The sequence below is a fragment of the Homalodisca vitripennis genome, chromosome 3 (genome assembly GCF_021130785.1).
Source record: "Homalodisca vitripennis isolate AUS2020 chromosome 3, UT_GWSS_2.1, whole genome shotgun sequence".
NCBI lineage: Eukaryota > Metazoa > Arthropoda > Insecta > Hemiptera > Cicadellidae > Homalodisca > Homalodisca vitripennis.
Window position 1 is genome coordinate 87,197,053 of NC_060209.1, and position 72,089 is coordinate 87,269,141.

Consider the following 72,089-nt stretch of genomic DNA (forward strand, 5'->3'; position numbering starts at 1 on the left):
AGCCTAGAGGGAGGACACAATTTGCAAGATTGCAGAAGTCGATATATCGGATAGTAATATATTCAAATAATAAATAACTGCAATCACTTCGATAGCCTTTGAAGGTTATTCTTAACTTATTCGTCGCTACTTAGCCGTGCATTATCCCTATCCAGCAATACAGAAATCCTGTTATGTATATAAATCATTATATCAAACGAAAGATACTTCGAAGCACATCAGTCATGAACAATAAGGAACAAAATACGATATGTCGCATGCTGTGCTCTCTCAGACCCCACATGACGTCACACCACTCCCGTCAAATTTAGACCCGAACTCTAACTCTAAATCTAATCCACAATTCGAAAAGAAACACCACTAACAGTAGAAGACCCAATGGCAGTGACCGGTGTAGCATACAAACACTACTTGTAACTCAGAACCAGGATGACGTGGCCATCTGTTTTCTTAAGTAACCATGAAATATAGAGCACCCGGCCCTTAAAAACTATGTACTCGTGAATATAGAACCCAATTGCTCTAGACAACGTGCATATCAACAAGTACAGTTGAGAAATGACTCTCGGTTTCAATAGCTAATTGATTGTAATTAATTAACTACACTATTAGTTTTTACTCAGTTTGCCGTTACGATGTGGGTCATTTGCTTCGTCCGTTTCTGAGACATTCGAGTATAAAGTTGTAGTCTGGTAGGGCGCATGCGGGTCCGGTCGTGAGCCTGTCAATGACAATGATATTGCTATATAATTGCTTGTCGGGCCCGCTTGTGTTGTTTCAGACATGTCTTGTTACTATCGTACCAATTGTGCTTTAATGTCTGGGAACATTTCAGTTATAAATTAGAATTTTTTGCTCAGTGTAGGTTGCACGCATGTGTTGCATTGTGGACTTCTCTGACGTTACATGCAATATTCAAATTCCTCAAGTTTTCAGAGCATTGTTAAAATAATAAGTGTCTATACACGTTTCTTTTTACTTTATTATAGACACCAAGTTAAAGGATTATTTTGTGTTTGTTAGCGTATTTAGGCTTCATGTGTGATATGTCACATTTTAATATCCCATACCATTGTATACAGTTTGTTTACAAGATTTTTTAATCTGCTATTTCTCGTTGCCACTTGATTACTCATAAACCCCATTTAAAATATTCACTAACGCCCAGCCAAATCTCATGAAGTGACATACACCATTATGCAACACGAAACACTTAATCGTACAAAATTTCTTTGGGCCAGTTGAGATATCGTACGGACAGACAGACAGGAACGAAATTTTTCCAACCCCACGAGTGATCGACTTCTATAATCTCTAAGTACCTCAACTACAGAGATATGCGTTGTTATAAGTTGCCGGTGTCAGAAGTGGAGCGACCGGTCGTCACTCGGCCTGCGATATTTGGGCGTGATTGATTCCGCGGATATCGGTACCGAGAACAGATGTAACATTGGTGGCAGATAAGTTGCCGGTGTCGGGAAGTGGAGCGACCGGTCGTCACTCGGCCTGCGATATTTGGGCGTGATTGATTCCGCGGATATCGGTACCGAGAACAGATGTAACATTGGTGGCAGATAAGTTGCCGGTGTCGGAAGTGGAGCGACCGGTCGTCACTCGGCCTGCGATATTTGGGCGTGATTGATTCCGCGGATATCGGTACCGTTGCCGCGCCTCGCCGCCACACTCAACAGTCGGCACACGTACGCGAGAAAAATTGCAGCCCCTGGCACTGGGTGGGGGAGGGGGAGACGGATGGACGGCCTGTCTGGGGCTGGGGCGCGAGCTCCTGTGCGGGTCTGTGCCGAACATTATTAGTTCCTTGAGTACGCGGTAAATTGTTTGGGTCATTCCCTTTACGAGAGTCATTAGAAGAAGTAACTATAAATTTCTATCGGCAACGCGTAATGCACTTGGCCTTTCCTTTTTCAAAGATCTGTCTTTTATTTTATGCAATGGTTACTATTAATGAACAATTTTTTTATGTGTTTCTAATTTATTATTACAATTGTAATATTATAATTTAATTAATAAAGGGTTTTAAAAGAAGTTATATTTGGTAATCGACATATTATAACGTAATATTCTCTACATTATTTTCATGTGGTATCGAAATTAATACGAGTAAATTTAATGGAATTTAAATATTTTACTGTCAAAATAGAGTGTAAGAGTTAAAGGTCTAAGGATGATATCAAGATATATTCGTTTATTTATGATAGGAAATATTTTGTCTCAAATTATTTCTAATGGATGCTGAGATAAACAATTGGCTCAAGCGTTAACAAAGCCTACAAATCGTGGGCTGGAAAATGCTATTTCTCTCTGTCTGTTTCTATGTCTGTCCTCACGATACCTTGAAAGTACTCACCTATCTACTTAAAATTTTACACGAAGCTTCATTTGTATATAAGCAACATCGAGTTCGATGTTGGTGCTTGTCACTCCATTGGATTTGGGTAAGATAACGAGCATTTTTACAAAGGTCTCACGTATAACCATGATTATATTGAGGAAACAAATAAATTTGTAATAAAATTAGTACAGAAAAGATGACATATTAACATGTGAAGTAGTAATACATGTAGCGTAATGGAAAGAGCTATATATTTGAAATTACGCATAAAATCTCAACGAAGCTTGTTACGCTACACGTGATGTGGCGTATTTCTTCCTTGCAAGTTTAGGTCAACATAAAAATAAGGGTACACAATTTTTAACAAAAACATCAGTATAAGCATATCAATCGGATATTAGACTTTCGCCTGCAGTGTAGAGAGACTTGCTGTACACATTCGAAATAAAAGTATTGGTGCCCAAGTTATATTCAATTTAAATAAATATATATATATTGTTTATACAAAGTACAAAACCTTCTTCATGCATGTTTGCAATGTACGTTTTTGGTCGTTGTATTTATATAAGGGTTTCAATACCTTATGGGTCGATTTAAAATGATAAGTAAATTTCCTATTCTTCAATATTTACAATATTTCTAAATTACTAACTATCATATTTTTCACTATCTTCAATATTTCAAAAATCACTATTTCATATTTTTTATTCAAATTTAACGGAACTAAAAAGTCTTTATAATCTACCAATCAATTTTGGCAGTGTTGTATGGCACAATGTACACAATACGTATCTAAGAATATGGCACTGTTCCGTTTCTTCGAATGTTCCATAGTAAAGGATTTTTGAGCCCTGCGTAATTATCCAGATAACACATACCTTGACACCTAAGCGGTGGTATGACCGGGTAGCCCTGTGCCCACACTGACAACGATGTAGGCCTACTGATACCCCGCTTTGTGTGGGGTTTGGACGGGACGGGGGACGTGGGACGCGGGAAGTGATCTATTGCCACAATATTGTACCCGAGAATCCACCTCTACAGGCAAAGAACTCAATCAATAAATATTGCTGTTGTTACCCCACTTAACTACCTTGCGATATTGAGATAACACCGCGCTGCTGTTACAATTTATTTGAGGTCTCAAAAATATTCCTGGATAAATTAGAAAATAACTCACTCAACCAAATATAACTACTTACGTTAAATTTTGTGATTATATTTCCATTAATTATTTTCATAGTAGATTCTGGGTTCCATCAATAATTTACTCCGTTACTTTTATTGATTTTTCTAAAGTTATTAATTGCTTTAAACGGTAATCAAGATCCGACAGCCAGTTTGCACTATGTAAGTCCACAACCTATTGGACGAATTTTCCGCAACAAAGAAACAATCATCTGCTAAAGAACTTTTGGTGGGATTTGACATGGGAGGGTAACCAAAGAGTAAAAATATCAAATTACTATTATTAGATTCTTACTTTCTTCAGACACGTGAATATTAGTTGTCGGATGACGTGATCTCACTTTATTTACGAGCCTGACGGTTGATTTTACAGGCATCAAGCTAAAAAATATGATCTGCGGAAAAAATTATAGTTTAGAATTTTTAATCCTTTTCATGACCTCCTATTTCCACTTCCTCCAAAAGAAGCTGAAGATAGATGAAAACATTCCCTATCCTCACCAGAGGTGTTACAGCCCCGTTAAGTTTATTTAAATACTATGTAACAAGCGATTTATTCAGTTTTTTTTTTTGCAAGCATCCAAATGATTACAATCAATAAGAATGAGAGAAAATATTTTAAAATTCCTTAGTAATCATGTGGAAATCAATATGGAAATGTGGTTGTAATTTTGTATCAGCTTCTATTTCCTTCATTTCGGATACATCAATATAAAATGCAAGCCATTATTGTGTGTAGATAAGTCAGGGGCGCACCGACGGGGGGGGGGGGTAGACAAACGGAACCAGTCCCCCAAGAGCATTTTATTTAAAAATAATTGATCGCCTAATAGTCTAATTTCGACTAAAAATAACATTTATGTTGGGTCTTTGAAATAAATCACAATCAATCATAATTGAGTTTTACCGTCACGCTGCAACCCCAAAAGTGAGGTTAGCTCTTACTAGCTAATAGTATGAATGATTTAAATTTTAGGATATCATTATTAATTGTCGTTTGCCATACGATGTATTATTGTCTCAGCAATAAAACAGATTTGATTTGATTTGATTTACTATTTCTACTGGCTTCCACCTGTACCCGGTACTTCAGTAACCGAGTACAAAATGTACTCGTCTTGATTTAGGTTCATACATTACAGAGTGCTCCTAAAATGGTACAGGTACAAGTTCCAGTTACTGCTTCTGCTACATTAGTCCGAGTACTTTGTACCAGGAACGGCGGTAAGTGTGTAAGTATCTTTATCGTAAAAGTATCCGTAACAGTAACCTGTACCGGGTACTTTCGGTTTGCGGTAACTCGTACTCTCTTTGCAGACGAGTAACTGGTACAAAGAGTATCTTTTGCAGTTGTCCTGTTGTTATTAGTTGTCATAGTAGTGTTGAGTAGCCGAGCTCTGCGCAGTTCTGTAATGTGTTAGTTTGTTGTCATTTGTTGTCACTACGTCCTGGGTAGTCTGACAATCGCGCATTATAACGAACAGTTACCGGTTACAGTGAATTAACAAAACTTGATCAGTTAAATCCGTGTTAAAAATTAAATGTTTTAATTACTAATTGACAGAATTTACACGGTCAAGATAATGACCAAAGTCCATAATGTGACCAATGCCAGATTTTGTGGACGACACGGTCAATAATAAAATAAAATAATAAAAGTTAAGAGTAATTTAATAACAACTTTTTTCATACTGCTCTTAAATTTACTTAGCACAATTACAATTCAGTACACGTGTATCTATTCTGTATAAACATTTAGTCTTAATCGGATCACAAGTTCCCAAGTTATGAATTTTCAAAGTTAGAGTTTTTTTAATCGCCAAAATCCAGAATTTTCGGTGTTATTGATATTAAAATTGGAGTTTACTGTTAGTAAACTTTTGATATGTTGAAACGCACAAATAAAGAAGCTAAATTTTAATATAACTCCCGTTATTGTAACTCTATTTGTTAGGTCAACTTTCAAATTCGGACATCTGTATTTCGAGATTCGAGAGTAAATATCAACATTTTGCTCTGGTCTAGTTTTAAATTCTTAAAATTAACTGTTTCGTTCAATATTTTATTATTGCTATGGTAAAATTTCGTTTTAGTTAAATACACAACTTATAAACTGTATTTGTTACAGAAGATTTTAATTATCCCTGTATAAGCTTCCCCTAGTTATTGGTGTGTGGGTTTACTGCAAATTTCATACACTCTGACCTGATCTTTGCCCTCTTTTGCTCATTAGTTCAGAAGTACTATTTTTTACGATTTTATGACCTAGTATTTCAAAGATTCCCGGGAGATTGTCCCGGACCTTCCCCCATGGTTTTCTATATCCCCGACTTCCCGGGGTTTGGTACCCCCTCCCCCACGGAGACGATATCTGGGTGCGCCACTGTGTGAAGCAATTCCTATAATATAAGCATTATTATTGTTGCTTACCTGCCTTTTGCTACTTTTATTTGAAATTTCTTTTTTAAGAACTTTTACCTCAAAGGACTTAAACTTAAACTCAAAGGAAGATACAATAGCATATGAGTTGTCACTATTTTCCGAACGGACTAACTACAAAACTAATCTTCTGTACAATCGTACTTTGAACGTTACTTTAAAAAGACAGGAAACAGATAGTTGAAACATCAAATTTCATCCCTTTGGAACTGTAAAAAATGCAAGCGAGGTTTTGTGACGACACCAGATGACGTAGAGACGCGCCGCCTAACGGGTGTAATATAATGGAATCCACCTTCTAAACGGTCTCGGCAGAACCTGAACTGTAGCATTGTGATGTAGGCTGCACCCCACCTAGCCTGTACCCGGGCCCTAGACTGTGGGCTGGTGTAGGGTATCCTGTCATCCTGTACTGTCACGATCATCCGTTGGATCTATGGCAGTAACCTCGTTTTTCTGTGTATAAATGTTAGGCACATTTTTTAGGAATATGCATAATGAGCTTATAACTTGTTATACTGTACAAATAACCGTGATGAAGTGACATGCACAATCATCTAATTCAGTGTTCCTCATATATAAATGAAGATTCATGTACAATCTCAAGTCTTTAGTTTAGTTCGTTTTCAAAATATCGTGCGAACAGACTGGTATGCAGAGAGACAGACATACATGTATGTACAATTCGTTCAAAATTATTACATATATAGCATACTCTTGGCTTCACCCGCAGTTGCTATCCCACATTTCATGTATTTGATTATAATAACTTCCTAGATTTCAGTAACAGTTAAACTATTTTAGACCAATCTAGAGAAACTAACCATATATTTGATGGTATAACGCTGACTCAATATATTAAAACTACCACAAACGTTGTCTGATGTAGAAGAACTCGGGGCTCTTTCATTTGTTTGAAGGATATCTTACCTCACCGTGTAAACTTTAAAAATGGTGGTAAATGGTTAAAAGTTGTACCCATAACAAAACAATAAAAAATATAAACAATGAGAAAAGGTTTTGTAAACTGATTTCAAATGCTCAATGTTTAAGTTGATCCACAATATGCAGAAAGGGAGTGAAGCCATAATGGTACTTTTAGTTACTAGAATATTCAAAAGAAAACTTCAAAGAATTTTGGAATCAACATATAATTTATAACGGCAACTTTCAAACTTTTAAATATTTGTAATTTACTTTTACTTTTGTAATTAATTGATAATAGTATTTTTACAGATGGTGTTGGTTATATTTTTTTATTGGCAAAGTAAAGAATAATTGACTTATGTGGTACGAAAATTTCATATCTTACATAATGAAGTAAATAATAACTATAACGTTTGTGGTCAGTGTCTTTTGGGTCACATTTCCCAACCATGAGATATATTTCATGGTTAATATATTTTGAGCTTATGTAATATATTAACCATGAAGTATTAAAAGTAAAATTATACTATCTTACATTAGGAAATTGTATATGGCGATTTCAAACTGTTCTTGTAATGGATGTGTTTCTATACACGTTAATGATTATTATCTTTATGTAAGGAAACTTAATTCACAAGCACCTGAACTCTTGTTGATAATAAAGGAGATGGATATTTATTGTACGTTGAAAATGGGTTGGAAAAACATATTGATCCTCAGAAACTATTAAATTTCACAGGAAAGATATGGTTATAGTATAAAATATTTACGCTATATTGAAATATGTTATAGAAAAATTAAAAAAAAATTATATTTGTAAAATACATTTTTCCCATATCACTCTAACAATAATAATTATTATTAAATTAGCAATTATGGTGTAGTAGTCACTAAGTTTGGTGAATAATGAATCTGCAGTAACATATCTATTCAGTAGAAATAGTAGATACTCTTTATGTTTCTCTTTAAAACCCCTAGTGTCAAATTATATCAATCTGCTTGGTTGACGTGGATCTATATTCATGCATAGTTCCAAGATGACATTAATTCGCATCCATTCCAGAACTAGCAATAACAACCTTAATTGATGAAAGTTTCACTTATGTTTTTATTTCATATCTTACCCCATACTGGATTTCCCGTGACTAATTTTAAAGATACAGTAAAAATTTTGTCACGAGTACATCGGTGTCTTGGTTTTAGGAATTTTCAAGCCCCCAGACCAGACTACCCTTCACCCCTTGCCACTCTTCTTAACTGTTCACGGAGCACAAAAGATTATCTCAGTACCATTGTGAACCATTATCCATTGTGATATACCTTTTAGATAGTCTCGCATCATTTGTCTCGATTTCACTAAATTACTTTGTGAAAGCTTCATAACCCATTTGTTGTAAATTAAAATCATTGTATTACATTCTATTAGATTTACTACTGGGTTTAAAGAACATTATTGTATTGTTTGTTGTATTTTTTATCTAGAATATGTTGAAAATAAACATTCTCTTACCTCTTGTCTACCAATTATTCGGTCTTGAATAGAAAGTTCAATTTTTATATTTTTGGGCAATGTTTTACAGAATCATCCCAGATGACCTGGAATTAGAAATATTAGAATCTGTAGGAATTTGATATTTTTTAAAGTGGTGGTTTGAATAAACTAAGAAACATTGGTATTTGTAATACCCTGATTAATAAATTGTTAAGTCTTCATTGAAAGCAATTGAAGTTAAATTGGCTATTATTATTCCTTGAATAATGCAGCTCACTCCGTCGGATAACCGTCTACGATAGTTATGGGATAAATCGTCTGGAACAGTCGGTCGATGGGTTAAAGCTCCAGTTCCAGTTCCAGGAGATAACGAAGCCATCAGAAACAGGATGAGCAGGATGCCCCCGACTGATCACGGACCGTGATGGGTTATCGTCCGTGGTTTCTGGTCAGCAGTCATCTTCCTTGAGTGGCAGTGAATGGAGAAAAAATAATCGTCTACCCTCAGGTAATAGCTGGCGTTGAAGACCTGGTGCAATGGAAAATTATCTGATTATATTATATTATATTAAATATTTAGTTCTTTTAGAGCATTGATAATTTAATTGTGTGTAGTTATTTATGTAGATACAGTTTTGCACAAGTAGATTGCGTGAATCCTCTTGTGGGTTTTTGGTTCTAAAATTGGTACATCTTAGATCTTCTTATTTGGTAGTATTGCCGTCAAGGAAAGATATTACTAGCTGAATGTTCTACTGGAATGGTAATACTAAGTCAGAAAGTAATAAAAGGTATTGGTTTGATCATATAAATCAAATGTATCATTAAATTGGTATAATCCGTATTCAGTGCATTCTACTCTTTCGTATAAGGACCGTTGTATAAAAAGTGAATTTGTGACATCAAACCAAAAACGAAAAGCCTTAGTGAAAACAGAAAGCGATATGAAAACTACGAAAATATTTTTAACATTTTAGTCTACTTCCTGGTTTTCTTTGTTTACTATTGACGAAACGGCTTGTGGAATGGATTCAACAATTTTAAACATTTGCCTTCGTTATATGATAAAAAAAACAGAACACTACGTTTCAATGATTAGGATCTAACATCTTTCTCAGGTGTCAAAAAATCTTAAGGTATAATGTGAAGTATGCGAAAAGGACTTGTCGTGTGTGGATGGCTGGTTCTTGATCTAATCACTCTGGACACTAAAGTATATACTTGAGGTTTTTTATATACAACTTGATTTATTTTCTACGTCAACTTGGGTGAGTATTCTTGTACTATTTTACACCTGAAGAAGGTGGGGGATTCCAATCCTTGAAAAGTGGCGTTTTATATTTTAACATGATTATAAAATTGGCAGGTATCTGGAAACATGTTATTGGCATTCATTAGAATTTAAGACATTCTATCCCTTTACAATTTCTTAGGTTCTTCTTGTGTGAAGAGCAAAGTTTCAACAAAATCTAGGCCGTAACACAAATCTTTCGATATTTTCTGTATTGTCCACCAAGTACACAAGCATCGATCGATGGCGGGAAACCCTATTGAACACGGCTGACTGTATTTACTAGCCTACCTGATTATTATTTTGCCCATGTAAAACGACCCAGGGTCGGGGTGACTGAGGTGAAACGTCTTGCCAAGCCGAGTACTGGAAATTCTTGTTTCTCAGCCTATCTTGTAACGGTAAAACACACGATATTTATGACTTTTCCCAAGACAAATGCACATTCACTTGCGCTCACAAACGCCCGCTCCGCGCCTCATCCTCATGACGTAGTGGTGGGAGTGGGCAAATTGATGCTGTCCAATTAATCATACGTAAATACTGAGTTATTAAGTACTAATGAGTGGATGTAACCAGTGATTACGACTGATATTTACGCTCAGATGAAATTATTATGTTAATTAATGCAGAAGACGGTGGACGAATGAATGAATGAGGCAGGGATTGTGTCTGCGAGCGACCGACGTAACGTCAGGCAGACGCTTGGAGGTTACGAGTTGACGTTTGGAATTAAATTAAGCTTTATTTCAAATTTCAATTTATAACTGCAAAAACAGGTTTTCAAACAACATGCCGATTGACTTAAATAAAATAAATATATTCGAATAGAGATTTATCCATATAAAAAGTAAAGAGGCATATATCAATAAAACACTGGATTGTAATAAAATATACGAGTACCTATAACAATAAAAAAAAATTAAATGATAATGTAGCTTTTATTTATTATTTAATGTATTTTTATTTAGGTAGGAAAATAGAATAATTTATTTACATATTTTCTTGTTTTGTCTGACCGTTATGGTGCTTACACTTTAACCTAATTTACTAGAATAGCATTATTTGAATTATTTTATAATGATAGTAATTGTTCAGATTGCTGAAAGAAAATTATAAAAAACAGAATCATTCAATTCATTTCTGAAAACTGATCGTTTATTATATATAACACAATCTTTTCGCTATTAATATTTGTTATTTATCAGTATTATTTTTTACTGATAATTTTATGAGTACAGAACGTATTTTTATTGCTCAACAATTTCCTATAATCTTATCTTTCCTATTATCTACTCTACTTTTGTATCATATGGAGTTTACTGTTATTGATATAAATTAGCTTGTAGGTAATCTTAGTTAAACTAATTGCTAGCCTATACAATCGCTTAATGTGCCTCCATTTATATATCGTATTATTCAGTGCCTGGATTTTGCATCTGGATATAATATATTTCATCGTTTGATTTGCTATCGTATAGACAGGTAACTTGTATGATTTGCATATTTATGATTTATTACTAACTTCTAATGATACAGTAATTAGTTGTTTACAGTATTAGTATGGATAGGGTTGTCAGTCATGTCGCCTTAATAAGAGCTGTTATATGTTTATAACGCTTTCCCCGAGATTAATAGTTCATATTGCCTATGGCAGTGTCGGTCATAGTAACGTTATTTCCATGCTTCATATTATGAGTCAAACATATTTAATGTATGTCTACTTTTTATCCTAACTATATATTTCTTATACGACACTATTTGTACAACATTGTGTCATTGAGGCTGGCAAAAAATAATGTCTTTTACAATACAGTAATATCAAAATAGCCTTTGTATAGTCAGTTTAAATGTTGTCGGATATAAATGTTTCTTGGATGGAAACCAAACATTATATGAACCGTTTATCAACGCATATCACATCTACCAAAATCCTTAGTGACTAAAAACCCTGATATATCAAAATTAAACAGTACGCTCTTCGATTATTTACCATCGACTCGTTGTAGCTAATCATGTCCAAGGCCACAAATATATATATATATATATATATATATATATATATATATATATATATACAATATTTATATACAGGGATTTTAGGAACTCTCTGGTAATATTTCGGAACGTCATCTAGAACGATGTGATAATATAATATCAATTTGTATCTTTATTTAAAACTGCAACCACAATAATTGTGCAAAATTTTAAATTTGTATCTTGGTCGGATCTTGAAATAAAAATCAAATCAGAAAAGTACAGAATTGTAAACTAAGCATTTCTAACCCATTTATATATCTTAATTTTTTTGTCTTCACGTGAAGAACAAATTCCCCAAATTTTACTGGAAGATCGTAAACAACCTGTAAGTATATTGCTACCGGTATTACTTATTATATTATATGCATATTAAATATTCCCCACATAAATATGTAATTGTAAAAGAAAAAATGTAATTTATCAGTTAACATGTACAAATTGTGCAATGGATTATGTTGGATTGACAACAAACCCATTGCATATAAAGAATGATTAATCATCGTTATTCGTTTAAAAGCCAGAATGAAAAATTTGTTTCTCAACACGCATTAGACCATCAACGAAATTTTGAACAATGTTATTTATTCACTGAAAGGTATTTACAAAGAACTAGAAGATGGAAACAAAATTTACTTAGAAAAATTTAGAACAGGCACATCAGTTACTATTAAAATCATAAGATCTCTTCTGTCTGAGTAAAAGATGAATTGATAAATTGTATTTATTTTTCGTTTTAAATTTAATCTAAATTCTTTCTATGTTCATGAAATTTCTCTTAGTTGTTAATCAGATGATCAAACATCTATGTTTATTTATGTAAATTTCGATTTACTTATGTAAATTTGTTTGTTGTATTATTTTTTATTACACCTTTTTGAAACCGGCAAATGCAGAAATATTAAAGGAACTTTGTACCGAGAAGTTTAATTAATGTATGTATGTATACACATAGACATATATACATCGAGCGACGTTTACATCGCGCGGGTAGGAGAGTACATGTACATCCCTCTGCTCATCTCTACCCGCCCTGAAGAAGGCCCAGGTTTTTGTCTGCTAGACGTGCCACGGGCCGCTGCGCCCTTACAACATCCCTGCGCCCTGCACTACGGACCGTTACTCTCCCTTAATTGGGGCAAATCTCTTAAAACCAATAATCTGTCCGTAAAAACTGCCTGTGATGTCGTAATGAAGTATTTAACAAAAGTGCCGCAGCAGGAGGCAAGACGCGACAAACAAGGACACAACAACGCCTAGCGTCACAGGATGCCCGGGAAGCTGAGGATATCGCCTTCTCACATCAGTTTAACCCTTTCACGGACTAACACACAGGTGGTGTCATGGGAAACAACTAAAAACATCACCTGTTATGGTACTTAAGTATTAGATGCCTGTGGGACAATCTCTATTGCTTCACACTGCTAATACTCAGTAGGGAACTATATCGTTATATACGACACTTATATTGTCATTAATATTGTGTTTTCCAAAATATTTTCAAATTTGAGAAATATTTTTATTTTTAGGAATGCTTTTACAATGCAAGTATTTGATATTAAAAATTGTTACTCGCCCGTCGGTCATATGGGATTTATACTTTGAATTGTATTTCTTCAGGAAACACATGATTGAAGTTTAAATTACATTAAATCTAATTATATACTTACAATTATATGTTACACATTTATGCTGAGTGTCTGACGTATGAAGTTTTGCTTTGTTGTAAGTTTTTAATAATTCCTGTACTTTACATTCGTAAGTTTTCTATTTATAAACAGATTTCTGCATAGAGGGACGTAATCAACGCTTATTTATATATGATATAACCTATATAAATTTAAACAAATTCGATAAATATATATTAATGAATTTAGTAGAGATAATAAATAAATTTGGTATTTCCATTGTTAAATTGCAGTTTTCAATAATTACTAATAAAAAATTATTTATATGTCAAATGTTTTCCAAGGACCATCCTGTAAACTAAAGCTTTAAATGTTCTATTCCTGTGAAATCTGAATAGTATGCAAAGTATTTTTTCCACAAAAGATTAAAAATGAGAAATTTAAAAAATTATAAATGCTATGCAAATTAAAACAGAATATATGCTGGCTCAACTACTTTAGTCTTGCCCCTATACAATATGGTGGCTGTTATTACTTGTAATTTTATTGTTTTGTATACTGTATATATATTAAACACTTTCATAAAAATATTTATAATTATTTATATGTGTATGTTTTATATATATATATATATATATATATATATATATATATATATATTACTTTCCTAAATACCCTCTGAAAATGATAAACATCCAAGAAAAATGTATAGTCAAAAGTGAATATAGCTTGTTTATAAAATAAAAGGCAGTAAAAATAAAAAAACGTGTATTTATTTTGGGGAATGATACATTTTTGAAAGCATCTTTAGATGAAGTTTTTATTAATCTCTCATCTGGTTTGGTAGGAGATGAAAGTTGCCTTTAGGATATTTCAAGATGAATTTTGAAAAAAATTAGCAAAAACTATAACAAATCTTTAATATTGGGATTGCTTTTATGTTCTGTTACAAAAATAATTTAAAATAATAAACAATCAATTATGTTCGTTTCCAATGGAGCAATGACCACATTTAGTGCTTTGTTCTAATGTATTTTAAAAACAGGAATTGTTCCATGAATAAGATTAATCAGTGAAAATAAAAACAAAAACAAAAAACAGTATTGATGGTGCTGTGTTGTAATAAATGAGTAAACCATATCATTATCACATCCTTTGCCCCATTGATAATCTTTCAACTCCTGCAATTAGATGAAACAGTCGAACCGGCTTTAGCGGACGTCAATAAGCAGGTCTGCTAATTGCTCACTTGTCTTAGAAAATACTACCTGCAGTAGATGCTAGAGACTGTCTGTCTCACTGCTTTAAGAAAATGCAAGATATTGTTACAAGTAGCAACATATATGTAACTTAGGTCTATATACATTTCTTTTGATATTATTAACTTTCAGTGACGTTCATCATCTTGAATTTTAATATTTTTGACTACTTTTTTATAACTTTTGTTATATTACAGTGTAATAACGGTTCAATGAAGAAACAGATATTATATGTAATATATGAGTTTTATATCTGATTTATAAGCACACTACAATTCGTAATAAAATCTGAAGTTCCAGAGCAATGACTCTATTGCAGTGATTCAGAGAGCGGTATAGTTGCTCCAGCGTACCGTAAAGATGTTGACGGAGATGTCGAGGGCTCAGCCGTATCTAGGATCTGAGCCGCAGATGCGCAGCCGCCGCCGGCACAAAAGATCTTTCTTGACAAGAGGCAGAAGTTGGTGACGTGGCCTCAGATACCGCCGCCAAACTTCACTTTTGTCACGCTGCTTCACCCACTCTCTGCAAAGAGTCGAACAATCACCATTAGAGATTCAGAGATCCAAGAGACATATCATACTAAGAACAATTCGTTCTAGCTGTATTTTGTAAACATCTATTTATATGTTTCATTACATTGTCATATACACCAGTACTGATTGACCATGCTTTTATATCAACCTCAGAGTCGTTTATTCAATATTATTCCACGTAAATACACCTTAGTAGAATTGATTAAAGTAGAAAATACAAGAGGGATAGTAAACTATGAAGCCCTTGTGGCCCTTGTTAGAGTTATAGCCTGTAATAGAGAAATGAGTCCTTGCCAACTCCAGAGTAACCATTTCACGATATACAATGATCGGGGCAAAAAAACCCAAACGTTGGCAGTGTAGTTCATCATCGTATACTATAGATAACGATAAGCAGTGATTGTACTACCAAACCAACCGCACATTGTCAATGTAAAGTTCAACAGCGTGTACTATAGTTAATGGGGTGATATTACATAACTCCTTCTCTTCCAGATGTGGTGATAGAAAAATAGTGTTAGTACCGACCACAAATCCAGTTAGAGTTCAACATTGTGTACTATAGTTAGCTAGTGGGGTAGGTGTTGTTGTAAAATCTGTATACTGCCATATCTACTATTATATATAATGATAAGTAGTAATGTATCACCAAGAAAACCGCACATTGTCAATGTAAAGTTCAACATCGTGTACTATAGTTACTAGGGTGATATTATATTGCCAGATGTGGTGATAGATAAAAGATAAACAGTGTTAGTGCCGACCACAAATCCAGTTAGTGTTCAACATTGTGTACTATAGTTACTAGGGTGATATTTATATTGCCAGATGTGGTGATAGATAAAAGATAAACAGTGTTAGTGCCGACCAAAAATCCAGTTAGTGTTCAACATTCCATACTATAGTTAGAAGTGAGTTTGTACAACTCTTTCATTACCAGATATGGTAGTAGATAAACTATAAAGAGTGTTGGTGTCAGATAACTCACCTGACGTTGACAGTGTAAATATCAAAATCGTGTACTATAGTTAGCTATTGTGTTTTTATACAACCTTTCACTACAACGGTAGATAGTTGGCAAAAGATAAATATGTCGTTAGTAAACAGTGTCAGACGTTGGCAAATAAAAAGTTTAACATCGTGTACTAAGCTAACTCGTGGGGTGTTGAGTGAAATGCGAATGGCTTTCGAAGTGGTCCTCCTATGAAATAACATATACAATTGTTAAACATTGTGATTGAGGCTTTGGATGTCGAGCCATGAGTGACTCATATGAAAGTAACAAGAGTTACAAATGTGTATTGTAAAACTACCATGTCTGTAAACGTTAGAGTCCGTTTTGTTTATTCAAAAGCAGTTTTGTTTCCCTAAGACATGTTTATTTGCCAGCCCTTTACAACACCTCGAGAAGAACACGTACCTGTGTGAGGGTGAGGTGGCGCGGGGGGGGGGAGAAGTCGGGATATTTTAATTAGGCGCAAAGTCTGCTTCTCGCAGGTATCACTCGGTGTGATCACACGACATGGGGTTTAGCGCGGCCCATCCGAACACAAAACTAACTGTAGCAACTATTATTTATGCAGCTTACTGAGTTTAATGTGGTTAATGATTTTACGATATTTATTTTAATTTTATCTTTACAAACATTAAGCCCAGGTGACCAATACGTATTATAAATATAAGACAGACTACTAATGCTTAGAGAGGCTAAATATTCGATGTAGGCAACAATGGAATAAATCGCTCTGATAAGTAAAAAATACCAGTGAACATTCATAGTCTACAACTGAGAGCCAATTTTTGTCAAGCACATAACCTTGTTTTTTTTCTAGTGGAGGTCAAAATGGGAGGACATCAAAATTGGAGGTTGTCAAATATAAAACGATAATATTTCTCAGAGTTTTTTCTTAACTTGACCCACTTAAATCCATCTGATATGTATGTAATCGTTACTTCGCCTTTACACAACTAGACAAAGTCTCTGGAATTCACTAATTTCAGTCAAATGGCAGGTATGTGAATGTTTTTATATTATCGATTCATATTTAACACATTTGATATCCAAAAACCCCCATTTCGTCCTTCCCCAAAACTGGCTTGGCTTTCTTTTTTTCTTTTTCTTGTAAGAAGTTCTTCTATAGATTCAAGGAAAACCATGTTTGCTTTGTGCAACACAAATTGGCTTTCGGCTCCTAGAATATTACTCATATTATTATAAAATTATTACCTTGATAGGATCCCCTTTAAAATTATAAGTTATAAACATATAAGACTTCAGAATCAGGCATAAGGTACAGTATTCATGTCCTTATGCCTTATATGGAATCTATTACGAGTACATAATCTAATGTAAATGTAGTTAAAACATCTAAGCGCTTTATATATGCTAGCAACTAAAAGATTTGAGGAAGAGAATTTTATAATAGTAAATTAAACAGGTAACGTGCATTCTAATCCTCTACGAATGCTACAGTACGTGTTAAGTACAAATAACAAGCAATATAAATATTTTTAATCAGGAATTGAAAGGATTCTGTTGATAAAAAATGGTTCGCGTGTTTGACTTTGAAATTATCCAGCCCAACTCTAAAAGTGCCTGATTTGAAGATCGCTTCGGAAGAAATGCACGATATCCACCAAAAGGGTTTCCCCAATTTGTCACTGTTCATGGTATAGATACAACTAAGCAACTTTTTCCATATACCATCTCGCAATTCGGAGCAGCCAGCACGAAAAGTTGTTATGCTAAGCCAACCGACTCTTTTTTCTTAAAGGCCTGACGAACAAAGGTAGAAACCAAATAGTACCATTTAAAGGTCAATCAGAACAAAACAATACCCTGAAATGTAAGCATGTATTTAAAATATCCGAGAGGGTAATTAGAAAAGTATACTTCCACCGAGATTGAAATACATTTTTTTAAATTAGTAAAGAATTGTAATTACGTTTAATACAATACTGCTTTCTCCAAGATTGTTTCCAAATGTCCAAAACGAATTAAAAACTATAAATTAAAACTCCTAATGTGAGGCACTTTTAGTTACGGTATGCGTTTATATATTTGTGAAGTAAAATTTACAAACTGATACACGGTTGGGAAGGACAGTTCACTATAGCTGTTCATCGTCTTTTCAAAGCCTTACTGTATCCGGCTTTGAACACAATATACTGTCTTTAGCTTTCTTCTCTAAGTAGTTCCAATACTCACCACACCTATGGAGCGCTATGGTCAGCAACGAAATCTTCTCGAGATGAGGAAGGTTCTTACTTACATCGATGGGATGCTTGATGTATCTTTAAGTTTGAATTTTGTGAACTGTGGTAAAACATTGCAGTAAGGCAAAGTTGTGTAACTATCCTACAAATCCTGTTATTTCTATACTCCGATCATAAAAAGTTACCACTAACGATTTTCTTAGGTCTCTTCACTTTATTGTTATCATAATTTGCAGAGGACGTGCAGATTATAACCCCTAGTATGGTTATTACTGGTTTTATAATGATTCATGTAATAAAACCCGCATCGGTGCTGCTTAAAGAACCTTTAACGACGACATCCTATGAAATTTATAATAATGATGAGTTGGATTTCATTTGCCAACCAAACTGGGAGTATTCACTCTCACCTGGACATACTTAATTCTATAGCGCGAGTGGCTCATTTATCTATAATTGCCACTTGTCACGAGTATGAAACTAGCGTGCTGAATTCCATCATAATTGATTTAACCTTTAGGCTAATGTGATAGTCATGGGAGAATGGTTCACTTGATGTTTTCGAAAATATTTGTTTTACTAAACATTGTATCAATGGGATATGCTTAACTTGTTACAGATCACTGATGCATATTGAGTATATGGAATGTTTTGTTAGTTTTGTTTCAAGATATAACGTTATTGAACTAAGTCTATCCTTTAATTAATGAACAACAGATGCACGGTTCCAAGAGAGCTTTAATTATAACAAGGTTTGGCCACTTAAAGCAACCCACATTATTGTGGAGCTCCGATTGTAAGTCATGTATAGTGTATGTAATGAGTGCTATCAATCAAATCTCAAAAGATTGTCCACGTGAAACACGAAATTATTATCAAGGCTTGGACTCCATAAGTCATCCTCACTGTAGTCTAGTGCTTTGGTTGTAGCTCAAGTATGATTCAAAGTGCTATTATTATTGAGTCACACCTAGAAAGATTGTCCACGTGAAACACGAGATTATTATCAAGGTTTGGACTCCATAAGCCATCCTCACTATAGAGGTGATCAGATTGCAGATGATGTATGCACCCAAAGTGTGCTATTATTAATCAGCTTCAATTCTAAGGAGTAGGATACACAAGACTAGCCCATGAGTGTCATCAAGGTTTGGACTCGATAAGCCGTCATTAAATTGTGTCCTGTTAGCAGCTGGTATATGATTCAAACTGACCGAAAACTCAAGAGAGCGAGCCACATGGGACGGACTGAGATTGTGACCAAGGCTTGGACACGGTCATCCATCCTCACTGTAGTAGTGCCCTGATTGCAGCTGATATATGACCCAAAGAGAGCTATTATGAGCCACAATTCCAAGGAGTGAGCCGCACGAGACAAACCAGAGAATGTCGCCAAGCCTCGGTCGCAATGAGGCATCCTCACCCTTGTGGTGCCTTAATTGCAGCTGATATATGATCCAAAGAGAGCCATTACTGAGCCAATGCCTCCTAATCTACTGTGTTCATTAGGCCAAGAGATCAGGTATGCCGTGGCGCTGGCGTGCTACCGTACTTGCAATGGACCCGCGTGCACTCGTGCGTCACTTGACAAATAACCCTGGCACTTCCCAACAAATACTGTGATATACCCTTTGTTACGTGCACTGATTACTCTAGCATCTGTTTATCTGCTTACTTACAGAGGTATTACCAGGTAAAGTTGGAATCTGTTTAAGGAAAAACTTTTATGTTTTGAGCAACCTGCAGTATCATGTACAAAGTTCATTGGGCTTAATTATACATTTGTATACAAGTAATACATTAAATTGAACAAAGAAGCATTAAATAAAAAATGTAAAAATTAAAAATCCTATTTTTTCAGCTTTTTGGGTACTTTTTGTTACTACATATTTAAAAAAAATGTAAATTAAATTTGCATGTGCGAATCAAACTAATATTAGAATTATTCTGTATCACAAGACCTCTACAAGTAACCTAGAGTTCTTTAAATTATTAAACAATAACACTTCAAATAAAATAATTATGATTTCGTATGCAGATATTCTACGTTCCTGTAGCCTGTAGCCAAGGCAAATCTCTTATTATTTTACCAGTTACTTACTACTAAGAGGTACAGTCGGTTTACGGTTGTAATATTTTGTTTGTATTTCAAACAATATTTTGATAGTAGCACTTTAGGACTCTAGCTTAATAGCTGCCTTTTTTAAGACGAAATAACTACTAAAATATTATTACCATAGCAGAAAGAGTGATAGGAATTAGAAGTAGAATTTAGCACCATCTTATGTGTAAGAAAAAATGTTGAAGACAAAGTTATTATTCTTATAGTATGCAAAACATGAATTTCATAAAAAATATTTAATAAAAAATGTTATCACTTTTTTATATCATTTTGTATAAAATTATATTTCATTTAATATGATGATTTCCTTAAGTCGAAAATCACTCCTGATCTGATACACTGCAAAAATTCAAATTTTTATCTACAGCCGTTTTTTTCGTCTGGTTATAAAGTTGGGTAATTTCCTCATTAAAATGCTTGCAGTATTTCGTGGAATATTCACAACTATTTATATTTCTTGTGTGTTCAGGGAAGTAGTCTTAAAGTGATTTCAGTTAAAATTAAAACTATCCTCACTGAAACTTAATTACACAGCCTTAAATGTGTTCGCTGACAGTTTCGTACCCCACATTGAATCTACAGGTGTGCAGATGTGTGTTTACACGTTTCCCAGTAGTAAGGCCACTACGCAGAGCCGGCACGCGCCATTACTGTGACGTAAATAGCTGTTAATAACCGGCGAAACACGCATTAACCACTGGACTCCGCTGTACCATCGGGAGCGAGCTCGTGCCGTACTCACTGCCTGTCATTTGAAGAAAATTACGTTTTTTGTCGGCGGCCTCTGCAGCGGCTCTTTATTAGTGAGAGCTCCCATTATTCGTTAAAGGCCCTAAGAATGATATCAATTACAAACAAGGCATTGACGGATTGTTCGGCGCAGTGGGTGGTTCTCGAGTGGGCATCTCCGCCAGCCGTCACAACAACCTTTGTGCTCTCTTCTGCCCGATTACTGTTGGTCGGATCCTCCCCGCATCGTTTCCTGTCAAAACAAAGACACTCGATCCTCGACGTACCTGTCTTGCTCGTTCTGTTGAGGTACTTTTAAAGGTCTTATGATGGTAGGGTTGGCAGAATTACTGAGCACCCACCTGAGTGAGGGATGTGCACGGACATGCCGGAAACCCATCTTGAACTGAGTGGGGACAAAGGATCCGACGGCAGGATAATCGAATTTAATGTTAATGATGTTACCTAACTTCACCTTTTAAAACACTCTGTCCCGCGAAATGAAATCCACAACAATGATTACGCTTGTTTCGATAATCTGGTTAATGTCAATAAGTAAGGAATTTTGGTACGAGGCGTTGTAAAATATTTATATATTGATATTTTAGAAAATACCTCATAACCCATGACATTGGTGTTTTGAACAGTGGGTAGAAACTAATGAAAATATATAATCACTCCTTCTTAAGAAAAAAGTTTGGATATGAAATTAAAGCATGATAAATGATAATTCCTCATCATTATTGGTTTATCATTCCGCTATTTAGATTGTAATTCCCAACAGTTGTCTGAGAATAAATGGTAGAGTTTTCAAAATAAAATCAAACCTCAATTGTTTCACCCTTAATGGTAACATGGGATTAGGCATTGTCAATGACTTTACGTACTTACTATCTATAAAACATCCAACGAAGTTTCATATTTATTTATTATCCTGCAACATATGTCCTGAATGAGTAAACTATTAACAGAATTTGAAGACACTTTAATCAATGAATACTTTTAATAAGATGCTAGTAGTGGAATTAATAGTTATCACAATTTTTTATTTGTAAGGTGATCTGGCGTTAGCTATTTAAAACTAAAATTCCAGGATACTATATATTTTTTAATCATGTTTCCATGAAGCGTGTTTTCATAGTACGCTCTCCCACATGAAGTAACTGGTTTTTAATTAGCCTTCATAGCATACTCGTATGTGATAGCAACAAGGCAACTAAAAAAGTAACCATTAATTAATAACTGTTGGCGGTTTTTCTATTTTGCTATGGAAAGTAACTCATTTGTGGGCAATTCCTTTAGTTAATCTGATGAATACGTCACTACTCAGGAGGCGATCCACAGGGATCTCCAGGAAATGAAGTTAATTGAATCAAAAGTAACTAGATTTAATCTTAACTACAAGGTCAACCACTGCAGGTTTTATAGCAAAAGACGTTCAATTCAATACCTTGCCTCAGTAAGTGATAGGTAAAAGCATGCCAGCACACTTACACAATCAGAGAGGATAATTTAACGGATGGACCGTAAGATGTCCTCAGATTATTCCCTAAATATTATTTTAATTTTTAGGGCTTCAATTTTTGAGGCATCTATATAGATACCAAAATATCTGTAAATATATCCCCTATCTCAATTTATTTAGAGACTGTTTACTAAAAATCCAGATTTGTAAAGATAAAATGTTATTGTAGATTTTTCTAAAAGCATAAAGTTTTGTTTGGGCCCAATTTAGATGTAAGTTTTAAACGTTGGTTTTAAATTGTCGGGTAATTAATGTTATACCAGATGTTACACGATCTGGTATAACATTAACATGTACACACCGTCTTTTGTGTAAGTAGAAATTATAGAAACGTCATAATTTTTCTGTAACGATGGCAAAATGTCGGCATTATTGTAAACCCTTTCTAGCGCTGAGGAAAATATTTGGTACATCTTGGTCTTACCGGATTAAAACAATTAAAAAATTATTTTTTATCTTAATGAAATGTATAATAATAACTTATTTATAACCTTTTATTTCAACAACTTTAAATAATTTAAATTCTTTGTTGTCTATAGTAAAATAAATTAATATAAATTAAAATTATTAAACTGACATAGAACATTGATCATACAAAAAGATTCATAATAATAACATGCATATAGGTTTTAAAAGCAGTTATTTATAACTATTGTGTTATTTTAGATATTTTCATTTTAACATGTCAAAACTCCTTCGTAAAATATGGCCGCATACCTAATAAATTAAACTCCTTCCAACATACTATATAGTACTCGTATATGTAATAATTCTATACAAAATAAAATGTAAAGGTACAACAAATAAATTGTAACTGAATGTTTCCAAACTCTGATTTAAAATAATAACAATCAGCTACTGGATGAGGTGGAATCACAAGATATGAGGAGGGCATCTGCGAGTCATGTGCTTCACATAAATAAACCGCAGCGATGTGAGGCGCGCCGCCGTCACTCATAAATACTTACTGTGCTCTTATTGCTTCCCTGCACCCAAGAATTTTGGGTTGGTGCTACTTACCTGTTCTACTACCCTGATACTTAATAGTCTTGTAGACGTTTACTGAAATGAAACTTTAATAACTTTCTACGTATAAATTTGAAGTTAACTTCAAATATCCCACCATTAAGATTTCTCGTCATTATGAATAGAAATTTGAAGATAAGAATACTGAAGATAAAGCAGTGTCTTATCTCAATTGCAGGAAATAGTGAAATGCATTTTTATGAAGGAACAGCGTTCAAATAAGTACTTGTTGTAGGATTATCAAAAATGTAGATGCTGACATTCTTCAGCAACATTCCCCGAATATGGATTATAAGCCTTATCTCTGACTTCCAGCGTGGCTAGTTGCAAATCACTTACGATCATTCCAGAGTTCCATTCTTAAGTATGTTAAGGAACGAATTGATAGATCCTTGACACTTACTGGTACAGAGCAACTAATTACAAATAATCTGAGGTAGAAATGTTAAGTTAGAACCCTTTATAGTTGGACAGACCGTTTCGAACTCAGGAAGAGTTTGGGTGTTACCAACTCAAATGAAAGATTGACCTCTTCTGTTCTGTTAGAATCACGGCTGAATAGTGTCGTCGCTATATTATTTCTGACAAGTTTCGCTTGACTTATAAAAATATTTCAAAATTTGTATGGTTGCTTTATTATTTCTTTCATAATGTCACCTGTTTAACTTGATGACGTCGCGAATCTTGCCGTAACTTTGTATAAAACGTATATTAAACGCCTCTTACAAGAAGGATGAGTCAGAAGGTGACTTGACAATTCACTAGATTTACCTTTATACGTCCATCAATATATTGGACTCTAAATTAGAATTTAGTAATATTTTACAATATATGGGCCAGAAAAACAGTTTCTGGTTATTTTTTAATAAGAGTTCGTTTAATAATTACTGATAAGAGTTCGACACCGCACTTGCCTTCTGACCTCACCCTGGCTGTCCCATATTGGGTGTAGTATTAACTTGTTGCCGGTATAACTGTTCGTGCAAACCTTCTTAGAATACAGGATGTGTAAGAAGAATGAGCCGAACATGTGGTCCTCATTGAAGGACGCACCACAGAGGATGGGCCACGAAGTCGTGACACTATAATAACAATTTTGTTTTTATTTGCAGGTGACAGCGGAAAGGTGACACCCTTGGCGAGGGGCGCGGCTACCTGGAAGGACCCTACACTTTCCAAATATATTGATAACTGGGAAAACACGCTAAAAGACCTGTGGGAAAATATTGCAAGCAAAATGTGTTTTGGTTTTTTATGTCCGAAAACTCTCCATACAGTGAGATTGTTAATTGTTGTGAATTTCTTGCACTCATACTTTTAATATGAAATAAAAAACAAAACTAGAAAAACTTATCAGTAACTAGTTAACTAATAATTATTTATTAGTTTAAATATCATTTTCAAAATTAAACATTCCATGCATATATCAATAATTGAAATGATTTTATTTATCTATGTACTTTAAAAAAGTAATGAATGCTGGTAAAATACACATTGTTACTATAAGGCTCAGTAGCTATTTTTATCAGATGTCAAGTATGGCTACAAACTTCTTTGTCTAATAAGCTTCCATTTGATATCATTAATCTCAAAATGCGAGAATAACGTTGATAGCAGCAGTTATTTTTAGGACGTGATAGTATGGGCCCGCCGGATTGCAAAGCGATTATTTAACAAGTAATCCTAATATTTATTTTCATACACTGATAATATTTTTACTGTTAGATACATATCACCAATTATTCTATTGAATTTTATAAATTTTGACAGAGAATTCATTTTTATTGCAACTATAATACAATCCTTTTTATATACTCGTACCATACGACGTCAAAATCATATTTAGTGATGAAATTAACATAAATATAATTTACTACTTCGTCATTGCAACCACGCTTCGTACTTGGTTTCGTGATACCTAATGTAATGACAACAATTTTACGAGGGAACCATCATAATTATGGTTTTGCGTGGTATTTTAAACTTATAAATTAAAAGAGCATTTTGTTTATTTTCTCATTTAACTAACGTACATAACTAAAATCATGTGAATAAACAAATATTTATAAGCAGTTATGTGTCGCAAGCCATCAGTGTGCATCCCAATCTCAGTATTAAATAATTATATTTTTATTTCCGCAATATACAATTATCTTATTAAGTACCGTAGTAATAATATCCTCTCACTATTCAATGACAGAGTCTATAATACCCTATCACTGCTCTGTGACCAAGTCTATACAAGAGAAGCGCTTCTATACTTCACACACACTACTCTATATCTTACACCCTTACGTATTGTAACAACTCAACAATGTTAAGTTTACCGTATAGGATAATATCCTCTCACTACTCAGTAACCGAGTCTATAATATCCTATCACTGCTCTGTGACTAAGTCTATAATATCCTCTCACTACTCAATGACAAAGTCTATAATATCCTATCACAGCTCTGTGACCAAGTCCATAATATCCTCTCAATACTCAGTAACCGAGTCTATAATATTCTCTCAATGCTCTGTAACCAAGTCTATAGAAGAAAGCGCTTCTATACTTCACACACACTACTCCATATCTTACACCCGCTCGTATTGTACCAACTCTACGGTGTTAAGTTTACTGTAGATAAACTACTTAATGACCGAGTCTATAATATTCTCTCACTGCTCTGTGACCACGTCTATAGAAGAAAGCGCTTCTATACTTCACACACACTACTCCATATCTTACACCCGCTCGTATTGTACCAACTCTACGGTGTTAAGTTTACTGTAGATAAACTACTTAATGACCGAGTTTATAATATTCTCTCACTGCTCTGTGACCAAGTCTATACAAGAGAAGCCCTTCTATACTTCACATACACTACTCCATATCTTACACCCGCTTGTACTGTACTAAATCTACGTTGACTTGTTTGATATCTTCTCAGTACTCTTTGGCCTACGGAGAAAGGTAGAATAAGATTTAAAAAGAAAATCTTCTCCAAAATATTTTATAATATTTTGGATTATTTCTTTCATTTACATTTATCTTTTTAAAATACTTTCCCTGAATATACGAAAAATAGGAAACACACGTTAGGCCAATGGTCAAAAACAAGCACTAGGAATTGTACGTATATATTTAAAGTGACATTTTAATATATTTTGTAATCAGATCCACAGGAAAACGGCTGACGATGAAAATATGATTTTTAGGTGTGTATAAGGTTGAAGTGAGTAACGTGATTTTTACTGTAGAAAAAGTATTTTCCGAAAGAAAAATTATATTTAACACACCTAAATTTATATTTCATTTAAAAATATTTAATCAGTTAGTTTTCAATGTCATAACTCATATAAGCCTCAATGCTGTAAACACAACATCTTATCTTGGTCCGTTTTTTTTCTTGGGTAGATAGAAAATTCCTTAAAAATCCTGTTATTAAATTCATAAGAGCTTGTGGAATAATTTCAGTTCTATATATATTTCGTCTGCGTTGAGTATCATCATAAAGCGAAAATACCCGAAATAAAAACAAAGTTAGCCAACCAAACCTTATTACGCCACCATATTTTTATACCTTTTCCTAGATTGTGTTTCCATCCAACCCTTCACTGCATAGCCAAGTATCCTATAGAGCAGTAGAGTTTGTTGACCCGTGAATACCCCTGAAGAGTACAGACCTGCAGTGAGAGTGATGGGTGTCCATGTTTGCTGAGGACGCGGGTCAAGGGAGTATACTAGCAGGAATGTGTCTGTTGTAGAGCTACCTGGTCCCGGGGCACAAAGGGAGTGGTTCTCACGACCAAGGTGACACATTTTCGAAAATGACTTGTGGGAAACTGCGGGAGGTGAAATCGGCTACTTTTCTGCCTTCGCTCCGCCCCGCGCCGTGAGTTCGCGTGAATCTCTAGCGTTCGCTTCTGCGGGCACTCCTCTACCGGGATAATTATGACTTACACTCTGCGGGAAACACGATCCCATCTGCAGCTCCTGGTTGCGCAGATTTATCGCGGAAATTGGTATTTCTAATTTTAGAAAATCTCAAAACTTTGCATTTTACCAGACTTGATGCGGTGTTTATTTTACATCACTATTAAAAAATTATTAATATTTGATTAAGAAATTCTGCAACCATAAAGTATTCCAATTATTATTACGGTACCAATGTTTGGATTCTTCTCCATACCGAAATAGACTTTTTTGGTTTTCAAATTTTTCTAAAGTTACTTTCCAATATCTGGTCCCTTTATTTACAATAAAAAACTATTTATACTGTTCTATCACACAGGATTTAAATAAACATTTAATGGTTTCAAGCGTGTATTCTTTTTTTGTCGTATATCGCCTTTCGGCATACCTGTAATGTCACTGTCATATGTTGTACATAATTTGTGTACAGGTTAATTGGAAGAGAAGACTAACCTCTATAGTAAATACATTTCTCATTATTATTCTCATGCAGTGAAAAGAAATAATTATTGATCTGCTTTATTATCTATATTACTTTAAAAACACAATGTAATTAATGTATTGTGGCAATGTATTAACAAACGTTGAAGTAATACCATAAATACACATGAAGTTTCTCGTGCAAGGTTGAAGAAGCAGGTCTCCTCAGCAAAATCTTCAAATTCCCTTTAGAGTTGAAAATAAAACCCTACCAACAGATAGCTAAAGTACGTCGCGCATACATGTCACCTCCTTTAATGATTGCAGAGCACTGGCCGGTCCCGACCAGCATAATGTCGCGTTCAACAATTTACAGCCTGAATTGATTTGTAATATTCGTTACTAATAATGACAACAAATTAAAGATTCCAAAAGGAGAAATAAAGTTTGTGGAACGCTCCATTGTCCGGGTCCAAGTGGGAGCTTGGTATTTACGAGCTATTGTTTTGATATTTTGGTCGCTTTTCTCGACCACGACAGTCCCGGCCCGTATTTTAGAGGAGCCCTTTCTAAGCCCGATTGTCGTGTAGGGTGCACGGGCAAAGGCTTCGGACTCAGCATTCAACACTGCAGTCGCCTGGCGATTCGTATTGTGATTAAAATAGTAGTTGGGCTTCAGCCACGGAAAAGATGGAAACACAGAAGTCTCACTTGAACACGGTTTACACCGCCATCCGTTGGCCAGACCTAGGAACTACAATTGGCAGCGGGACAGTGCATAATTAACGCATTCTTGGGTTCTTTGGTCTTTGAAATACCAATTTATTCTTTAAAAACTGCAATATTTCATAAATTTAACTTGAGTAGTTCAGTAACTAATGAATTGGTTATGTGAGCAGGAATTTGCATCACTTTTCAAGACATGATACATAAATAACTGCCACTGAATGTCGTACATTACAAATATATGAGCAAATACCATTACAGGTCTTGTTATAAGAATATAGAAATGATTTAATTCTACATTCTACATTAGTGTTTCAAGTTTACTATTAATGTATTTACCAAAAGGTACCCATATTTTTTTCAAGCCACACAGGAAACACGTTAAATCGTTTTTTTACAGTAACGAAAAGTTGTACTAGTAAGAATATAAGTAAAAGAAATGCGTTAATAATAAAATAATCTTTGTCCTCATAAATATTGAATATATAATGAGAACTCTTCAAGTCACGATGGCAGTTTATTTAAGATAACAGATTGTTTAGTATTATGCCCAAAATAATCGAAGGTTACACAAGAATTGTTTGAAAGATTTGGAACTAATAACTCAACTATGCAATGCGATTCCTTAAAAGCATTGTACAGTTACTGTCTCGCTGTAACACGTGTTGTACTATTGTACAGTTACAGCTTTGCTGTAACAAATGTGGCAGTTTAGCTGTAACTATACATGTAGTTAAAGGACCACCCGCACTCCTCGTTACTAAAAGTCAAAATTCCTCGCCACCATCAATCTACTATCTCCTGGTCATCCCCTCTATTCGCCAACGAGATTACTGTATAATTAATACTCACAGTTAAAAAAGTAGATTAATTAAACGACCTGGTACCGATTAAATTTGTTATACCCACTCGAAAAGCGATTGGAATGAATCCATTTCTTACGGTAGGCCCGATAATTATCGGGGGAAACCGCTAATCTGCAGTCAATCGATGTAATGAGCGGTTCCGTAGGCCTAGCCCAAGCTATCGGCCCATCGGACGAGGTGTGCGCCACGCCGCCGCTCCACACCGTCATTCCAATCGGCCTTATTGCATTGTTCGGTTCTATAAATAATAAACGGCCATCTTCTCTGGCCCTTCATTACGGAGAAAAACAACCAAAGAGAGGCTTAAATCAAAAGGCTCCATTATTTAGCCTAGCGAAGATACGAGAGCTACTGTGCACAGCGCGAGTTGGCGGAGCGTTAAGTTCGCGACTCCTACACGCAGAGCCTCTCGCTCGGCCCGTTTTGATTATCTCTGCCTCGAACCGAACACCTCCTGATTGTTAGGATGGCTGTTGTTGATGTTAGCCATAGTTTATTGTAAATGGGAACGTTTGCAACAGCTACCAGAGGCAGTTTGGATAATGGAACGACGCTTAGCCATCGGGTAGATTGTTTGACTAGCCAACAAGATATTCAATTAATTCTGTACCAGGGCTGGACCAAAATCAAAACGAGAACATATTTTATTTTTCTTGTTAAGCATTTATAGCCACTGCTGATGCTTTAAAATTTCCTTTTCGTTGTCAGTGACTCTAGTTCAAAACGTCTTAAAAGCTTTTAGGTTTGAGCTGTTGCACAATATGATTTTTTAAAGTATCAAACTATGATTTTAGGGTACGCAATAAACACACACGCGTCACTTAAACAAAATACGATTAGTCAAAGAGACAATATAATTACTCAAACAAAAGAGCATTGCGTAATTATATGCACGATAAAAAATATGAGGCTCGAAGGAGGAGATGTGGTTTGACACACACGTTGCAGTAAATAATACACCATCCCATTCACCGTGCTTCTCGTACCTTTACCGGAGGGCACAATTCATAAAAATAGCCGAATAAATTAAATAGTATCCAATTATTTCTAGTCTAAAAATTTACGATCCGAAACGGGTAGCGGGCTACGCGATTGGTTCATTACAATTGGCCATCGATTACCCGCGGGGCCGCCGACCAGATTGGCGAGCAGGCGAAATTAATCCGCCGTGTAAAGTCGGTTTAATGACATAGTAATGGAAGTTATTATTCAGCCTTGTTGGGAGTGGCTGGCCAACACCGGTAGCCCCCCATCACTCACAGGGAACAGGATCACGTCCAGTCTACTACTGGGACTACTGGACTTTAGGACTCGTATTTGTTCCTCTTCTTTCGTTGTTACAACTATAACATGTAATATGCAACGGTTGGGTTCGACAAGGATCGTGCTTAGATCCGCTCATGTTAATTGAATAGATGTTAGATGTGAACTTAGTTCTGCTCGTTCAATCATGTTCAATCTGCAAATGGGACTTCTGGTCTTGAGTGGACAACCTGATTGTTATACACAAATTATTTACCTGTTTGGCAGATCATACCTTTTCAGTGTCAAATTGCAACTTTTATTACAACTCAGTCAGTGTTAACCATTAATTGGATATTTTGTGTGTGTTAACTTTATAATAATGCGTGTAAGGCTCCCACTAATGGAAGCAGACCAAATACTTCTGTGCTCAATGTCATCTCCCTTCTTGTTGGTAGTAGCTGATTCAAAAGTAACAAAAAAATTAACACCATTTTAAACCGATGTACTTAGGAAAGAAAGACCGATAGACAGATAAGTATGTTCATATAAGAAATGCATTTTTATATTTTAGGCTATACTTGTGAATTTGTTTATAATAGCTTGTGTGGAATTGTATTGGAGAAGAATGTTTTCGGACGAGGAAGAAAATACTAATTTGGAAGAAATTGTAGAATTTCTCGGAAAATGTTCTACATTAATTTATTAACATATCTACTACGAAAAAAAGCAGAAGATGATTTCGACATTACAATTAATTATAATCTTACGTTCCTCTAACTAAAAATATACAATGATATACTTGTAATGTATTGTACAACATAATTAAAATAATGTGTATTAGATCCCTCTAAATAGAAAAAAATACATTCTTTGATGAAGAAGCCATTAAACTAATATTTACTCCAATCACCCTAAATATATGCACCTGATCACTCCGAACCATTTGAGGACTGTATTACCAACACCCTGGAATTGTATCGAGTAAGAAGAAGAAGAGCCAAACGCAACAATTAAAATACAAATCAATGAAATTACATATTAATCAAGGCCCTCAATGGTTAAATCCTACTAAAAGATTTACAATATCAGCCAACAGTGTATGAGAAAACATTAAATTTAAGAATGCATCCTTGGAAACGAAAGTGTTTTTCATAAATGAAAAGTTACAAACTGCCATTTTTTGAAATAACAGGAAATTAACATGCGTACTACAAATGTTATTGTTTAATCCTAAGAATCTAGACTTGAGGAAAATCAGCTCTGAAAAAGAAAGTCAATTGAGTCCAATAAGACCAAATACAATCCAATTTTATTGATAAATAGTGAGCCATAGCAGTTAGATTTTCATTGAAACCAGAAAAGTATCTGAATGTGATCTCTCTGAAATAAGATGGTGCTATTAATTTGGACTATCCTATGGAGGATAACAACAACCACTACATTGTTATCATTTATTTAGTAGAGTAAATTACGGGGGATGATCAGATTGTGTTCTACCAGCTGTAAATTCCTCGTTTTAAAGTTCGTTTTTTAACTTGTGTTTGTTTGCAATTTACAATCGGAACACCTGACTCAACTTTGGGTCTCTATCCCTTGTCAATAAATCACCACATCCAATTTAGAAACTCTCTGAAATCGAGAGCGAGAATGATCACGCCGATGGAGCTACAGGAACATTACCTGAGACTTCCAGATAGCGCAGGGGAGATATCATGACTGGACGCGGTAACCAGATCCGAGTTACAGCTTTAACGAGTCCTCTACATTATGCCATACTGCTTTGATACTATCAAGAGAGTGACAAGATCTTTGTTAAGAACCAAGACCTGATTATCCTGTATCTTCTTGTTATCCCCTAACGCCATCATCTCTAGATTGCCTTAATCTATCTTCGGATTTCTTATATGTTGTTAATTCTAATTTCCAACATGGTAGACAATAAGTACTCAATACATTAATTATTCAAAATATCCATACTAACTGATCATCACGTTAGGAATTTAAATTTAATTGCACCAAAAATTGCACATTGGGTAAAAACTAGTTGCTGTATTAGTTTTACCTGATTTTAATGACTTAACAATGGTCATTGTGTTGGTAGACTGATAATACTAATTTACATGACGTATGATTAAACGCTTAAAGGTCTATAAACCTTTTCGACAAGGAATTCCGTTGGACTTCTGGAAAATACGAGAATAAAAATACTAGTTGGTTGAAGAATATGATTCTAAAAAATAAGAAGCCAGAGTACTATTTTGGAATTTATTGCTCAAATCTAAGTATAAAAAAGCTGAAACTCAAAGAGAAGAGCTTTTACCAGTATGAAGAATAAGAGGCCTGCGGACCAAACCACCTAGAGTATAATAATATCTTTGATAATATACTTGCTATATATGTTACTATACTATGCTTTGATCCTGTGATAAAAAAATCAGAGCATCCTAGAAAATTAATGAATTGGAGTGTCAGGTGTCTACGGCACCGTTAATAACTTATGAAGCAAGAGAGCATTAAATGATCATGTAAAGTTATGTGCAATTCAAACCATAAGGATTCTGAAAATTTCAGAAGATAAATTATAACTCATAGATAATTAAAATCTTGACATGAGTCGTGTATATACTCGTGAGTTTTAAGACGAAGGGTACATGGGACCTACCAATCAAGAGATCTGCGGACCGACATTGGAAAAGTACATGGTGTTCTAAGAAACACTATTAGTGCTATAGCCTATGGTTAAGGCCCCCAAGTATTACGGAATGACTCGATCAGGTCCATTAAGATACAAGCACTAAAAGTACTGCAATTTATAAATTGAATTAAACATATTCAGGGTGTTTAAAACTCCAACTTAAGGATATTTTTGTATGGCCAAGAGTAGGCAAAAACTATATGTAATCAAAGGTCTTACTCTTTTCGTTTACAATATGTCTCCCCGTACTGGGCCAGATTATGAAAAGTAATCAATCAACTTTAACTTAACTTTAGGAGCATCTTTATACTAAAAATATTTATGAATAAAACATTTGGTTTGATTTATAAATTCGATTTTAAATATTTTAACCAAACATCTAAAACAGTTCTAATTTAACAAGTATTTTAAAGAAGACTTTTTGTACAAAGTTTATTAAGAATCAAATAAATCTTTAAGTGTTGAAATTAGATAGGGAATAAATGATTTATTTATTATTATTAATATTTATTTAGAGTCATGATATGCATGTCAAATCTTTAGTTTCTGCACAGCAAGGTAACAATTCAACATCTGAAATAACATTCAACAAATTATTTTGAATTTATGTACACTTTCCGAGTTTTGGAACTTCAGGGTAACAAATTACGAGGATTATCAACGTACGTGTATGAATTGTGCCCCGAAAAAGCCGTGAATGTCTATTGTTTCATGTTTATTTCTCTTATAAATATTTGGTTAAATCTATGATAATTTTTCCGTTGTACTTTTTACAACCACTCGCATCAGGAGGGAACGTAAAATGGTTTTCATATAAATTACGATTTTTTCCCTTAATACATTCCTCTACGAAATTTTCGAGAAATCTTTTTAAGGTAAATGGTTTTGTAGAAATAAGGTAAATTCATTAAAACAAAAGTAAGAAAGCTATTTAAATAAGGTAAAGCCTCTGATCCAGTTGTATGAAAAGGTAGATAGTACAACGACCTCGATAATAAGGGATATGGATTTCGCGGTAGAAAAGCGAAACTAGCTAGCCCTTTGAAGATGACAATTAGAAGGTGACAAAAGGGACACTTTATGGGACAAATGTCTTCGGCGATTTCCGTGTCCTCGACAGGCTTAGATGCCATTAGTTCAGTAACAGGAGGTTCAGAATGCCTTCCATTAAATTCGTTCATCGAAAGTTGAGAGTACATAGCTCCACCCACCTCCCCCCTTAACGTGAGTTAAAGAACTTTGAGGTGATCAATATAGATAGAAACTAACGATTAAAAAACTTTATTAGCCCTTGAATTAGAGTTTAGTATAATCATGGGTTAATTGACCAAATATTAATGATACTGGGATCAAAGACATTTTAATCAAAATAAAGTTAAGTTCTACAAACCAGAGATGTAGAAATTAGGAAGCCGATTTCCAGAATACAAGAGTCTTTGAGCTTCAAAATCCCAAAGACTGCGGAGTCTGACATTAAGATCTTTGGATAAGAATACGCAGCATATGAACACTATGTAAGAAGCATGGTGTTTATTAAATCCATCCTAACAATGGGGATCAGAAAATTAAATCATAAGAACTTCAAAATCCTGGACCATCTGGCCCACTCTGAATGCACTATTAGATAAACTGAGATATAAAGTTACGGACATAAGGGTGCTGCAGATAGAAACAAGTATTATAGGAAAAAACGATTAAATTATTATTTTATTAATTACCAACTCCTTATAAAAGGTGTGCCTTGTTCATGGAAAAATACCTGCATTCTGTTCAGGCTGCAATGGATTAGGCATCTTCACTCGCATACAGAGGATTGCCCTTTGATACTGGGACGCAGAATAATAATCTAATATTGGCTATACTAGAAATTTATATTAAGCAATTAATATATTAATGAAAAATGTCCTTTAACGGTTGTTTGATAAGTATTTAAACTAGACGAACTGCTTATAACACAGGAATAATAATTTAACAACGAATTAATAATTTGGTGTAGCCTAAATGGAAAATTATATATTGAATACAATTTTGTTGATAAACCTGCACACTTTTAACTGTTATGGCATGTTTAGGAACACATGAAAAACCACCAATAAATACCAAGGAGAAGGTCTACAGTATTAAAGTAAATACCAAATTAAACATTCACTAAAATATAAAATATTGTATATACCTTTAGTATACCAGTATAATATCCAAGCGATGAGTTCATCACAATAAAATTTTTTGACTCGCAAATAATAAATAGTAAATAATTGTTACTAAATTTTCACAATTCACTTAAAAAATACTACTGAAATTGTTTCGATTGAAGATAAACAGTGCAATGACATCAGAGAACGTAAGAATAGCGCGGGACCTCAACACGCCCCCAGAGAGAGGATTCTTGATGACTTTTAATATATGCCGTTTAAGAGAACACCCGTACAAAGTCGTATTTTAAACGCACCCCTGATTAAAAAAACACCCTCAGGGTAAGAACATAAGCTTGTGGGGGGAGGAAGTGGAAAAACGCAACATAAAAACCCTAAGCCCACATACTCAGACCGCTCTCGATCGGCCTTAAGCCCAATTTTTATAAATCACATTTACGATTTCGAGACCCTCCTCGCGAGTTAAATTCTTTAAGATACTCGCCTTGTTTTTATTTCCGACCGGGGACTCCCCCTCGCACGCACGTACAAAAAATAATTGCATTGCACTTGTTAAGAGGTTTCGATTTCCTCGAAACTTCTTCTTGGATTTTCTGTACGTCAGAGGACTGTTTTAGTAAGAATTTTTGTTTCCTCTGAGCTTCTCTGTTAAACATGGCCAAGGTTTTATTACATGCCATATATTGCCTGTAAATATAAGTTACGTAAACGTTCTGTAATCTCTTCAATAAACAATATCTCTTGTGGAGGGTTTTTAATTTGTAAATGTTTTGAACAGGGCGATGGTACAACTGAAGGTATCATTCACCTAATGTTCTTAACTTATACAAAAATAGGGCTGAAAGCTCGCAACACTAAATTGTGAAAGGAAAACCTTTTGAATTAGTTTAGAAAAGGCATAAACATTGGTAGTAACAGAATTTAATGTTTCAAAAAGGTATTTAATAACGAATTAAAAAAATACTATTGAAAAGTGAATTAATTTAGATATAAGTCTGATGTCTAAGTCGATTCAACAATAGGGATATTGGATATTCTGCATACTGACATCGGTATGAATGGTGTTTATAGTTTAGACTATGATAATGGTACACTAAATCAAAAGTAGCAGTGACGATTTTTGCATTTTACTGAAATTCAATAACAAGCTCTTTGGAACTGAATTGGACCACTAGTCTTAAATCTATTTGTTGTCGAACTAGTTGAAATTCTTACTATACATATATGTAAAAGAACGGCATGGAAAAATGAAAGAGCTCAGTTCAAGGGCGGAATGCAGGAGGTGAGTGGCGGGATCAAATTGGATTGCAATCATACAACGTTCTTATTTTCATGACGGCGACGCAACGCCCCGGGCTCCACTAAACGCTCGGCTTCCACAGTTCTTAATAATACGTCTGAAAAGCAAAGGCAAGACGCATGGCCCAATAAAAACCCTCCAAACATGTCCCTAATTTAAATGGATCGTCAATATCGAGCGATTAAGCCGCGAGAGTTATATGCATTGATGGGGTGCCTGGGGCCCAGACGGACTGGTCCCCCCTCCCACCACCCAGCCACCCCAGCTCCAGAACACCGCGCCTGATTGAATGTCTCTGGAGAAACATGTGTCTTAGAGGAAAGAAAGATGTGTTTTAATCAGTTATATAACATCAGGATCGGAAAACACAGCTTCTATGATCGCGCTCCCAATCAATACCTCTTCACCGTAGCTCAGGGGTAATATCGCGGCACACTAACCAAGAGGTCACGGGTTCGATTCTCGAAGAGGTCATGACTATTTAAAATTGAGTTTGGTCCGATTAGCAACTTTTAAACTTATAGATTTAAACTTACGGAAAGAACATTACAGGTTAAAAGAGTTAAATACAAAAAAATTACATCTGAATCTGAATATCAAAATTTGATGGACTCTAAATTTCAATGATAAGAAAATATTTGCATTATTTTCTAGCGATAAACGTCCCTTTAATTTAACATTTAGCCAGCAAAGTAAATAAAAGGCTAACCATTTTTGAAAGTACAAAGTTCACTAAGTAATTCTGTTATGTATCTTTTATATGTAATTTAATTTAGATTTTATTGATTTGGTAAATTTTTATTGTTTGGATTTGGACAATTATGAAACTTTAAGTATCGAATACTACGGATATATCCGTAGCATTAATAATCTAACAAGAATATCCGCAAGTGCAAATATTATCATGATATGGAAGGCTAATTCCTTAAGGTATTAGATTATCAGTACTTTGGAAGAACTTTGCATTAGATATGCTGATTGGATTCCACTTCATTATCCAATCATTGAGTTTTCATTGTCTCCAAATTGACATAACGAAGCGTATAACATCGTTTTATCATCCTGCATGATTACGTAATGTCTCTGGTAAATTTTTGCCATGACATCTCTAGTCTGAGTGAGCTATAACATAGAATTCCTCTGTGTGAACTACGATATATGTGTCCTCCGTGCAGCCATTTCATCTTTTGTGGTAGGAACAATACTATCAATGGAACTGCAGAAACTGTACAGTATATGATGTTTCTTCTTCTATCCCACGATTGGGAAGTTGGGTCCATTAACAGAATACAGTACAGTGGGTACCTACCCCCTCTTACCTTTCCACTCCTGTTCTACAGTACTTGTATTTTTTTCCACAGTTCCAAATTGGGTTGCCAATGAAAATAATTATGTAAGGTCAGATGAGGAGTTGGAGTAAGATTGATTGTTTTACTATCAAAAGATCCCCTAAAACTTCTTGACAGAAGAGTAAATCTCATTGGAAAACATAAAAGGTGTCATATAGCTAAAGGTATAAAAGGCAAGACGCATTGAAAGATAATCTTGCTCGAAATATGCCAAATAAATCACAATCCCGAGACGAAGGATGGACGATAAATCAAGAAGAGTGGCCAGATACTGGGCAGTGTTGACTGGCGCGCCTCAGGGGGCAGGGACAGCGCCAAGTCGTGATTTGTCTGTGGTAGACCAGCATCTTACATTAAGGTCTTCCTCTTCAAAGAGCATCCCTTCAGTCCTTCAGTAAAAATTAGCAAAATAATTAGTTAGATTGTGAGCGTAAACTGCAAGACTTCAAAAATGGCTTTAACATATTTTTGATATAACAAAATCGTCCAAGACGTCTTTGAACTAAACCATGATTGTGGCCAAATATATGTTCGTGCTGAGGAAATTATAGATTTTGTATACAAAAAAGTTTTGTTATACAAAAACTATGACTTTTCTCTTGACTTACTTCACCTTGGAAAACTTAGATTGTTATAGTGTCGGTCAATTAATAAGGAGGAGTGGGCTGCTACAATCGAGTAACTAGTCTGGAAGCCACCAGAATCCGCTAGTCAGTGCGGGAAACGACAGATACCACAGCAAGGTCTCTCTCTCTCTCTCTCTCTATGTACGATTAGGTATTCTGTAGTGGTTAATCTTCCATTGTGGATTATGTATGTGGGAGACCGTTCTCTTCGGGTCGGAAAGTTTTAATGGAGGATTCAGATTGGGTTTCTATTTTGAAATTTTATTCTGAGTAGCTAATCATTGGTCCGTCTGTTTCGGAATTTAGATATCTAACAGTCTTGATCAGATAGCTTTGGAAAAATTAAAGGATGGGGAGAAATCACTTAAATACAGGTACATAGTAAAGTATAGACCATTTAGGTTTTTGTCACAGATATTAATTCTATGGAAAATTAGTGCACTTTCTCTCAACGACAAATATTATAAAATGTCAATCATTTGGATTGCCCATAACATAAGTAAGTGGGTAACTCAGGGAACTATACTGGAGCTAACGGAAGGAATAATTTATGTAACAGTACTTCATTCTGCAAAGGGACATGCTAGAAGATTTAAAGGTGTGCTAACACACGATATGAAACATCAAGATGTTTATTGATATTTAAGGGCCCTAACATGTCGTTTTCTTAACTTTATACGACTGTAAATCCAATGTTGATTGGCGTTTATTTGTTCGAAGCCGCAATTGAGCATTTTTATACGTCCGTTACTGTGACCCAGCCTTGAGCTCTTGCTCCACAGATAAACTCTGCCATCTCGCGGTAGTAAGGAAGCTATTAACCGAGCACTTGCGGGGAGTGCCTCTGACCTTGTCCCGCCCTTGGATTCGACATTGCGATAAGCCGGTGCGGTCGTGTATTGCCGAGTGATATTAATTGCGGCCAACGAGAGTCGTGTAGAGCCGTGCGACAAGACTCAGAAACATTGCGACAAGCCTGTCATAAGTCTGGTGCCACTTGTCACTTCCCTGGTATTCCGTCCTCTGTGGATATTACGCTTTAATGCTGATTGTAAGCAACCGTTCAGGCAATCCCTCTTCAGCTTCGACAACAATGCAACAAAGATGCCGACTGGCCCATAGAGAAAGAAGCAACCGTTTCCGGTGAGATTTCCAAACTGTACTTAGTCACACATCATGATACTACTTTTTGCAGTATCCTCTGACTTTATTTAAAATTTTAACAGCAACCATTTTAAAATAATTTAAAATAAAAGGAACTACTAGAAGGTGTTGTATACACTGTTTTGTTTTAATATCAAGTACTGAATCTTTCAGAATTGTTTGAAGATTGAATACACACAATAAGATGCAAACTTCAACTCTATTTACCAATACACAGTTATATAATTTTACAGCAAATCTTAGTTTTTGTGTACTTAAATAGTGTATCTCCTAGCAAAGATTCTAATTTGATGCACATCCTCCAAATGTTGCTGTAGTGTTCATTCGGTACATACCTTCTCAAATTTCGGAGGGCCTTTCACGTAAAAACACAATATTATTATTATTCTTAACAATTAAACAATTTTTTAGTTTACGAGCCGAGAGCTAATTTTCTATGTATAAGCCCACAACGTGGGTTTTCTGACTGACATAATTGAAATTCTGCATGAAACATGTATGAGCACTCGGTACGATGATGGTGCATATCACTGCATTGGATTTGGCTGAGCGTTAGCGAATATTTTTACACTGGTCTTATGGGTAATCTTTATGACAACTCAATAAACCAACTAGCCCAACTATCTTAAAACATTCAACAACGCTTTATATTGCCTTGATATGTAGATATGTATTATTTAAACACTGATATGAAACCCGATTTAATTAGTAAGAATCTGTATCTGTCATGGCAAGTTAAGTTGAAAAAAGGTCTCATGAGTAGATTTCAATTTGACATAAAATTTAATTTCTACAATAATGAGTTCTATGATGCGTCATTTTCGTGTCAACTTCTTTTTTGTATGATTCTCGAGAGTAAAATGAGCTATATATTAGAAATTTTGTGAAGCTTATTACGACATGTGGTGTGGCATACAATTCTACAATGTTATATCTTCAGATTGTATAAACATCGACATAAATACATTCACTAATTCTCAGTTATCTTAACATAGAGAATACGATCGTGTGTAGGACTACATACATGTTTTATACCCTTTACACTTTCAGGAAAGGTAAACCACCGTCTCGGTGGTTCTGCTTAAGTTATTGGAAGGGGGGGGGGTACCGAGAGTGAGGGGGACCAACAGAACCATCAATCGAGGAAATGTCCGGGGAAACATCAGTCCATAATTGATGTGGGGGGACACTCATCATAAATCCACCAATCTGTCCCACGCGGATGTGGAATACGAGCATGAGCGTCAGCCACGGCAACCACCGCAGCGCCGACACTAAATAATGTCTATAAGGTGAAGCCTCTTTATATCGCACACATCGCTAGGGTAAGAGATTGTGGAAAATTTGTACTGATTGTATCTGAAAAAAGAATTGCTTGATCTGATAAACGTGACACTGGGCTTTATTACATGCTCTAATGTGTAATTTACTTATTAAGACACTGAACCATGTAATAAAAGTACAAAGTAAAATATTACAACACACATGATACCTTTTTTTTATGCCCATAAGTATTTTTTAAGTGTCACTATTTAAAGGGGCGGTATAAGCCCTTGTGCTACATACATGGTTAAAAGTAAAGTGTTGTGTTACTATATAAAGTAAAATGTTCCAATGATAGTCATAAAATACTATCACTAGGAAAACCTACATTCAACCGTAGGATCCCAAAACCATTGCAGTATTCTTGTGACTAATTGATAATAATACGGATTCCTTATTGCCTAATTGTCATTTCTAAAGTTGACTGGCTTATCGAGAATGACATTTGGATCCGTTCTCGCTCCCTCCTCACTCCTGATAAGACATGACTAATCAGCATCTCTATGTTTATACGGTATGATTTAAAAAATAAAAAATAAAGTAAATAACCCAAATAAATTTTAAAAGTCATAAAACAAAACTATAGCTTTAATATTATTTATATAAATCTGAGCAGTTAGAAATTAATTACTTAAAATGAGTTCCACCAAATCACGATCCCCTCCTAATCTAAATTTCGAATAAAAAAATTAGAAGGTATTTAAGCAATTTAAATCGTTATGTCATGTCAAATTACTATGTATTATCATATTTCACCTTATACAATAAATCTAATAACTGTTTGTTTTTAACTGTAATGAGTTTGGTTCGGAATAATTTGCACGTGACTGTACATTATCCATGCAAAAATTAAAAAGTCCTGAAGCGACTACATCTTACTAGAAAGCCTTTCTTTGAAATGAAGTGAAGAACAATAATAATGAAGAATGAATGACTTCAAAGAACAAACTAGAACATTATTAATTAAGATCACCATAAAATTTAATGGCTTGGAAGAATATAGAATGAAACTAACAATTTTGAACGTGAAAAACTCAGCCATTCACAAAAGATTGAAAACAAATTAGAAGACAAGACCAGATCAATTTGGATTTAAAAGAGGTTAAATTAATACCGAAACAGCCATTTAATTCAGAATCCAAAACAACAATGGGGCTCGGGTTTCAGCCGGCACGCGTTATTCTGCCGCGACAAAAAGAAGGGAATTCCGACCGGGGAATGCCATTGTGGCGGAGCCTAAAACAGCTGAACATCGGCTTTTAATTTCAAGAATTCCGCTAAACTCTTAAATAAAGACGAAGCAGGTATCTTTAGCTAATTGACAGGTGGGTAAGCAAGCACGGGGCTTTGCTGGGAGGCGGCCATATCTCTTGTGGCCAACACCAACTCTACTGGGCTCGTGCAACGGGCGATTGTGTTAGAATCTCTGAGAAATTCCCAGATGTTTATTTTTCAATCTATTCTTTTAATGCCTAACTAACTCCATATTAGTCAGCATTAGTTAGGGTGTTTTATCCTTGCAGGCAATACAATGATGGTTCATCAAAAATCCAAAATTGGTTTGGACACACAAGAGGCATCTGATTGTTTTTTATACGTATATGATGATTGAAGTATCAAAATGCCCGATTTCTTGATGCTGGGTAGGTTGTTCAGGTCATGAGGTTTTTACGATGTGTGTGTAATCCTAATACCTGCATCTTGGCAGCATAAGATGTACGTACTTCATCAACTCCGGTCGGGTAAGTGAGGGAGATATTTGTATATATTTTGGATGCCACCATATTTAAGCAAAACCTAACTTCTTTCATTTATAAGTTTTCGGTCGTATATGTCATTGTTGTAGGAATGGAATCGAAATATCGTTAGGAGATATTACATAGAGCTAAACTTTCTGCCAAAACAAAATCAGCTGTTGAACAATACTGCTGAAAGTCAGCTGGCGGACATCTGGCGACAAATATTGACAGAAGGCCGCGATATGTTTACTGGAGTCGGACGCCAACAGTTGGCGAGGCGCGGCCGCAAAGCGGTCTAATATTGGGCTGGACGCGGGAAATCCACCCCCGAGAGGGGATGAAACAAGCCGGAACCTTTTTATAAGCCCTAACCGGGTCATTTATATAAGTGACGGATAGTGGGGTGCCGGACGGGCGGCGAACGGAGAGTTGTGTCCAGACACTTGTTGGCGAGATACATGACCTGGACCCCTGTCACCGCCGTGCTAGCCGTGTTTACACCGTTTGAGGAAGTGGGGGATGACCTTCAGGAAGATTATAATCTATTGTATAATAACCGTAACCCAATGAGGTGAAACGAAAGTTGATGAAAACGGTCAAACCCGTGTTTATGATTTTAGTGCAATTTCTTTCTTACCTCAGCACATAACAAATTTAAAAAAGTCTAATCCGTGCAGAAGATTTTGATTCTTACAGGCATAAGTGTATTAAATGCAAGCAAATCATATTGTGAATGTTGAACTTAGCTCCAGTTCACCTTTCCCTTAGTGCAGCGTCTGAATTCTAATACTGTCACAGACTTTATTCCTGGAATCTGGAGCACATCGGCGACGAAGAAGCTCAAAATGAACTCTTCACACCGTTTCGACATCCAGACTACAAAATATATTTTAATCTAGGTGAAGAGGTATTCTCATTATCTCACTAGGTGCAAATGTGAGTGCTCTACGATACTTTCGACACTATCTATCAGCACTAAGCATTTTTCGTCGCCGACCTTTATTTTTACCGTCAGATTTCAGATGCTGCACTAAGGGGAAGGTAAACTGGAGTTAAACTCAATATTCACATTGATTCAATCCTTCCCATCATCGATAGCTACGTTATATGTAAATCGGATTCTTGCATACTAAGAACACTGTCAAGTTCACCGAGGATAGATTGTAGTGAGGTAGTGATCGTGAATGAAACATACTCCTGGCATGAGTTAATATTACGAGCAGAACGTGAACACACATTTATATGTATGTAACTCGGGAAGAAGTGTTTCTACGGTCAAATAATTTGGTGGCTTGTCACAGTTGTCAGTTTTGATTTTGAAGGCGATTAATGAATGTGATTGACAACTACGAATAATTACATTGATTATGAATGTAATTTTAAACGGCATTAACAATTAATTTAATAAGATTAAGAAATAGAAATAGATATCTGACTTGACGAACTGAGATCACCTATTAAAACAGTAGAGCTACAAAAATTTGGCATGGGAAGACTGATCAATGCAGGATACGGACATACATGTTGGAGGAAGAAAGTTAGGATTATACTTTCTGAGAAGATACTGCGTTGTCAAGTTGTTGAGTCTCCAAAGATGAATTTGAACGCTCCAGTGTGAATTGACTGAGATCTGCCAAACTCCATTCAGTCCCTGAATCTAGCATAAAGAGGATTGATTAATAAAGGTTACCAAAATAAATTGTGGAGGACGATAGGAAAGAGTGTGGCTGGCATTCCTATGATACGGTGTTGCTAAGACATTAAGATGGTTTAGAATTGCTGTAGTTAGAATGGACTAGAATAACCAAATACAGTGGCAGTTCCATAATATGGCAAAAGGAAAAACCGACCAGTAACGATATGGACAGTAACTGTTGGAGGAAGCAAGAAAATGTATGATTGGTATCCTTATGGTACAGTTTTTCCAAGTTGTTCACTCTCCAAAACTGTACTCTCCATAATAGCACTCCCAGAATTTGACATGGAGAGAACTGAAGGATATAGAGATAGATTTTGGAGGAAGAGAGGATAGTGTATAATTGTACTCCCTGGGGTGGTGTGTTGACAAGTTTTAAATTTGCGTATGATTAAAGTAAAAATACTATAAAATAAAGTAATTAGCTGTCTGTCCAATAAAAGGATCTTGGCTAAACATAACTTCTTCAATCACTCATATCCTTGTTTTTCTACTAATCGGATTTCAGTGCTTACATAGGCATGTAGAGCGGGTTTACAACATGTAACCAAATAAACGTCACAACTCAAAAATATTATCCTATCAAGCGTTTCTTTTGGTTTTTTTTTTAACTTTCAGTTTTAGAATCAAGTTTTAAAAGCTATTTTCGAAGAAATCAGTATTACATCATTCTATATGGGAAGATAACAAACCGAATCAGCTGTCAATCTCAAGACTTGGTGACGTCATTGTCAGCTGCCTGAGGAAGCTTTATCTGACAGATTTACAGCTCAGTTGTCAACACCTTCGAGACGTATGACTGGATAATGCCATACTGCATACATATGCTCACGTTTGTATTACCTTATGATCTACATAATGCACCATTCAATATTCATGCCGTTTTGGCTGAACGTATTTATATAAATCAAGAGGTAATCGCCTGATCTAGTTGCCAGTTTTATGAATCATTGGGTATAACGAGGTGCTTAACTCATGGCAGTAAAAATCTATCGGGTTAAATCTCTATCTAATAACGACCGTGGTTTGGGTTCATTATTGGTTATGTATTAGACGTTTTATAGTCCCCTGAAGCAATTAAGTAGCTGTGCTATTGTGGTGTCTCATGAGACTAGACATATGAGCAAAATACCTTTGATTTTACTGCAAACCCCCTCTTTATCAGTACAGTTGATCGAATAAAATTAACTTCAATTGAAATTGAAGTTGTAACATGGAATACGTAGTGTGTGGATGTACATGACATTTTTATTTTATAATTATTATTAATAATAAAATGTAAAACTCTGGAATTGATAACACAGTCAATTAATTATTCCAAATGTACAAACCATGTATAAACTTACGTTTCGCCGATAATAAATATAAATGCACAGGTGTGGTTCTAATCCATTAAAGTGGCCATTGCATTACTGACACCAGCAGTCATTAAAAAATCAATGCTCTCTGTACAAACTCTCTTGTAAAGTATAGGTGGAATTCATTGTGAATATTCCGTCTACAATGGTTTTGAATGTTTGAAAACATTATAGCACTTTGAAAATTATTTGGCAGAATTTGTTCTCATTCGAACACAAATAACCATAGATTATGTGAACATATGTAAGGGTTGTATCGAATTAAATATCTCTCAGACCCAATATTCCGTAGGTAAAATTTTGTTATCGCTTCACAGTGTTATGCAATTGAAAATGATAAATATGGGTAATATGAGAAAAACACAATTATTAAATTTGTTGTGATTTATTACCAATACGGTGTTTTCAAACAGAATTCTTGCAGGTTATGTGGACAGAAGGGAAAGGAATCGTGCGAAGATAAACGATGGTTGAGGTCAAAGATGAAGGCTCTGGGCAGAGAGTGGGATCTTCCAACCTCTCCCAATTAGTGGATGTCCACAGTTTGACAGAAGAAGGGAGAGGGTGCCGAGGGAAGATTCTGAGAAGAAAACTAGAGGCAGCGAGTGGGTTCTGGGGTCTTCTCCAATTAGAAGATCCTCACAGAAGACGAAGGAAGGCGTGGGGAAGAGTTATTGGCAAGGAGTAGGCGTCCTGGCCTACATCCTCCACCACAAGGACGCGTAAAACACGTGCACACGCGCGCGCTCTACGCTCATCAATTTACCCAAAACACACAACACATAAAATATTGCCAGTTCGATTATGGTTGGGTGTTAATTTTCTTGTTTTGTGCTGCCTAAAATTGTCCGTCCATTGGTGGGAGTTTTAGGGACACGCGCCTTTAGGGATTATATATAGTGTCAGTAACTCATGATGGCTTGTCCAACAACAGGGCTGTCTTCAACTTGTGAAATAGGTAACATTATTATACAACATGTGCAACAGGCACCAAGTTGAAAATAACTTATGTACTTGAAAACAAAAAGTAGTAATGTAATTGAGACTTGAGTCAAAATAAATCATTTATTTTAGTCGACTCCAATTTCCAAAAATAAAAACGATCCGGTACTGAACTGTGTGAAAAGATTTTCAATATTTTTCTTCAAGAGGATCCAGACACTCCTAAAAAATCCAATTCAACCACCAAAAGCAAAATTACACATTTTTATTGCATGGAACAAGCAAGGAATTACCACGTGTAGATAGATATAACATTTTTTTAAATATAACAAAAGGTATATTTCAAATTTTCATTTCATTAGATAATTAAATAAAGAAGCAACTGTAAGGTAGCATGCATAAAATATATAGATAGGGTAAGTTTATATAATTTTACTACAGAACTTACATCTATAGATTCAATCATATTTGTAAATGTGATGTAAATTTTATTTTCAATATTTTTTGTGTATTGGGATAACAATCATAACATACATACCTTCCTGCATTATACAGACTTGTTACTGACTGTTCGTCGTAATTTCATCTTGGTAATGGATACATCAATTATAAAACTTAAAAAAATATTTACCTTCCACAAATCAGATATACTTTTTATTTATTAAAGTAATTAAAATAACAATGTGTACTAGCAATGTCTCGCCCATTTCGCAACCTCCAATTATTTACCATCATAAACAAACATTTAAACAAGTTATAAGTTATACAATATACAGTTATCCAAAATAGTTATTAGAAATTATTTCCTTTCTTTTTAGGATTTTTAAGTAGGTTATTTTATTATGAGTTATTTTAACTTAAGTGATGTTCTATTATATTCTAAACACTATTTTTACATATTAAGACACAAAACATTAAATGTTTGATTTAGTATATTTATATTGTATCATATTTCCTTATCCCCAATTCATAGCCATGTGGTAAACTCTGGTAAAGGTGTATTGCATATATCTCTCCGTATATTTATTTTTCCGATGCAATGATTAATGACGTCGTGTTAGTCTCAAGTATATTTTTTACTTCTCATTTAAAATATCCTATATTTGTTCCAGCACAATGTTTAAGTTATTTTGTTTGGTTTATAGTCTAGAAGTTAAAAGGTAGACAATAAATAAAACATACTTTCGCTAGTGACTCGCCAATAGTTAGCAGGGTGGTTGCCTTCCCCTCCAGGATGCAAGCGCAACACACACTATACAACCACGTTCCCGTGTTTTTAGGAGTTGTGAGACAGCCGCTTTCCTGTTGTATGGGACAGTGTTTTGTTCATTGCCACATTTATTTTATTGTCGTTTACAATATCTAATTGTCATTGTTATTATATCTTAGTTGGTTTAACTTTTAAAACTAAGGCAAGGAACTGATCTTTGGTTTATTTCTCCCACCTTTCACAAAACTTATATACATATTTACTTTTCTTAACAGTATGTCTACTGCTCGTAGGCATTAAGTAAATATTGAGGTAAGAATAATAAAATACAGAAATATTATACCATGGTAAACGAATGCAAATGTAAATGCACAGTATCAAGTGTATGAATTGTACCGTTGTTGTTTCCAAGATTCCTCCGTACAGTCTATAGTGTCTGTTGGACATTTTATGTGAAAATATGTTATGTCAGTTACTATAATATTACTGAACCAACGACATAACTTACGACGGTTGAGGAATGCAAATTGTTACTGCCTATCTTTAGTCTATAGGTTTTATTTAGTACAATAGGGAAGATTAGACTTTGCTTTCAATTAACTTCGGGATTAAGCTTCCGCATTAGTCAAATCTTTAAATCTCTCAATTATACGATACGTAGATTTAAAAATAGCCATGGCTATGGTTTAGAACTTCCCACAAACCGTCGGCCAAGAAGAGATCACATTTCGTCTACGTGGAAGCCCGATCTGTCCCTATCCTCCCGCTAAAAGCAATGTGTAATCCCTTGTCTTGAATGTCACGTCCCGGTCAGTCGCGTCCCATCCCGCGCCTCCCGCCAATTAATGTAAACAAAACCGCAAGTGAGGACGGAACTATGTTATTGCATTTTAATCAGTAGCACAAACCAGTTAAGTGGGCTGCGAGACAATTGAACCAGTTTCTGCAACATGATATGTGTATTTGCCGAGACCGAAGAAATGTTTGTCGTACATTATGTAGCAAAAAGGTGGCCACCGATCTATCAAGACTCGAGTTCTCGGAAGCTGCTCCCTTATAAGGGCTGTGGACGACGTTCGTCCCGCCGAGTCCCAATAATTTATCGCGATTTCAGATTTCAATAACCACTCCCAGAGCGGGAGGTTCCGTCTCTCTGATTGGTCGATTTCATTGTCTCAACTTGTTTTTCTTTTGTGAGTCGGATGTGCTCAGAATTCAACAGATGGGTTTGGAGACTTCCTTCTCCGCTGGAGCGTTGGAGATTTCCAGAGACGACGTTCGATTTGGCAATGGCATCTTCTCAAGTCTCTTCTGCCGGATGGCGACAAAACCTCCCGCTGGACTAATGAAGACTGAGTGATCATTTTGCATGAATGCTTGATTGGTTTTTACGACTCCAGCAGTACAAATACTATATAGTGTTACATATATGAATGAAATTATTGTGAATATTTTAACTATTACAATTTTTAGACGATTGAAATAAATCCAGATAATCGTTGAAAAATACTTGTTATTAATTAAAATAAAACTATTCATTTGTTAATTAAATGCTAACGTGCAAAAATTTAGACATAATTTCTATGGTTATTCATAAATTTTAACATTATTTTACTTCGATCAACACTTTTTTTTAATAAAGTAAAAATTTTAATGTACCATTTTTAGTTGCTCTCTGTTCCCTATTTTTAGAAAAGGGACTCAAAGTTGGAGGTTCATTTGTCAATAACATTATTTGTGATCCACCAAGGTAAATATTTCTATCTGTACTACAAAATTTTAAATTAACCTCTCAGCTAGCTTTATTGGCACCCTGTACATTTGTTTTTCTTAATTAACGTGCTAATTTAAAAAAAACTCAGTGGTATTTTAGTGTGGTAGTTTGGTAAAATATTAATTAAGTCTTTTAATATTAAGCTATAATTCATTTTAAAAAATTTTAGAACAATCAATTAGTGAGTGAAGTATTTTTTTCAAGAAACAAGAGAATCGTAAATAATTGAAATTCGAATTAAATTGGAGTAGATGCACAATTAAATCATATTTTATTTACAGAAATATGTTTTACATGACAAAAAGTATGATAATAATACTAGTTTGAAAGTAGTAGAAAATGATAATTACAATTAGTTAAAATTTCTAAACGGATTTATTGGAATTTATTAATATTTTATTTTTTAATTATTTAAAAATAATATTTATAAACATATTTTGTTTCAATTGAAAGCCTGTATACTCTAGAATGTGCCTTATGAGGATTAAAAATGCATCCGACTAATAGTAGCGCTTTCCCTAATGGATTTCCAAAGTTCCAATGGTTTTATTTTATAAGCGTATTTTTTTAATATCAATAATAATAAATTGAAACCCTTTTAAAACATGTTATATTGTAGATACGTATTTCGTCCTTAAGCCCTCTTCAATATACTATTTAATAACCTCTAAAACAAATATATACATATACTCATATTGGGTGTTTAAACGTTTGTTAAATTATAGTGACATAGTTGTAATTTTGGGCAGTATTCTCTATTAATATTTTATTTTTTATTCAATTAGGGTTTGTCTTATTTTTTAAGATTAGTTTTTGTTTACTTATCTCGCTCTCTTTCAATATATTTCAACAAATTATTTATACTAATTTCTGTATGGTACTGTACACTCGATGTACATTAACAGATGTTCTACAGTACTCACACGTTGTCAATCCATAATTTTGGTTTTAATACCTTACATATTCAACGAATTCTTTATTCTTTGTTTTCCGAGTAATACATTTCTATTACATCGTTGACACTTACGTAACTGTAGGATTTGTTTAAAAAAAATACATATAACTAAAACATAATATGTTTAAAAAAAATAAGACTTAGTTAGTCCACTTATTGAGTAATGCTCTGTTTCCTCCGTCTACATTAAACGGTAAATATTTGTTATCGGATCAAGTAGACAGTATTATGCCTAGGCAAATTAAGTTAATTAAGGCTCTCCCTAGAATATTTCATAGATACTGTTATACATATTACACACGCATGTGATGTATTTAACTTGAATTTCCTCCCCTCATTAATTAATTTCAAACGGCATCGGTTTCATTGCAGGATAACAATTATTTAATGAAATATGAGTAAATATATTTGAAACTGCTTCACCATTATACTTATCAAAAATGCTTTACTAAAAGAAATATATTAAAATTTCTATTTGACCCTAAAGCTTGAAGATAACACCTTTTAATAATATTCTCTATATAGGAATCCTCTAATCAACTAACGAAATCTCCTATAATGAATAGTTTTAAAGGATATTAAAATGATCATGTTGATTTTTTAAACTATTGGACAGTTTTGGTAAACGATGACTCTTAACCATTAAAATGTTGTCATAGTTAGGGATGACCTTACAGAAGAATACAACATCTCTAATGAACAATCACAAACCGAATTACGTTATCGTTATTAGCGGTGGGTGACTTCAGTTAAATACATAATAAATGCAAATAAATTTAATATATTCGTAATAATCGAATTACTTTACAAGAAAATAAAAGAAAGTAGTTATTTTTATGTCCGTATTTGGCTATTAGCTTTACTGCGTACATCTCACAATTATTGTTTTTAATTTTTATATTTTCTCAATATAAATACAAAGTATGAGGTTGGTCATAAATAATCCCATGTAACGACTAGAAATGTAATTTTAGAAATTCCACGTTTAGTAATTTGGACAGGCGAACTAAACACTAAACTCAGAAAAACCAGAATTTGTTCGCTAGGTCCTTTACTTTGTAATATAAGAATTAAGAATACGACAGCTCTTATTCATTGAGACATTTTTAGTTGTGCTGTGATCGTTACATCGTTTAACAATACATTCTAATTAAAATTTTATGTGTAACGTTATATAAAAATTGAAAAATATATTTTTTCATTTACTTAAAACTAAATAATATAAGTTAGACTTTATGAAGAAGAACCAGTTTGGAATTATTTAACGAATATAATGAAAGACTGATTTCCCATTTATGGAACTGATTCATACTAATTACAAATACTTACCATTCTAACTAAACTAAATGAATACAGAATAAAGGAGGAACCTGGTTGATATGGTTGATAAGGAGAAGTCAAGCAAGGGCACCTAAGAACTTTTTTTCCCACTAAACCTATCTGGGTTCAACGTAAGACAAGTTACGTAAATCAGGATTCGAGGAAGGGTTCAAACTAACGATAAGTACTTTGTAGAACATGTGCTCGTAGCTTAGTTCAAACTAGAAACAACAACCCCAGTCCTCAGTGCTCGATTAATTTCCGCCTTTGGAATTCAACAGTTCTGTACATAAATAAGTTTTCTTGTTGATATTTACCTTTTATTTTACACAGAACAGGTATGAGACAAAAGAGCCTCTTGGTTTACAAAACACATTTCATACGATAACTATTTAATTTGTTTCATAATGATGTGATTGTATTGAGATGATGCCATCAAGATATCACAAATATACATCGTATACATTTAAGGTAGTTGACAACTGTTATTTTGAACGTACTATTTCCATTAATGAAACAAGTACATTAATGTTTAATGTATTCCAAAATTATTTTAATTCTAAAATTCGCGACTTAGTCAATAGAAACTACCATTCTATGATAAATACTTAACTTCATAACCCTAGCATAATTCATTTTATAAATGCTTCGTTAGTTTCAGACTGAAAAGTAATAACTAAGCAATGCCTAGAAGTTCAAGTTCCAAAAACCTTTATACATCAATTGTATTTTCTGATTGAAACATTTTTGTATTATATATATATATATATATATATATATTTATATTTATAATATATATATATATATATAATAAAATATTTCTTTTGAGTATTATTTTGAAATGATCTCTAGATCCTTTCAAACTCTTAGTGTATTTATCATCCTAAGAAAAGTAAATTACGAACTAATATATTTTAAATAATTCACAACAAACATACATTTAGTTACATTCCTAACACTAAAAAACCAGTTAAAATATGGACACTACTATAGTATAGTATACAATGTTATATGTGGACTCTGTTATAACTACAGTACACAATGTCAAGGATTATTGTGTTGATTTGATTGTGTCAGTCCGGTATGTATTTCATTTCATTCCAATGAAGATACAGGCATATCGTATTGAAAAAATTACAAAATAAACAGTAGACATTCCTGTACGCTTCGTAAGAAACTTCAAGCTTGCTATGCTGTTATGTGCCGCTTCAGTGCTGAATTGACAGGGTATAAGAATCAGTTTGTTCCGTAACATGTTTAAGTGAGTTAATTTAATTATAAATAATTTGTATAGACAATTTTTTACTCTACATTATCTAAGGGGGCTTTTGATATTATTTGGGGTTGAAATATTGTCTAGCTTACAAGAAGAACCAAAATGGCAATCCATCATTTGCTTTGCCAAATGGGCCAGATTTGACTAGTTCGTCTATAATATTCAAGATTATGCCAACATGCATAATTTTTATTATTCTTTCAATTAGAAAAAATTAAATTTAGAAAAGTATATGTGGCTGTAATACTTGGAGCTGCATGAGAGAATATGGCTGAAGTAAAAATGGGTATTGCGGGTCTACCCACCCACGTAGCTGGCATCTTCTTTGTCCCGGAATAATTCACCCGTTTGCAAATTGTGGCTCACGAAGTCGCGTCGCCATGCCTTTCACTTCCGGTTGAACATTAATGTGCTGGTCGCACTTTACTGTAGAGTCCAGGATAGAAACGTTCAGATAACATTGAGCATGCCGTATGGCTCTATAGAGAACCCTCTCCACTTTCATACCTACTACGGAGCAGTGGTCATTTAGAGAAAGAGTGCGATTACTTTACGTTGATGACCTAAAATTTTTAGGTAGTTACATGGAAGTATCATCCAGGACCTCCATTGAATTATATGCCAATTCAAGAAAAGAAACTGTTTAAGTTCATTTTATAAAATAATAGGGTTGTTAAAGAAATACTTAATATTTAAATAGCATGTTGATCAACTTATGATTGCAGAATTTCTTCTTTCTTCATTCTTAAAGTTCCTGCTATTTTTCCACGACTCCAAAATCCGTTTTGCAGAATTAGATCGTATCAGGATATAATTATTGTGGATTAACGGAATGGGATAAATGATCTGGTCCTTCGTACCTAGAACTCCTGAACCTAAATCGTATCCTGATAGATCGTGATGCTGTAGAACTATGTAGAAAAAGTGTTACAAGGGACGAACCGGAAGAAAAGGTCCTTTCGCACATCTACTTAGTATTTCTTTACAGCACACAGCCTAGTTGCCGTATCTGTACAACTCTGGTCTCTTTTCTAGACATCGGTGACGTTCTGTTATCATTGCTTCGTATCAAGAATGGTTGAAAAACAAGAGAAGAATCTCATGGGACAAGCGCGCGATCCAAGTTACAGGACTCGAGTTTAATACTTAAAAACATCCTGAGCTGAGGCGTTGAAAAGATTAGTTTCCATTCTAAAAGTTTAGCCATAACATTCTGTCCACGTAAGTTAATGAAATTTTATTAATTCATTATCAGAACACTATTTGGATCTAACCTATTAAATATTACACAATGCAAGAACTGTTTATTGTTGTTTGTCGGTTGAAACAATTCAAGGTTGTGATTGTTATTATTCTTTACGTATTTTATTTGTAAACACTAATATTTATAAATTACTATATTTCTTGGCAAGTCGTAGAGTGGAAAAAATATATGTCTCAAGCCAAAAGACGAGAACGAAACCATACCAGATACATTCAGTTAGACTACAAAAAATAAAATTATTTAAGACGTCATATCCAATAGTTTCAAAAATAAAATTAATAATTATTATGTCATTGATTACCCTTTTGCTTTAATGAAGAATCTGTGTTAAATTCGTTTATAATTACTATAATTATAAGTACTTTTCGCTAATTCTTCTTTTTCTCACACAATTTATGTTCATAGTGGAAAGTTGTTTTACAAATTATTGGATAAGCTATTAATTTATGCCCGTTTTTAGAAAAGTTACCCTTAACATGATATGAGATTATACTTTGGTAAAACTCTCCTCTTCTTTCAGTAATTTTTTATTATTAAATTAAATTTATCTTTACGTTCTCAGAGAATGACCGCGTCTCTGATTAGTAACTGGTACTTTTTTCCGATATCTTATTTCACAATTTTATTGAACAAATTTTTCTGACAAATCAGTTGGCTATATCTTTATTGTAGTTCCAGGACAATTAGATCAGCTTCTATGTTTTTTTAGTCACTCTACCCATTTACATCCTAGTATACTATTTCAGACTATTGTGTTAAATCTAAATACAATATGCTTCATTGATGATCCTGGAAAAAAGTAATAAATTAAGCAATATTATTGTAATTTATAACTCATTTTTATTCTTACGTATATTCTATTTCATTACTCTTTGTATGCCTACATATTCTAAAATCACTTCTTCCTCACAATAACCATGCACAAGGTAAGTAGACAGCTAATATATTTAGCTATCATTTCATCAGTCAGCTGTTAATAAACAGACCGCAGTGTCTATTGTGTGTTGAAGAATAAAATTTGAGAAATTGTTGAAAAGTGGAGGCAAGTGGAATGCTGAATCGCAGGTTAGAATTGCAGATGACGTCATCACCTCCCCCAGCCCTTGGGACGCGCTCAGGGCCCACTTGAGGCCAATATTATTTTATTTGGCATATAAAAACTTCCTATTTGCTTTCACGATTTCCACCTTCAATCGGAAACTTGGGCCGAGGCTTGCCGAACACTGACCACCCCCTCCTGCATTGGCGAACTGCTTCGCCAAAGCTTATTTAAATATTACAAAATAACGTTTTCTATTTCACAGCGTCCCTTTAACAGTTCTAAAACTTTATCATTTTACACTAACCATCACATGTGATTAAAATATGCATGGACACCAGTAAATATAAAATAAATAAGATTTCCATGTAAAATAGGACAAACATTTGCTATATTGTTTAACATAAACAGTCAAAGTACAAAAAAAGTAGTATCGCGTTTTTTTATTTATTTATTTATGTTATTTCTTTAAGGAGAGGTTTATCCCCTTCTAAGCCTTATTCTGTCCGTTGTCGTGGGACCACTGGTCGGTGCGAGGATCTTATCAAACAGAATAGTTAGGAGAGTATATACTGTACAAGGTCGATGGTATTGACAAACAGTACTAGGATCACAGACAGGATTTGAACCTGCATTGTCTCTAACTCAGATCCAAAGTTCTCGACGTCTTAGAGCGCTCGGCCATCGGCACTCCAACATTTTTGCAAGGATAGTTATTGAATGTTGCTTTCTTCTTTACGATTACTATTTTTTCAAATACCCTTATTTATACAGGTTTTTACATTATATTGTGTTTATCAATACCTTAACTAGCATGTTCTAATTGTTAGAATCTTTTAAAGTATTTAATTTAAAAATAAGGAATTGTGATGGTAGATGTGTTCCTAGTGTTCGGATCCTCATTTCTAAAAGAATTTAAAGAAAACCCTGGAAAATTAGAACATAGCGGGTTAGAGTTGTCATGACTTTAAAGGACTATACACCCAGTTGTGTTTCTATCTGGGAAGTGGTGGGGTTGATTTTTAGTAAGTAGAGATTCCACACATCCATATTGCAATCGGGTTCATTCTACACATCATTCAGTTTTAACTGCTCTTCTGAGGATTTTTGCAGTATAAATATCGTAATCAGGTTGGTTCCACACGTCATTCAGTTTTAACTGTTCTTTTGAGGATTTTTGCAGTATAAATATCGTAATCAGGTTGGTTCCACACGTCATTCAGTTTCAACTGCTCTTCTGAGGATTTTTGCAATATAAATATCGTAATCAGGTTGGTTCCACACGTCATTCAGTTTTAACTGCTCTTCTGAGGATTTTTGCAGTAGAAATATCTTAATCAGGTTGGTTCTACACGTCATTCAGTTTTAACTGCTCTTCTGAGGATTTTTGCAATATAAATATCGTAATCAAGTTGGTTCCACACGTCATTCAGTTTTAACTCTTCTTTTGAGGATTTTCACCAAATACTTACAGCAATCGGGTTGGTTCCACACATTATTGAGTTCTAACTGCTCTTCTTAGGATTTTTTCCACATCCATATCGCAATCAGGTAGTTTCCACACATCATCCAGTTCTAACTGCTTTTCTTAGGATTTTTGCCACATTCATATCGCAATCAGGTTGGTTCAGGTTGGTTCAGTTTTAACTGCCCTTCTGAGGATCTTTACCAAATACACATCGTGATCGGGATGGTTCCACACACCATTCAGTTTTAACCGTTCTGAGGATTTTTTAACCATGTATGCAAAAATTGTTAATGGCTATCCTTAAATCTTCAAAAGCAGCACAAGCAATGTGTTTGTTTCACGTTATTTGCTGTAAAACATATGAGCATGAATATACCAAACTGTGTACTGTCGATAAACATAACAATACTTGTTTACTTGCCCGTAATCCACACAGCCTGACTCGAGTAAAAGTCCAGGCATGTATCATGCCGCTGTTGACGTGCGCAGGCGCCCCGACGCGAGGGACCGACGTGAGCCCAAAACCAGTCCAAGGTCCGTCTGTGAAGCAACATTGCGCCCAAAGTTTTGCTATAAATCTCGCGTCATAGATGTAATATATGTTGGGATCGCCCACCAGTCACCGGCGACCGGTAGCGGCCGGTTAATTTATAGGTCGACTCTAGTGGTCGACATCTCCATCCTTCAGTCGGCTTAATCGCTCATTGTGACTGTTGGTGCGCGGGGACGAGACTTAACGAGGCTCGATTCACCCGTGATTTTCCTCGGAAATGGGAGAAGAATTGAGAGACTATTCATTCTTTCCATCTACAGTGCATCCGCCGTATGGACATTTTGTTGCAGAAAACTATTTATATATGTTTAATGCTTGTCCACAGTAAGTGATACAAATCCAATTTTAATTACCTATTATTTACAATATTTGTAATAAGTAAATTTATTAAATAATATAAAAATAATAACATATACGCGAATTTATAACATAATTGTACGGGACAATGTATGAAGCTAAAACCACTAGTTATTAAATAGTGCCATTTAAGTCCTGTGTATATCTGGTATAGCTGCCCGGATAAACCTCAGCATATTCAGATCGATCAGTGGTGGATTTGTGGGGGAAACGTAGGGTTAATAATCCCTCTCCAAATATTATATCCTATTACCTATATCTTGTTTTAGTTTTCGATATATATCAAAGTAAATTACAGATTCTAAAATGAGTAATATGGTGTTTTAAAATGTTTATTTTTAACATTTTCCCGGCCTAGGAACATTTCCCCCAACTATCAAATTCTCTAGGGGTAATCCATAATATCAAGATTCTCCAGTTGTGATACCTCACGAAACTTAAATAAACCCCTGCATATAGATTACTTTGAATCGTCTTTGTATTACGAGAGAGTAATAATTGAGTGCGTCTTCCATCTCAAAAGATTTTATAAAAATGAATGGAAAATTAAAAAAAAAAAAAAAAAATGAATATCTGTACAAGAAAAGAGCATCCAACTGACTAATAATGTTTATTATTAAGTTTATAATTCTACTGGCTGTTCTTCTTTAAAAACCCATATTTTCTATGAAATTCAAGATATGACAGTTATTTCTAACCCTACTTACAGCTTACATAGTATTAGGTACGTTTTGAGAGAAAGTTGCATTATCACCAGTACGTATAACTTTGTTCACACTGTTACCAATTACGAATCATAGGTCAATGCTTTTCATTTCGAACTGAAATTGTACGTCTATGAGAAATTGAGGAAACGTTAAATTTTTCTAATGCTTTCATTTATTTTATAGTTTTGTTTTATTACTCGTTTGTACGTCTTATCTATGTTGGGCATCAATACACAAAACATACACTAGATACTAGATTGTCCTTTTTAGTGCTGTAAACTTTGAATATAGTGTTTTGGAACGCTGTTACAGATAAATTTATTTTTCATAACATTTCGTTTTCGTGTTGGGCAAATTAATAAGTATAATTTTCTTTTGGACATTAGTAATCAATAATACATACAAAACTAGCTGTGAACAAAGTTTTCTTTCGTGTATTCTATAAATAAATTTGGTTTTTCTGTTAGAAATTGGTATTTGTTTTTAAGATATCGGCAATTTCTATGTCTACTGTAATTCCAAGCGATATAACAAAGAAAATACTATTTCAATTAAAAATAGAATAGTACATAATATTATTAGAAGCAGAATAGGATTTACAATGAATATTATGATTATAGAATAACTATATTCATAAGTGATATTATACAGAAATATCATTCAGATAATAGAGCTCTTTATTTAAAGATTCCTGTTTTTTGGCAAAATCCGAAGAAATCTATTACTTTCATACAAGCGTTATTAAAACTATTATTGCCTCGTAAAGAGTATACAAAAACATACACTTATATGTATTAATATTTTAAGCCTCTCCATTAGTGAGTGTTCATACTATTTTCTTTAAACATTAGTAATTCAACATTAGCAAATATAATACTTCACTTTAGTACGATTCTCGTTTGTATGGAGAGCGTCCAAGCCGTGTTCGCCGTCATTGCCCCAGGATATTCCCAGTGTTCACATCGCCCACGGACCCCACAGCACCACGACCACGACCACGGGTGACAAAGGCCTTGGTTCCAGCACCACTCCAGCTCCAGGCGACACAAACTCCAGGCATCACCGTGTCGCAACTCTGACCACATCATAACTTCCCACGTAAATACTGGAGAACTAGTTTTGCCGGCCGTGTTCAGATCTTATGCAATTTGTTGCAGAGCTCGCCCATGTGCGTGTGCGCGTCTACGTCCATCTGCCGAGGATTTGGGGTTTGGAGAAAAACACTATAATAAAAGAAGTTTATTTTGTCTTTGGGTGTAGGTTCTATGATGCAATACTAATATCATTGTACAATCGGAGAATCTTGTTCAGGGCTGACCAAAAACTCAGTAAAATCTCTTCTACTAATAATCAAGAAATTATTTTTATTTAATTAATATATTGTTCGGAATTATATACTGATTCTGGTTATTGTAGAGTCTAACCAAAAATCATACAACCAATGACTGCGTTACCTGGATTATAAATTGCATATTAATTTTGTACCTTGGAGGGGTCAACAAAACATTTAACAATCTCGGATTTAGAATTGCACTATGATTCTGAACCTTGAAGGGGTCTTAATATTGAATAACTAATCACAGCACTTGTTGTGAATTTTGAATTGTATCCTGATTCTAGCCAACTAAGGGATCAACACAACGCCAAGCAACCAATCATAGCATTTGTCCGGGATTTTGTGTTTGGTCTTTTTTTGCTCAATTATGAGATTTATGCATTAAACAACCAATAACAGCATTAAACTCAGATTTGGATTAACTCTAATACATGGAGTTAAACAAAAATCAAACTAATTACAGCTTTCATATTGGATTTGGGTTTGCATTTCAGCCATTAAAATGCTCAAAACATCCACAAATCACCAATTGTAGAATTTGGCTACATCGAAGAAATTTAATAAATTTTATCCTGACTTTGAACAGTAAACCATCAATTCGTCTTCAAGACATTGATTACAAATCAATAACTTTTTTCTGGATTTTGAATTGTATCCTAGTCCTGGTTGTTGAATTATTTAATACATTCTATCATAAACTACCATATCATTTACCATGAATTTAATTTGGTAGGGTCGATGGCTTAGTGGTCTTAGACGTCGGACTTTGGATCTGAGCAGGTGAAACAAAGATTGAAATTCTGTCTGTAACCGTAGCACTGTTTATCAGTAACATCGACCTTGTACTGTATCGACTCTCCCCCTTAATCTGTTTGATAAGATCCTAGCACAGTGGTCCATGATAACGGGCTTTAGGCTTGAAAGGAGATTGGCCAAACCTTAAAACCACGTATAATTTATGCCAGCTGAATGTTTATCACTATGCACATTCAAGTCCTTTATATCAGAAACCCATAGAAGCCAGAGCTGCAATCCTACCTCTGCTGAGCAATCTACTGAGACCTACTACTGCTTGTATGGAATTTCAATCGCAGCAGCACAAAGCTAAACTGTTAATGATTTATAATGTTTCGACCGCTCACTGTTCCCTGCTCACCGCACTCGAATGAACTAGATTGTCGGTGGAGCCATTAATAAATAATTGACAAATGGCAGAAGTGGTGAATGTAACAAAGGTAGTGGAGTGGAGGCCATTGTAGTGGTGTAATATATCGTTGTTCCGTCAGAGATCGCTTGGACGACCTTGGACATCAATCTGGGGTACAAGGCACATAAATACCGTGTTATAGTCACTCGGACAGCCCGCTGTATGACAATATCTGTGGCCGAGATGGCAGGTGAGATTGTTAAATCATTTCTGTCCCCAGTGTTCAACAACCGCGCGACAGATTGTGCTGTTCTCGGGGATGAGTGTGGAGCGTATATATTTATCTCGGACATTTCTATGGGATGCGGGTTATATTGGACCTTCTACATTTCCCAATATTTTCTAGGCATGGATACTTCGTTTATTACAGTAATATTCCTGATATTTCCTGTTCTCTCCCTCAATTGATTTTGGGTTTGAAAATTTATTTTTAAATTAAATTCATATATAATTAAGATAACTTCCCTGAAAACAAGAAATAGCATAAAGCAATATTTAACCACCCAAAATAAAATTATAAGCAGTAATATAAAGCAGAAAATAAGTAAAATAGCAAATTTGGTACATTTTGTAATTCGGCTCAAATAAAAAAGATTAAAAAAAAAAATATATATATATATATATATATATATATATAACATTTTTCAGCATGTACATGAGTTATAGTTACAGGGAGGTGTTTATTTTTTATTTTCGTAAAGAAAACATATTTAAAACCTTTAAGTTAATAAAAAAAAAACAATACTTTCCTAAAATCGTAAACAAATAAACCCCAAATCGATCGCACACTTCAGAGCACAGTATTTTGGAATAGTTAAAGTAATTTATAACTCGTCTTATTCTTAATTTTGAAAATTTTCAAAGATTACTAAATTGATTCACCTTAATAAACTGTACATTTTATAAAAAAACATAAGCATGAAGTATTTTTTATTAATTATATACCGTAGGGATAATAATACATTTTTATTGTGGCGGACAAGTTAGAATAAGGTACAGAAAAACCATTAGTGGGTCTTCCATTTACTCTTAGTTGTAACTAAAGAGGTCCAAACAGTCGTCTCCATTTACATATTTGGATAATGTTTAAAAAAAACGGATGAACCAAAAATTTCAAATTCAATGTACCTAAATGGTTTTAAAACATAAACGCTAATACTGAACGCCAGCAAGGAACCTACTAACAGTTAATACTGTAATATACTAAGTACTACAACAGGACTATACCAAGGTATTGTACAATCAATATTTTATTGGCTGCGCTTTGGCAAAGCCTATCAGTCGTGGGGGTGAAAAGTTGTATTTATTTCTGTCAGTCTATCTGTCTGCGCACGGAATCTCAAAACAAAGTAACCTATAGGCTTGAAATTTTGCATGAAGCTCATTTATATATTAGCAACATTAACGTGCCTATCTTACCACTGGGTTTGGCCGAGCGTGGCATCGAGAAAACAGCATAATAAATAAATTTGTAAAGAAGCTAAGTACAACAATATGAGATTTCAACATGTGACTTACTCAAAAGGCAAAAGAATAAGTAATAGAGTGGAAAGTCAATGTTAAAGTTCGGTTAAAAGATTGTATTCCAGCACACTCTTGAGTTGAGCGAATGCAGGTGGGAACTCAAAAAAACTCTTCATCTCTATACATTACATTTTGCTTGAAACTTCATTTTTACATACACAAGAATAATTCTATGATCGAGCAACCATGAAATTTGGCTAAGCGTAGTTTTAGTGTATATAGAAGGCTGACAAAATTTCATTTTTACCTGCCGGAGGGATGTAAACATTTCTTTTCTTTATGATATATGTCTGTATATATGACCGCAAGACATCTCGAGAATGAAATGAGCCTTAGATTTGAAATTTTTCATGAATCCTCAGCGAAGCCTGTTACGAGATGTGTGGCTTACCCCTCCTTCTATAGAATGAGTATTTCAGTTTTACTGAACTAAAACTCATATCTTTTTACTCCTTTTATTTTCCAGGAGAAAATGCAACCCACCGCGCTGCTGCCGCTGCACAACTAAATACTGCACCACCAGCAACAATGTAGTATCTGTGCGGTGGTTATCTGGGAAACCCATCAGGGTGATATTTCAAGGCAGCATGCGGGAACCGGGACTGGGACACATATAAAACGGGGGACATGGAAGGCGCACGGTAGCGGACAGAGGATACGGGCTGTAAAGTGGGCAGTGGGGTGCGGGATGTTTGTGGTAGGAAGGTGCAATAATATTACAGAACGCTTACAGACATAACGACTTTCAGATCAGGAGTTTCACTTACAACATACAACTTATGGGAGACATTAGCTTGGACCCAATACAATAATGCTTCTAAACCTCATGCACTTTTGTACCTTTTTTCGTAGTTTTAAGGAAAAGTTTTTTCTTTACATGCATAATGTATACGCCCACAAACGCTTTTCGATGTTTATTATTTTAAAAATAGAAAAGAATATTAATATTTTGTACTTTACCGTTTAAATATTCAAATACTATATTGTTTACAGATAAAACTAAAAGCCGTTACATTCCGTATTCATTTAAAATAAGACATGTATGCATGTAAAAAGGGGGTTGAAAGTGCTTGAAGTTAACACTGCTGTTAGGGGGTAAAATTGAGGGTCTTTTCATTTTAGCTGGCTCTTAATGATGATTTTATTTTTAAAACAGAATTTTTGTAAAATCTCCAGCACTCATAAAGGTTTTGGGTATTACATGGCAATACTAAAATAAAATATTTTATTTCAATTTGGCATAAAATGGCATTTCCAATAAAATAAAAATACGACATGCCATCACTACCTATATACGTAAGTACTTTTATTCAATAACATACTCACTTAAAAATAAACAAATTGGCAAGAAACAAGTATTTTATATTATAATAATAGTTTATTTAACAAAACAACGCTTTAGGATTCTATATATATATATATATATATATATATATATATATATATATATATATATATATATATATATATATATATATATATATACTGTTTGATAATCTGTATTACACGACTACCTCAGCAACTATACATTATCTCCAATATTGGGAAAATTGCAAAATGCATTGTTTATTATCCTATATAATTCAAAGAAATTGTACCAAATTTTATTTATTATGGGATTGACCAACCAAATTTATAATCATTCACTTCAAACTCATTAATTGTGTACCATTTCCGGTAGACAGTGTACAGAAACTGAAGACCCCCCTCGGAGTCGATAGCCTCATCAAATATAGTTATTACCCCCGCAGACAGATTAGCATTGTTAACCGGAAGCAGTTGAGGAGAAATTAATATCAATCAGGCCCACCTGCCCGGGATCATGCAACCGTGAAAAGCCAATGAAGGGACACTTACGCGCCCATTATAGGTCAAATTGGAGTTAACCCCAGCAAGGTGGAACCCAAAACAATCAATTCTGCCCTATTGGGCCAGCTGTTCCAACTATTAATTCATAAAGATAATTAAAAGCACCCTCTCCACCCCCGCTGCGCCTTTATTAGCGTCGCGTCTCATAAAAAAAGATTTGTTTTTTGAATTCCTGAGATTCTCAGATGAGCCCTATCGAGATTTAATCATCACACACCCCATTAGTTTGTAAACTTTTTGGTAATAAAACTTTCAAATCAAAATAATTGGAAGAAGTAGGTGTATTTTGTGACAATGTTAATATTAATATGGTTTATCTAAAAATATTAGATAGACAATTTTTCTTTAGACAATAAACAACAGTGCTATGAATTTTAAAAAAAGTTTGAACGGCCGTAATCTTAAAACAAGATGGTGGGCAAAGTCACAGTTTTGAACTCTTTATATTTAGTTTAGTATTTGTTTCAGCACTTCTTCCCCTAGTTTTTGACGATCAAACATTTCCTATGGGATTTTCATGTTGACCGTAGGCCAAGAACCGTTCGGGATATAAAACACTGTATGCCATAAAAAGTTAAGGGGATGTTATATGCATGCTTAAGCACTTCTTACTTTTTCCCTAGGACCATAAATAACGGAGTTGTTTTTTTTTTCATAATTTGAACGGCAAGTATATTGGAACTAACCTGCATACCGAGGTAACCAACAAACTTAGTTTACAAAACCTGTTTGAGCTTTGCGATCTTTCATGACTGTAGATTAACGTTTGAGACAATGTTGATATCTTCAAGACATTCATAAGCTAATGCCAGCTGTGTAAAAGGGCATGCAAGAGTGACAAGAAACGTTACTTTGGGAACTTTGGGGAATAATCGGTCAGAAATCTTTACATACTAATGTAGGTAATCCAGCTGTACTTCATATTCCAAGACGTTACTATGTCTAGTCAGTTCAGTTCAAACAACAAATTGACTCCCAAAGTATACAGCAAAGCATTTCACACCACGGTTTTGCGTTATAGTTGATGAATGTAACTCCGGTAGTGACAAAGTAGCTTCATCTTGTGCCAGTTGGATGTGACATTGGAGGTTTCATGCTAGTAAGATCAAAAGCCAAATTTGGAGTATTGGAAAGAACGGTAGCGAATGGACTGGTAGAGTTGGACCTTTGCCCTCCGCGAGGCCTTATAGTATTGATACAGCCGTTTCTATGTTTTAAAAAGGTGTTGGTTGAGTCTGCTTCCTCAACATGGATTAATTCATGAAATAATTTAATCGTCTCAGCCATTGACCTGTTAAAAACCATTATTGAACTTCTCAGAGATGGCCTTAAGAATGTTTATTACTATGACGCTGTACTATGCTCAATTATCACTACTTCTTCCATTAAAAATTTAGTTTCTTGAATAAAACAATAAATAAATTGTGAATGCCAATTTCTTATTTATCTTCATCTGCCTTTAAACATTATATTATCCATTCAATTATTTTACTAGAACTTTGTAAACTTTGTATATCAAAAATTCATATAAAAATATGAAGGGAGTGTTATATTTACAGTCAAAGAACTTTTATTTATGAAAGGATGTATTATAAAACGACTATCATGTTACAATAATTGTCATATCAGCTATTAAGCCTAAAAATTCGTATAAACAAATTGCAGTAAATGAGAAATAAAAAATAGTTATTTGTCGCGTATACACAGTGTCGTATAGTTTATGTAAGTTCTTTCAAATTGACAAACTACACCCTTCATTATCGTCTAATGTGTAAGTGTGAGAGCGTTAACCTATACATCACTTATATGACTGATTCGACCTCCGTGACAAACAAATCTAGAATGATAGCTGAGAAGCGAGCATGCAGATATCGCATGCAAACAGAGAGCTCCCCATATAATTATCAATTTAGGCAGAGAACGTGTGTTGAGATACCTTGTGCGCGTGCGGGGCGGTCGCTCCTCAAACAGGTTCCCAGGAATGTCCTTGCTCTTCCACCGTAGACCTACGCGTCCTCGAGCACCACTTATTATAGTCTCTGCAAAATAATTAAACAAATATCAACTTAACAGTATTTAACAAATGACCAAATCTGTCGTGACTTTTTTACCCTTATAAGGAATGCGATGACTGGTTTCGGAACTGGTTTGAGCCCGTGTTTGTTTTTGTGGGTCACTGCTGGCCAGTTGACCGTCCGCTCCTTCTGTCTCACTGTCCTGCTCCTGCCCACCGCGGCTCCTCTCGCCTCACCTCGCCGTCTCCGATTCCGATTCATTACTTCAACTACATTATCCTTCTCCCAAGGTTGGGTAATCGAGTTTCTAAAACTGTTCACTCTCACTGGCCCATGTAACGAATCCTGCTCTGAATCGATACAGAATCGTGCAGTAATCGGATTTCGTCTTGATGCCACTGTTGTAGCTCATCCAATGTTACACTGCAAAATACTAGATTTTGCTTACCATTGCCTCATTAAAGGAAATTAGTCTATCACAGCTTAGAAACGAGCACTTAGATTAGAATCACTAAGGATAGTATATTAAAACATTCAATATGGTGTTACACTTTAAAACAAGAGCAGTCGTTTTCTTAATGCAATAGTTCTTTTCATCAACATCAGTTTTTGTTTCGAAGCAATTGTAATACCGATATCCTCAAATCCAGCTGGATTGTACAATTGAACATAATTTATTACCAGCAATTTACACTTTCTCGTGAACTACTCATGCTAGAAAGACGGTTAATGTCTTGACGTAATGCGAACGAATTATGTTTTAAACAAGCGCAATAAGAATGAAATTTAAATTCATTAGTTAAAGAGGTTACACAAGATGATTTAGGAATAAGTGCCTGATTTGAAGGAAATCGGTTAAAAATGCGAATGTAGGCCCACACATAAAATCCACTAATTACAAAGATCCTATGATCAGTACACAATTCGCTCTCGCCAGCTTAAGTAATACTAAGAAGGTAACAGTAACAGGCATGCGCAGTAGCCGTGGGAATTCGCTAAAAATGCGTTTAATCGAAAACAGATAAGCTTTTTAAGACTGGAAGACCTTCACTGCTGACAACAGACGTGTTGTGAAGATGTTGAGAGAGAACAAGTAGCCCTTGACGGTAGACAGAGAGTCTCGACTGACATTCTGCCACTCACTGTGGACTTCACTACATCTTTGCTAGGGCCGGGTGGGGCGTTATTTGTCTGGTTCTTTATACTCTTTACATTCAGATAATGTTTACTGGTTTTAAGTCGGACTAACATAAGTTTGAATTGAAAAGTTCCAAGTTCCGAGCATGGATGTAAATAATCCTATTATTTATCAGACCTTCTCAATGCGTAGCTGAACTTATTTATCCCTATGACCGTTACTAAACTATATTCATAACACACTTTAATTTAAAATAGAAAATAGACACTTGTGTTTTGTTAATGTGGACTCAAGGGCTCAGAATATGGACTTAGTATATCGCCTAAGTTACCCCAAAAAACCCGACATGTCGCTACGCTTCAGTAGGTAACCTAGTGGAACAGATATATCTGACAGTATGGGTGGTGATCAGATAATACGTAAATATCTAGAAGGGTAAGAAATAGGATATTTAAATCTAGTGAGAAAAGGTGATTGTTTTTAATTTGGCTTCTAGATTAATTTTAGTATGAATGAAAAATGAAATGAAATGAAAAATGTCTTTATTAGAGGCGAAGTTAGGACTATAAAGTCCTCTCTACCACTTAACCTCGTAAAAAATTAAAACTAACATACATATACATGTATAACTAAAAATAAATCTATTTATTTACCTTATACATTAAAAGAATCTTAGCTTTAAAATAATAAAAAACAACATCTATAATTAATGTAACTTTATAAATATTTACAAAACTATAATAAGACATACACGCATGCATTCATTCAACTTGCATTCAGTTGCCTTAAGTAACACATCCCAAAGCCGCCAACCGCTATACCCCCTGAGCCCCCCAGCATCAAGGCCCTGACCTCCGCCCCAAAGCGAGCGCGCTTATCAATGGCTCTGATGTTTATAGGTAAGGCATTCCACAATCGGCAGGCAGAAACTGTAAACGACTTACTAAAGGTAGTTTGTTCGATGAATTGGTATAGATAATAAGGATGTACCCCTCCTTGTACTTCGTTCACTTATTTCAGACATAAATTGAAAGTTGTTTGAAAGATAACTGGGACAATTTGTATTTAAAAGAGCGTGCAACAGAATGAGTGAGTGATAGTCTCGAAGATCTTGTAATTTTAATATAGATAATTGTTTGAAGAAGGGCGTTACGTGATCATCACGTCTGAGATTAAAAATGAACCTAATGCAAAAGTTCTGAGCACGCTGGAGTTTATTTGAAAGCTCCACAGTCATGTCATTAATGACTATGTCACAGTAGTTGAAGTGAGGCAGTACAAGAGTCTTTATCAGCATTATTTTAACCTGGTGTGGTAGATATGAAGCCAGCCGCTTGAGGCTGTGAACACCGGCAAAGACCCTATTACATATCAAAGAAGCCTGTTCAGTCCATCTTAAGTGTTTGTCAATAATAAGTCCTAGATTCTTTACTTTCTCAGAGTATTCTAGATCTTGGTCATTTAGTTTTAATTTGGGAGCCGTAGTAAAGTCAATTTTACGAACAAGCTTTGAATGACCTATCATAATACACTGAGTTTTGTCTACGTTTAATTTTAGTCCATGTTTCCAAGTCCAGTGAGTAACAGCGTCAATATCGGAATTCATGAGAGTCACACAAGTTTGTATGTCCCTTATAGAAAAGTGGCGGTATATTTGTAAGTCATCTGCATATAAGTGAAAATTGGAATGAGTAATTTGAGTAGTAATGTCATTTGATGTACAGTGAAAATAAAAGTGGCCCCAGGACTGAACCCTGCGGAACTCCACGAGTGACTGGTCTCCATCTCTACTGCTTCTCACCCGACCTGACACACTGTGGCGTCGTCCCGAAAGATAAGACTCAACCCACTTGACACTACCATCAGAGAAACCATCCTTCCTAAGTTTGATGAGGAGGATAAGGGGATAATAGACACAGTCAAAAGCCTTTGAAAAGTCGAAAAGGGTTAAAATGGTTACCTGACTCTTATCAATTCCAAGGCGTATATCATCAACTATTTTTAGAAGTGCAGTAGTAGTGCTGTGGTTGGAGCGAAAACCAGATTGAAAATTTGATAAAATGTTATTACTTTCAAGGTATATTGAAAATTGCTGATGAACAATCCGCTCCAAACACTTTTGATAAAGCAGGGAGGTATACTTATTTGGCCTGAATTGTGAAGGATTTTGTGGAGAGGAACATTTCTGAAGTGGGCGAACTAAAGCAGACTTCCATGTCAATGGGAACATTGAAGTAGCCAGAGATTTATTGAAAATAGCAGTGATAGTTGGAAGAGTAACTGGAAGAGTATCTTTTATTAACCTTATAGGAATGCCATCGGCCCCCCCGACTGCGTTTACTGGACATCCTTATAATAGACTTTAACACATCTGTCTCTGTTACCGGAGTGAAAGAGAACTGAAACTCAGGTTTATCAAAAGTAGCACCTTCGAGCTCGGAGACCATACTCCTGAGCCCCAGACTGATCAACAGGAATCTCAACAAAGAAGTTTGTTGATATCATCGAGATTAAGGGAAACCGGGGAGTAAGTGTTAGGCTTGCCAACTCCAAGATCTTTCAGTTTTGACCATAAAATTCTGCTAGATTGTTTTTTTAGACAGGGAAGAGTAGTAAAACCTGATCTTGGCATTTCTAATTTGTTTGTTGCACATTGTTCCTTAATTTTTTATATACAGCCCAGTCATCACGTAACTTGGATCGCTTAGCCTTAAGGAAAGCTCTATCTCTTTGCTTCTGAAGGTGTCGAATAAATTTCTGAGATCCATGGGGCAGGCTGTTTAGTTACTCTTTTTTGAAACAAATGGAGCGTGTTTATCAAGAAGGCCATTCATTAATGAATTAAATTTTGATACCATAATGTCCACATTATCAGCCGATGTGACCTCATGCCATGGAGTTATAGAAGCATCGATAAGCAGGGGAATAAAGATTGATATTTTTGTAGTTTCTATAAAACATAACTTTTGGTTCGATCTTGGGAGTTCTTAGTTTATAAGCAAGAAAAATAAGGTCATGTTTGGAAAAGGCCAGGAGCAGGAAGTTGCCCGTGGTGCGCAACCAGGGTTTGGTCACAGACAGCAATGATATCAAGCCAGGTGTCGGCAGTCTCAGTGTGGTGAGTGGCTTGCAGAGGAAGTAGGGTCATGTTACACGAGTAAAACATATTAGTTAAAAAAGTTTGGTCATAAGTAATTGGTCCAAGTAAATCAGTATTAAAATCTCCCATCACAATAACATGACTGTAGTGAGCCAAAAAACCCAGAAGATCATGTTCAAACTCAGCCATGTAGCCCAGGTGAGGAGCTCTGTAACAAACAGCAATTAAAATGTGTGTTCCATTAACACAGACGTCCAGAAACATGTATTCTGGCCGTCCATCTCTGGATGTATCGGATGATAGCAGGACAGAGACAAGGAAGTGTGGACCTGACGTACACAGCTACCCCCGCCACCACCTTTGTGCAGGCGATCATTTCTGTACAGGTTAAAACCTGGAAGCTCGACACTTCTGTCACTTAAGTGAGGTTTCAGCCAGGTTTCTGAAATTTAGAATAATGTCAACAGGAGATGGTTGAAACATGGAACGAAAATTCATCAATGTGGCCATAAAGAGAGATTGTGCATTGACATGAGCTGCCTTTAAGAAGTTTGAGAAAGGAGTGAGAGATTGGCAGAGAAGATCTGGGAGGGCTGACGGAAGCACGCGCCGGCTCGGGGCAGCACCGTCAGACGCCAGCACCCACAAC

At 34.9% G+C, this 72,089-nt stretch overlaps 1 protein-coding gene across 1 annotated transcript; it reads right to left on the reverse strand.

Moving 5' to 3' along the window:
- Window positions 1–14,846: 14,846 nt before the first annotated feature.
- Window positions 14,847–60,351, reverse strand: LOC124357150. The gene is made up of 2 exons (XM_046808651.1): window positions 60,134–60,351; window positions 14,847–15,139 (listed from the first exon to the last, which is right to left on the reverse strand). The coding sequence occupies exons 1-2, from the start codon at window positions 60,337–60,339 to the stop codon at window positions 14,998–15,000; spliced, it is 348 nt and encodes a 115-aa protein (XP_046664607.1). The 5' UTR covers window positions 60,340–60,351; the 3' UTR covers window positions 14,847–14,997.
- Window positions 60,352–72,089: the final 11,738 nt, after the last annotated feature.

Bases quoted from the DNA above. Each gene is read 5' to 3' on its own strand.
- LOC124357150 (XM_046808651.1), bottom strand. From the start codon at position 60,339: ATGATGTGGTCAGAGTTGCGACACGGTGATGCCTGGAGTTTGTGTCGC. The intron at 15,140-60,133 runs GTGAAGTATTAT...GACTCTTTGCAG, and splicing joins CAAACGAGAATCGTACTAAA to AGAGTGGGTGAAGCAGCGTG.